This window comes from Antechinus flavipes, chromosome 1 (assembly GCF_016432865.1).
Source record: "Antechinus flavipes isolate AdamAnt ecotype Samford, QLD, Australia chromosome 1, AdamAnt_v2, whole genome shotgun sequence".
Lineage (NCBI taxonomy): Eukaryota > Metazoa > Chordata > Mammalia > Dasyuromorphia > Dasyuridae > Antechinus > Antechinus flavipes.
Genome location: NC_067398.1, coordinates 437,299,105 through 437,360,052, shown reverse-complemented (window position 1 = coordinate 437,360,052; position 60,948 = coordinate 437,299,105). Strand labels below are relative to the sequence as shown.

Here is a 60,948-nt window from a genome sequence, read left to right as displayed (position 1 = left end):
AGAACATGTTTTTAAAGATAGAGAATGCTCTAATTCATAAACTAACTAGAACAAATCACATTTCCTAAGGTGAAAACACTATTTTCCTGATTAAATTACCCAAAACTTTAAAGTTCATACTGTGACTTGAATTGCAAAAAAGCAGGCTCTTTTAGTGGTTTCTAATGGCTTACAAAGAGAGCACTGTGGTATCTCCAGTGTGGAAGAAACAGATTCAGATTACTCTAGGTGATTTTAGCTGAGTGATCCAATGAAATAATCCACTGCTCTTGGCATTAAAGTTCACATACAATTACTACTGGAAACTTGACAGAATAATTCAATCCTCAAAGTATGCAGCTGGCCTCACTAACTACAACAGCTGTATCCATATAATTAGGCTTTACTAAGGGATATAAACTGTATAAAAGACTCCTGTGACAAGCTCCTATTATTTCCCCAGCCTAGTTGTAACCTCACCTTATGTAACTAACTCTGTTGCGGTCCAAGATGCATGTGTCTCTGTTTAACTAAAGGCACTGGAAGTTTGCAGATTCTGAGAAGTTGCAGTGAATACCTCTATGCAAAATGTATCCTTGATTTAATTATGTATCTTTGTTTGAATAGATTATAGCTCTGGAAAGAAAAAGTCCCAAGTCTAATTCGTTATTTTGTATTTTTTAAAAGAGCACAGCACACAGGTTGATGGATGAAAAGATAGTATTATATAACAAAGAGATCTATCCCAAGACTTCATGAATTCAGTGTTTTAGTTGCAGTCCTTGGGGACACTATATTGATATCTCTATCACTGGAGACATTGTTTTCATTTCTAAGCTCAGTGTTCTAGTTAAGAAAGAGTAAAGGATCTATCCCTCTTGGTGGGAACTTAATTCCCATACTAGTCTGAGTGGAGGTCTTTCATGTCTCTTTACCTAGAGCCTTCACCGAGTAATTCAGGTAATTCAAACCAACATGGCTCATTCTCAGAGTTGCCTGTGTGACTTGGGGTGTACTTTTTAACTGCTCTGGGCTTCAGTTTCTTCAGTTATAAAATGGAGCTAACCTACATGACCTTTCAGGTCCTTTTCAACTTGAACATTCCATAAATGAGGTCACTTGAGTCCTGAAAGTAAAGTCTAGTCCTCTGCAGAAGAGGCAGATAAAAAAGAATTAATTTTTTTGGACAAGCTTATCCTTGAGAAAGCTTAGGGAAGCAATTAACTACTTAGAATACTTGGAATCTCTTATTAAAAACAATCTTTTCCTTTCTCCTATTGCCATGTTAAGCTTTGATCCTATATGTACCCTTCCCTTCTGAAGTAAAAGATCTTGCTGGAATTGAAGTTAGACAACCATAGTTCAAATTTTAGCTATATAACATGGACAAGTGACACATAGCCTCTCGGAACTTGAGTTGCTTCATTTATAAAAAGAGTTGTAATATATGATCTATACCATCCTTTCCAGCTTTCAATGTGAAATTCTATCAAAATTCTATTGTAATCTAGACTCTCTGCCTCTGTTTCACTTGATTTCTATTTTTATCATTATTAAGCTACCATTTTCAAAGTCAGTAATGACCTTAATTTCCAAATCTGATGACTTCTCCACTCCTATTCTCCTTAACTTTTCTGCATCAGCATTTGTCACCACTCCTTAGCATGTGACATTGCTCTAGTCCTACCTCTCCAATTTAGCTGTGATAGTTATTCTTCTAGTTTCCCTGTTTCTGATGGTGATGCTGTTTTAAGCGTGAGTGACTGGGAAAGTAATGGTGTCACCATTATTAGCCGGGAAACTAGAAGAATAGCCTGGAAGTACTTACTACAGGGGAAAGGAGCTGTGTGTTAGAAGGGAAGGGAAGGAAGGGAATACACATTTATATAGAAGGAAATGGCAAACTACTTGAGTATCTTTGCCAAGAAAACTTCAATTAGAGTCACATAGAGTCAGACAGAACTGAATAAGAACAACAGCAGCAGCCGCCCAATAACAATAACAAAGTGGCATGAAAAAGTTCACAGACAATAGATTCTTTGATTTCTTCTTAAGCCTACATGAGGCATATAGTACATGTAGAAAAAACATGATAGACACTCCTGCATGTTAAGCATTTCATTTTTATGGGTCAAGGCAATGAACACTTTTTTTTTTCCAATTTGCAAAATAGTTTTAATCTGCCATACTTTGTTGCTATAAAATTATTTCCCCAAAATTGTTGCTTCTTCCCTCACTATGGTGATTAGTTATGTGAATTCCATGGATATTTGGTTTAGACTGAAAAATGCATTCCTGAAGAAGTGCCCATACATGTTTAACTGCTTGATAAATCACTATTAGATTATAATCCTGTGGCATGCTTAAAGAATGATTCTTCTTCACTTGGTTAGAGTTCATTTGACATTTTAAAAATTGATGCAATTTCAAAGGGCAGCATAAATGTATCAATTAGCTTGACTTCTGTTGTCTCTTATTAGATCTATAATTTTCCAATTTCCCTACCATCTTAACTATGCTAAATCAAACCAAGGATGATCATTCTTCTAAACAATAGCTTCCTTATTAGTTGAGATCAATTGAGATTAGAAATTGAAAAATATACTGGCTGCTGAGAACGCTTTATGAAACCACATTTGTGGCTTATACTATTGAATGAAGATTAATGGGACATTCAGTTTGTAAATCACTTGATTTAAAAAAAAATGTTTATTTTCTACACCTTCATTACTGGAATAGCAATGAAACGTATTTGGTTTATTCACTGACTTATAAGTATAGTCTTTTGTCTGTTGGTGCCTCTATGTGAGAAGTCTGGAGTTGAATTTTTTTTCACTCATTTTAATTTCATAGACCTTTTAATCTTCATTTACAATCGCTCTTCAAGCGGTAGACTTTTAATATTTTAACTATTATTTACTCTGATGGTCTTATTTTGTTTCTCATAATGATCTATAAAGAAATACTTCAATTACTAGTATAGTTCTTTTTAAAATCTAACCTTTTTGTGAATCCATTTTTAATGTCCCTAACAAGGCTGCCTCATAACCACTCCTGAAATATTTAAACCAACAAGTATTTATTAAAAGCCTCCTTTATCCCTCATTAGGTAACTGTTTGGTAATCTATTAAGTAATCTAGGCTAAAGAGATATTGAAGTAAATGATAGTGCCTGCCCTTAAGGAGCTTACAATATAATTAAGAAGACAAAATAAAATTTCTAATTTTTAAAGAAAGTAATTCAAGGCAGTATACTTACATTCTAAATTAAACAAATATAAGAAGTGGCCAAGAAAGACTGGATTCAATTCAATATGCTTTTATTTTAATTTCTATTATGTATCAGTGACTACTAGGCTTTGAGGCTACAAAGACTATTTGTATTTGAGATTATCCACATTCACATTTGTGGTATAGAGGGAAAAGTACTGGATTTTAAGTCAGGTGATCTAGATTCAAAGTATAGACCTATTACTGACTGTTAGTAATCTTAAGAAAGCATCAACTTCTCTGGGCTTCGATTTTCTCAACTGTGAAACTAAGGAATTGGATGAGATGGTTGCCATGGTTTTTTGAGATTCTAATCACTTTAATCCAATGTTAAAAATACATAAATCCAACAATATATTTAATTATAAATTATAAAATTTGTGAAGTGCTTAGCCTATGCAAAGCCCTATGCTAGACAAGGAGATTCAATTAGATTATCCTCATCCCATCCCCAATTCTTACCTCAGGCACTTACAATCCAAATGGGATAAAGTCATATAGATAAATAACTGTGGTACAAGGGAGAATAATAGAAGTGCAAAAAGAGTGATTGAAACTTTTAAGAAGGGATATTAGTGAAAGAAGAGAAAGCAGAAAAAGGAATGGAGTAAAGACCAATTTGATTGAAATATAGAATTTATAAAAGGCAATGCTTTCTTGTGCAACTTCATTTTACTTTGAGGGGTTTTTGTTGTTGTTTTTAGCATGTAGTTTATTAATTGAGGCGCGTTCTCCCCTATATAGGGTATCAAGGTTAAAATAAGAAGAGTGGTTTTGACCCCACTTTTACACATATAATAAAGAAGAGTGAAGAGTCAAAAATTGTTCTGAGATTATGAGCCTGGGTTACTGAGAACACAGTTGTTCTCAATAGAAATGGAGATGTTAGCTAGAAAACTAGTAGGAGATAAGCATGAAGGAGGCAATGAGTACAGTTTTAGAAATGTTGCATTTAAAGTTCTGGCAGGACATTTATTCTTGATAGTTGTGATTATTTCATATCAACACAATATACTGGATAAAGTATCAGAAAGAAGATCTGGGTTTGAAGAGGTAGCAGGAGGAAAAGTGCAGTGGACAGAACCCTTATTTTACAGTCAGGATTAGGGATCAAATCCCACATCTGTCAATTACTCTATATGAATTTGGCAAATCACTTAATTTTCAAAGGTCTTAAAAATGAAGAGATTGTAGAGAGAATAGTCTCTCATGCTTTCTCCAGTTGTATTACATCTATGATCCTAACAAAATCACATAACTTTTCAGAACCACTTCTTGTCTGCAAGTTATGTCAATTTGGCTTTCATGTTACCAAATATTGATTGTGACTTTGATGATGGGAATCATAAAGTAAGAGCAAAACAATTTCTCTCTTACTGGAAATTTCTATCCCTTCTTAATATATATGTGTGTGTGTGTGTGTGTGTGTATTTATATACATATAATAGATGGAAAATAGACTGAACTTCAGCTGGGAAGAGCATTGTAGCCTTTTTTTAGAAAGTTTAAGAATCCTTCACAACTTTAACTAAACATTTCTCAAAGTCCTGCTGCTAGGAAAACAAACTACCATTTTATTCTAAATCCATGTTGGTAAGGATTAGAACCCATTCAAGGTAAAAGTTTCACTCTATACATACTAAGTCATTTTTGCGCAGGCACTCGCAGGTACGCGGGCGCGCGCGCGCGCGCACACAAACAAACACACACACACACACATACTTTGAGAATAGAGGTAGAAAAAAAGTTTTCATTTACATACATAGGGGGATCATACATTTGGGGTTAGAAATACCTCAGAAGCCATCTGATCAAACTTCCTTATTTTGTAGTTAGGAGAACTGAGACCCAGAAAAGTTAAGTGTCTTGCCCTTTGTCACCCCACAGTTGTTAGAGATGTTTTTTGAAATCCGGTCCTCAGACTCCTAATTCAGTGATCTTTGCAAAATGCAGTCAAAGAGGGGGTGACAATCATTCAACGAGCATCTGTTCTTTAGTATGTGCTAAGCACTGGGGATATATAGGGCTAGGGGATAAAGCGGGAAACCAGTTCTCTGCTCTTAAGGAGCTTATAAGTCATCCAAAGTGTAAATAAAAGATCATCTCAAAAAGAAGGCACAGCTATATCTACAAGCATGTATACCTGCTCTGCTCTTATGGTGTCTTTTACATCATTCTTTCACAACTCCTGGGATAAGCCTCTAGAGGAGGAGTTTTAGGATGCAGGAGGAGTTTGACTCCTCTTTTGGGGCTCTTTATCACCTGTCTTTCTCCGGGAGCACAAAAGGAAGACCAGCACTGATTTCCAACATTCCTCAAACGCCCTTCCTTCTGCTCAGCCCAGCACTGGGAGTCTGCACAGCAGGACGACGGGGGTGGGGCTCAGGACCCGATGGTCAGGAAGTGCCCGAGAGGTGTGTTTCACTCCTCAATGATACTTTGTTGATTTCTAGGCGCTCGGACTGCACTGCCTAGCCCAGAGAGGGAGGACCTATTTTATTCACCTGTTTTCCAGGTGTGGCCCCGGGGACTGCTGGGAGTTTCTTCTTTCTTTTTCTCCCCGCCTCTTTCAGTGCCTTGGGGTCCCCAAAGACGCCACTATGAGCAAGTTGGGCAGGTTTTTCAAAAGGGGAGATTCCTCCAAAGGCAAGGCCGTTCCTAGCCCCCAGGAGGCCTTGGCCCGACTCCGGGAGACCGAGGAGATTCTGGGCAAGAAACAAGAGTACTTGGAAACCAGGATCCAGAAAGAACTCGCCCTGGCCAAGAAGCACGGGACACAGAATAAGCGAGGTAGGGCTCGAGTCTCAACCCTCTGTGGAAGCTACCTTGACCTAATTCCTGACCAGCACTTTACCTCTGTATTTCAAGCCCTAATGGCCAGGAGCCAGAGCCCTAGACGCAGAGTCTGAGCAAGCTACGTCATTTAAACTATTTCTTTAGGTTCTTCTGACTACCCTAATAGTTAGGGGGGAAAATCTGCTGGGAAGTTGAGTCTATGTTTAATACATGCTTGTTATGTATAAAGATGAAACTGTATTCTTGAGACTTGAATATGCCCTATCCATTCATCTTTCATCTTTGAGCCCTTTAGCAAACTTTTCTGTAAAGATCTTATCAAGAAATAGTGACTTTCAAAAGCCTGTGCCTATTTTGTTTTTTATAATTTGTATGGAATTCTGAATCAATTATGTCCTAGTATGCCTATCATATTCTGAGTTCTTTGTGCTTTGCAAGCCTCCGTTGAACTGGTTTACTTCTTGCCTGGTATCCCAATTCCCTAGCAAGTGCTTAACATATAGTAGGTGCTTAATAAATACTTTGTGATGAAGTAGTTTAAACAACCTCCCTAGAACATCGGTATAGGCTGGGGATAAGTAAGGAGACTCACTGAGAAACGCAAATGATTTTTCTTTTTGCCTTTTTCTCTGCAAGTGGTATGCTCATGATTGTATCTTCACAAAGATATTTTCTGTTCATCCTGAACATTTTTTATATGTAGAATTTTATGTGACTGTTTTGATTCATAATTATGCTAATTTTACAAAAATATATTTTAATGTAATTTTTAACCAATACTAGCAAAGCACATAGACTAAACTGTTTTGTAAGGAGCAGGAACAGTGGCTTTTATGACTCTGTGTGTAAATACTGGTTTTAAAAGTTCTTTAATTTTTGATGCTTCTTAAGATCTAACAAACTATTACAGAAAAAAATAAATTACTTGATCCATATACTAACATAACTTTGCATATTGAGACAGCTAGAACTACTAGATTTCTCTTCTTTGGCACTGACAGGGCTAGAAACAGAGCCAATGTTATATCATTCTGTTCTCACCATCAAACTATTAATGTTTGCATCCCCATACTTAGATCCCTTAGTCATACGCAAGTGTTGTTGTTGGGGATTGGGGGGGGGGGTGGGAGAAGAAGGAGAACAAGTTTTTCCCAATAGATCCAGATGTGAAAAGACTGTATTTTCTCAGTGGAATTTGCTAATCACACCAAAAGGTCCTGTGTAACTATTACCTAGTCTTGTAGAGCAATAAGAACTGGAATATGCACTAAGGTCAAACTTCATTTTTTTTGTATGATGTTGCTATTTTCACTCTCTCATGCTGTCACAATATTGTGGTGCATATTTAGCACTTGTAGTATTGGATTCTATTTTTATTTTTGTGCATGAAAATATTTGCTGAAAGGCATTAAAGTAGTACATTCAAAAGCAAGAGTTCCATCTTAGATTATTGGGGAAACTCCTCTTCCTCTTCCTCTCTTCTTCTCTTTCCCCCTCTCCCCCAGTATATCAGTATTAACTGATGATGACTATCTGAAGGAAAGATTACTCCTTTACTCTGCATTCTCTTGGTTTCATATTGTTTGTATATATTATCTTAATAATTAATAACTGTATTGATATGTTTTTTCAGTTGAGTCCTACCCTTGTGACCCTATTTGAGGTTTTCTTGGTAAAGACACTGGGATAGTTTGCCATGAGTGTAGCTCATTTTATAGATGAGGAAATTAAGGAAAATTTGTGACTTGCTCAGGGTCACACAATTAGTTAGAAATGAGTTAGAGTTGGAGTTAGAAACACCTCAGAAGCCATCTGGTCAAACTTCCTCATTTTGTAGTTAAGAAAACTGAGACCCAGAAAAGTTGTATCTTGCCCTATAATCACCCCACAGCTGTTAGAGGTGTTTTTTGAAATCTGTTCCTCAGACTCCTAATTTAGTGATCTTTGCAAAATGCAGTCAAAGGGAGGTGACAATCATTCAACAAGCATTTGTTCTTTAATATGTGCTAAGCACTGGGGATACACAGAAAGGGCTAGAGTACCAGATTTGAACTCAGGAAAATAAGTTTTCCTGACTACAGTTAGCTGCCCTGTATTAATATACAATAGTTTTATGTGTCCCTAAAATTCTGTATTCTCCCCTATTTCTTACTTATATATATGTTTGTCTATCTATTATATATCTATGATCATCTAAATTATTGAAAAGCTCTTTGTGTTGAAGAGACAAGGGATCTCTTGTGAATTTTAAGATCTTCAAAAGCAAAAACTATGGCTTTTAAAAACTACTTCTGGTACTTATTTTGCATGATAGATGATTTTCTCTTTTTTTCAAATATCCCAAATTCCCTTTTCTTCCACTTAATAGTATTTTATTTTTCCAATTATGTAAAGGTAGTTTTCAACATTCACTTTTGTAAGATTTTGATTTCTATTTTTTTCTTTTTCCCTTCCTTCCCTTTCCCTTCCCAAGATATTTGATATAGATTATACATGTACAATCATTTAAAACATATTTTCTTATTAGTCATGTTGTGAAAGAAACATCAAAACAAAAAGGAAAAACTATGAGAAAGAAAAAACAAACAAAAAAAAAGATGAAAATAGTATACTTTGATCTGCATTCAGTCTCCAAGGTTTTCTCCCTGGATGTTGATGGCATTTTCCATTCCAAGTCTATCGAACTGTCTTAGATCACTACATTGCTGTGAAGAGCTAAGTCTGTCATAGTTGAACATCATACAATCTTTTTTTTTTATTATAGCTTTTTATTTACAAGATATATGCATGGGTAATTTTTCAGCATTGACAGTTGCAAAATCTTTTGTTCCAGTTTTTCCCCTCCTTCCTCCCACCTCCATTCCCAGTTGGCAGGCAGACCAATACATTTAAACATGTTAAAGTTTTATACTTTATATAAAATATCTATATATACTATATATAAAACATCATATAATCTTGCTATTACTGTTTATGGTGTTCTAGTTCTGCTCAGTTCATTCAGCATTAGTTCATATAAGTCTTTCCAGGCTTTTCTAAAATCACTTTGCTCATCATTTCTTATAGAACAATAGTATTCCATTACATTCGAATAACATAACTTATTCAGCCATTCCCCAATTGATTTGTAACCACTCAATTTCCATTCCTTGCTACCACAAAAAGCACTGCTACAAAAATTTTTGCACATGTGGGTCCTTTGCCTTCTTTTATGATGTCTTTGGAATACAGATCCAGCAGTAACACAACCAAATACCCCAAATTTTTTTACTAGTATATAATATAAATTCCAGAGCTGTTACCATCCTGACCATTATTCCTGGACATTTTCTCTCTTAAAAGTATCACTCTCAGAACTAGGAAGAATATTCACATATGATATGACAAATGCAAAGTATATGGATTATATATAATATACACACATATTGATATATCCTCAAATTACTATTCTTTATTTGATATTTACCAGATTTTTCTTTTGCTTCTTCAAGTGGTAAGTTGTAGACTTATTCTTTAAAGACCAAAAATTGGGAAAACTAGTCTTCTCCAAGTGTCACAGGATCTAGAGTTGAATGAGACTTCAGAGGTTATCTAGTTCATCCCTTATTTTATGGATGAGAAAACAAGATCTGGAAGTTTAAGTGATTTGAGTAAGAGAATTAGTGTCAGAGGTAGAACTAAAATCCAGGTCTTCTAAACAGAGACAGCACTCTTCATTGTACCACACTGCCTCCTATGCTCTAAATTTTTGCTAACAAAGCATTTGCTAGCATTTTCACAACAACATTCTCAAATCAGGATAGCTTTAATTGCATATGTTACTATGATTAGCAAGGGAGTGACTTTGCAACTAAATGAGATGATAAGGGAAAATATGGAGCATTGGGTATAGCTAAAATGCATTTTTTATTTCAGAAGCAGAAACCTAAAGATGCACTTGAGTTTAGTGTCTGCTGAAATAAAGAAAAGCCTGGTTTGGAATGAGTTTATTACCAAGCCAAAACATGAAAATGATTGTTCATCATGACTAATTTTTTTTTTTAGTCAGAAATAAATGCTCACATATACAACAACAGTTGTGATCATCAGCATCATTAAAAGGGCAATTATATATAATTTTCATTTAATCAACTAGCTGCCCTATTCTATGTATGCTATCCCCTGTTGCGTTCAAGAGATTACTCTATGAGAAAAAAGCTAAATTGGCATAAGATTTATTAATTTTTTCAAGAATTTAAGGTAGTCAGAGATTCCCTTAGTGTTACTTCCTGAGATGATATTTAATACTTTCTTGCCTTTCATCTAATACCACTATTTTGTGGCAATTGAAATTTCTGGTAATAATATCCTTCATCTGGACATTCTTATTTGAAATGTCAATGATAACAGTATGTGCTGTGTTATCTTTTGTACAATGCCTATGGTTATACTACCTTATGAGAGATAGCTGAGTATTTAGAAATAGACTTGGAGAGGTAGACTCTTCAAAGTCACATAGCAAAGTCTTACTTCCCAAAAATAGCAATCCCCTTGACCACACAATGCCTTCCTAAATACCTCTAAGAACAGGGACATCTTTGTCGGGCAGTTTTTTTGAATAGCTAAAATTTGCCTCTCTGTAGCATCTACCCATTACTAAATCTGGTTTTATTCCCTGGGACTGAGCAGACTAATTTCTCTAGACAGAATAGTTTTTCAAGTACTTAGTATTCCTAGGATCCATAGAGCTACAGCTGGAGGAATCTGAGTTTATCCAACCTCTTCATTTTATAGATGTGGAAACTGAAACCCAGTGATGTTAAATAACTTGCTCAGTACTACAAGTAATAATGCATTGAGTCAAAAGGTTTTTATTAAGAAGTTACTATGTACTAAGCATTGTGGTAAGTATTGGGAAGACAAAACAAAGGCCAAAAGTTTAAGGGAGGATCTGTACCTTATTTTCTTAATTTCAGAATGAGTGCTGTTTTGTGGCAATTAATATTAATAATAACAATGGTGTTTGAAAGCAGGTAACTAGATGATTCAGTATTTAAAACATGGAACCTGAAGTCATGAAGACCTGAGTTCAAATCTCAACTTGGACACTTACTAATTATGTGAACCTGAGTAAGTTACTTTTGTTTGCTTCAGTTTCCTCATCTATAAAATGGGGACAGTGACAGCACCTATCTCTCAGAATTGTTTTGAGAATCAAATGAAATAATAAAAATAAATGAAATAATTAAAACACCAAATAAATGCTATACAAATGTTAGCTATTATTATCATCATTATTATAGTAACTATATAGTACTTTCCTAATACATTTGTGAGATAGGTTCCATGAGTATGATATTTCCCTTTTTTTTTTTTTTTTTTTTTTTTTTGCTGAGGTAATTGTGGTCAAGTGACTTGCCCAGGGTCACATAGCTAGGACGTGTTAAGTGTCTGAGGCCAGATTTGAACTCAGGTCCTCCTGAATTCAGAGCTGGTGCTCTATCTACTGTATCACCTAACTGCTCCATATTCCCCATTAAAAAAATTAGCTTTTTATTTTCAAAATATATGCAAAGATAGTTTTCAACATTCACACTTGCAAAATCTTGTGTTTTGTTTTTCTTTTTGTTTTTTTTTCCCCTTCTTTCTACCCCTTCTCTAGACAAGTAACCCAATATATGGTAAACATGTGCAGTTCTTTTGTACATATTTCCACAAATGACATTTCCCATTTTAAAGACTAATTTGAACTCAGGTATCTTTTGATTTGAACTGGTATTCTTTTTATCACATGATATATAGTTCCTCATGATCTGCCTAAATCTTTTTTCTCCTCAAATACTCCTCCTGAAAAAAAATTTTAAAGCTAGTCTCCATAGGGCTCTATTCTTACCATTTTTGTATTGTCATTCTCCTTTTTACTGTATGAATCCTAGAACTGGACAGAATATTCCACAGGTGGTCTGAAAAGTACAAAGTATAATGGATTATTCCTCTTGATGTGGACACATCTTTATATTTATGTATTCCAAAATTAATTTTATTTTTGGTCATTATGCAATAATAATTCTTCAATAAAAACTCTGCTATAATGCTGCACTAGACATGGAGGTGACCCTAGGTTCTTGAAAGTAATGTCAGCAGAACACATGCTTTCACAATGCGGAATGTTGGAGGGGATGTGGGAAAACAGGGACACTGATACATTGTTGGTGGAATTGCGAACACATCCAGCCATTCTGGAGAGCAATTTGGAACTATGCTCAAAAAGTTATCAAACTGTGCATACCCGTTGATCCAGCAGTGTTTCTACTGGGCTTGTACTCCAAAGAGATACTAAAGAAGGGAAAGGGACCTGTATGTATCAAAATGTTCATGGCAGCCCTGTTTGTAGTGGCTAGAAGCTGGAAAATGAATGGATGCCCATCAATTGGAGAATGGTTGAGTAAATTGTGGTATATGAATGTTATGGAATATTATTGTTCTGTAAGAAATGACCAACAGGATGAATACAGAGAAGACTGGAGAGACTTACATGAACTGATGCTAAGTGAAATGAGCAGAACCAGGAGATCGTTATATACCTCAACAATGATACTGTTTGAGGATATATTCTGATGGAAGTGGATCTCTTCGATAAAGAGAGCTAATTGAGTTTCAATTGATCAAGGATGGACAGAAGCAGCTACACCCAAAGAAAGAATACTGGGAAATGAATATAAACTGCTTGCATTTTTGTTTTTCTTCCCGGGTTATTTATACCTTCTGAATCCAATTCTCCCTGTGCAACGAGAGAACTGTTTGGTTCTGCACACATATATTGTATCTAGGATATACTGTAACCTATTTAACATGTAAAGGACTGCTTGCCATCTGGGGGAGGGGGTGGAGGGAGGGAGGGGAAAAATCGGAACAGAAGTGAGTGCAAGGGATAATGCTGTAAAAACTTACCCTGGCATGGATTCTGTCAATAAAAAGTTATTTAAAAAAAAAAAAAAAGAACACATGCTTTCACAAATTCTTCTAAAGTTATAAGGTTTTGACTACATTCTAGTGATATGAGAATCAGTCTAAAGCATAAAGTGACATTATCAGAAGTACCTTTAAACAAATATAGTATATTGTCATCTTGCTCCTTTAAAAAAAACCCTGATATTTAATATGTCTTTTGTTCTAATAAAGATTCTATATTTACATAGATTTTTTTTTCCTGTAAACATTTGTTCAGATTATTATCAAGCATTCCTAGTTTTTAAAGGCACTAAGGCTTTTGGTATATCCTAATATGGCATATCAGATATTGAGGTAAGAGTATCAAAATGGTGGTTTCCCAATAGTTATCAACAAATATAGATCACTATAAAAATACTGGCAGGTCTGTTTTATTTTGCAAACTGCCATCCATATTTTGGCTTTGTTTATGAAAATTCTTATTGTGATTTGACTTTACTGGATATTGTGTGAAGTCCTCTGTAGGCTTATTTTCTCCAATAATGTTCTGTTTTGTGAGAAAATACTATTTGCATTCTTTAATCATTGACTCAAATGACAAACATAGAGATATATTCAAAGCCTTTAAAGATTGGTAGGAGCTGCCAGAGCTTGTTTTAAACTAACATAGCTTTTAGCTATGTGTAGCAGTTTAGGATCATCTCCAGACTAAAATGAAACATCTGTGTATTTAACTTTATCTGATAATTTATTAAATGCTTTCTTAAAATTAAGCTATAACATGACTATGTTAATCTCCCAACCTACTATGCTCTTATCAGAAAATGAAATGGTTAGTTCGGTTTAACTTCCTATTGAATTCATACTGTTTCTTAATGATCACTCATTTCTTTTTTAAGTGTTCATAAAACTGAGCATATAGTAACATTATGGAATTTTTTTCCCTCTTCATTTTTTTCTCTCTTTTTCTTTCTTTCTTCTCTCTCTCTCTCTCTCTCTCTCTCTCTTTCTTTTTCTTAAGTGTACCTTCACAGATTTGGGTTACATTTTAAAATAATCAGGATTAGTATTATGGAGACAGTTAGGTGATCCATTGGTTGGAGTTCTGGACTTGGAGTCAGGAAGATATCACTAATTGTTTGACCCTTTGTTTACCTCAGTTTTCTCTTTGTAAAATGGGAATCATAATAACACCTACCTCCGAGGGTTATTATGAGAATCAAATGAGATAATATTTGGAAAGTTCTTAGCCCAATGCCTGGGATATAGTAAGTGAGATGTTAGCTACCATCATTATTATTATTATTATTTAATAATGGATTGTATTTCCCCAGACTTTTCTATATATCTTATAGTTGTAAAAAGTTTATATGTTTTTTTTTCTGTTTTGTATCTCTATGTAAGTGTAAATTTCATTTCAAGTGAGCTGGTCAGCTGACATGCTTTGTATTTCAAATAAAAATCCTTTTCTGAAACAGGAGAGCAATGTAGATATGTCCCCAGCAATATTCATATATATATATATATATATACACCTAATTGTATACATATTATTCCTCCTCCCTCATTTGAACATAGACTCTTCCAGTGTTGGAGCTATTCTTGATTTTTCTTTGTATCTCCATTGCTTAGCTCAGGACCTTAGTTCATTTATAGTATTTAGTAAATGTTTACTAAATGTTTGTTAATTGATTGAATGTTGCTAGTGCTTTTCAAAAACACTCAAACTTTGTTTGTTTTTTGTAAAGGACCAACTTGTACTTTCAGAGATCATTTGTAAGATGTATCGTAACAGAAAAAAAAAAAAGAAAAATATTTGACTAGCCATAAAAAGACTGGCAAGGGAACAAAAAGAGTTGTGGTTTTGAGTTGTCACAATTCTCTGGCTGGGGAAGAAACTGAATTCTGAATTATGTTTCATTTCTATCGGTGCTTCAGTATTTCAAAGATACTTGTTTTCATTAATGTGAGTATGTCCTTTACTGATATAAATCACAACCTCTCTATGCCCATAATCTCCATCAGTTTCTGTGACTGAAAAATTAATCACCCTATAGCCAACCTGCTCATGATCAGTATCTGTATCCGTGCCTATGACATGCATGAGCCTGAACTTGATTAACCACAGGAGTGGGAGGATGAAATTATCATGGGTAATTGAAGTAAACAGACAAGTCTAAAAAGACCCTCAATCATAGACTGTTTCAGACATCTGCCTCAGCAAATCCTTTTAGAAAATAGCAGTGATTTAAATTTTATCTGCTTTCCCCAACAATCTTTTGTTGGAGGTGTTAACAAGCAGTGAAATAACTCTAAAGCAGAGTTGTAACTAGGAATTCTAGCACCTAGGGCAAATTCAATGCCATGGTTTACATCAGGGCTGGGGAACATCTGGCCTATGGGCCATACAAGACCCATGAAATCATTTGCTAAAGCAAATGCAGGCAATGATGAACTGAAAGCTAGTTAAACAGCCTTCCATTTCTTGAGTTCTATAAGTTGCTAATTTTGTATGGCTCACAATAGATATAAATATCCAAGTGGCCCTTACAGAAAAAAGATTCCCCAACCCTGGTTTGCATATTTCCTAGGTACTTATGCATGTATAAGTCTCTCCCAATAAGCTCCTTAAAGGAGGAGAGACTGATTTGTTTTTGTCTTTGTATTCCTAGTGTTTATCACAATGCTTGCCTTGGTAGCTGTTTTAAATGCTTATTGATTAATTAATTGATTGAATATAGCCAACCTTAGTCTAGTGTAATCATGCTTAACTAAGGAGGTCATTTTCCATTCAAAGTCCATCCTTTAAAATCCATGGAAAAATGAATAACTGATTACCAATGGACTCCCTTCCCTACCTTTGAGAAGAAGCTGTGAAGACACTTGCGTGAAGGTGATGTGACAATAGCATGAAGAAAGGCAAGCCCTGGGAGAGGTTATGGGATCTTGAGATTGGTAGTCAAAGGCTGATGTGAGGAATGTAGAGGTGACCATCTCAGTATAGAGTGTGAATAGTGGAGGGATGTGAGGTAAAGGATCAATGGGTGGAAGTGGGCATATAATTAGTATTCTGAGGAAAAAGACTACCTGAAGGGAGGGAAAGAAGAAAAGGGGAAAGAAGGAGGAAGCGAGGGAAAAAGAGAAGGAAGGAAACTTGTATGGAAGAAAGGAAGGAAGAAAAGGAGAGCAGTAGCAGCAGCTCTGCAGAAAACTGAAGACCTTTGCTTTTAAATATAATGGGTTAATGTAAATTACAAAATTCAATGTCATCTTCCCATTTCAAATGAAGTGAGATTTATACTTTGTTAGGTATTCAATATAGAATTGGAGCTGTGAAATGATACAATAAAACCTTTGGCAGGCACTTTGGAAAATGTATATTCCAACAAAACTTGAATTATTTTGAAGACACAACTAATTTTTTTTTAATTTTCAAATGCATCTTTAAAATTATTTTATTTGTCTTCAAATGAATATTTTGTCCTGTCCAATTTAAGTGGGTGTTTCATTTTTTAGTATGGCAGAATTCTTCCACAGGACTTTATCCAAGGGCTGGTATATTTGCACAATTGTTTAAACTCTTTCTATAAATATAATATATGGGCAGTTTATGTCAATATATCTGTGAGTCCTGACAAAAGACATTGATTTAACACAAAGCTTGTGTTAGCTACAACAAACAGGTTTTTGCCATAATCATCCATACAATGTTTCTAATTTTTATTATATTATAAACATTTTTTAGCTCGTAGACCATCCAGACATTTTCATTTTGATTTTTTAGTTCACATTCTGAATCCCAAATCATTATAATTGTCCAGGCTTTTCCAATTAAAATTAATTTCTAAGAATTGCAAATCCTTTCAAAATTGGTTGGAGGAAGAGACTTCATGTTGCCATGTCAGCTGACCATAGTGCTGTGCTTGATTGCTCATAGAGTCATTTGTTAGAGTTTTTAGGAGAGCTTAGAATACATTTAGTACAGTGGTACTCAAATAGAACTCAAGGATAAATGACCATTGAAATACTTAGAAAGATCCCTACATATTAGAAAAAAATATATTCATATTATCTATGTTTTATTGTATTTTTATTATTTTATTAAATATTTCCCAATTACATTTTAAACTGGTTCAGGTTGCATAAGAAATGTTGTGGGCTAAGTGATAACTGTGGCATGTTTGACATCTATGATTTAGTACATTTTTCAATTTACAGGTGAAGAACTTGAGGTCTAGAAAGGTTAGGTGATTTGGTCAAGGTCAATCAGCATTCTGGGGGATCAAAATCAACACCAAAACCCAGGATTTCAGTTTCTAATCCAAAGTTTTTCTCACTACAGCACTCAACCTATAATTTTATGATGATAATATGTAGAAAGAAACATATTTTAAATGTGAAGATGTTTGAAAATGAAGATAAGATGAATCATTAATTGTTGATTAATGTATTGTTTGATTAATGTGTTGTTGATTTATTTGCAGGAACACTAGTATGTTTTTGTTTGTTTGTTTTGGCTGCTCATAGAAAAGAAGCAGATTCTTTTGTTGATTTTTTTTGAAGGCATGGTAATCAGTCAATCTATAAGCATTTATTAAGTATCTACTATATACCAGTCAGTATAAGATATAAATACAGGCAGAATAATGGTCCCTGCCTCAGCGCAGATCACATTCTAATGGGAGAGACAAGAAGCAAACACAAATATATTCAAAAATGCTATATACATGATAAATAAGAAATGATTAACGGAGAAGGCAGCAGAATTAAGAGGGATTGGGAAAAGCTTCTCATAGAAGGTCGGATTTTACTTGGGTCTTGAAGGAAACTTTGGCAGTCAAAGCAATAAAGAATAACATTACAGGAATGAGGAACAGCCGGAGAAAATACCTGGAGCTGGAAAATGATGTGTTTTGTTCATGGAACAGCTGGGAAACCATTATCACCGGATAAGTAAGTGTGATTATGAAGAGAGATGTGATACTGGAAGAGGACAAGTTATGAAGGGCTGTGAATATTAAATAGAGGACTTTGTATTTAATTCTAGAGGTGATAAATAGCCTTGCTTGTTGAATAGTGAAAAATTCAACTGATTGCTTATTTTATCTGATGCCAAATAACTATTTTCAATTTTTAAAAAAGTGAAACTGATTAAATTGATCTAGCTATTAATAATTCATACTAGACCCATCAACACCTTGAGGAATTTACTTTGTTGACTGAGTACAATTTAGAAGGAAAATTCATTATGTTTACTTAGTAAAACCAAGTAAATTTAGTAAATTTGGATGATGGAAGAATGAAAGAAGAGAAAAGTGCTTTGAATCATGACTGTAAATTCTTTGACATCAAAGACCTTGAATAATAGCTAATATTTATATAACAGTTTACAAAAATTATCTCCTTTTGCTCTCAAAACAACCTTGGGAGGGAAGTAGTATTATTGTTCTTATAGTACAGTTGAGGAAACTGAGACAGACAAAAGTTTAAGTGGCTTTTTCAGAGAGACAAGTGTCTGAGGATGGATTTCATTTCAGGTCTTCTGGACTCCAGGTCCACTGTGCTACCAGTTGATGCCTGGTACTTTGTACTTTTAGTATATGCTAAGCTCTTTCTACAATAGGAGCTCATTGTATACTTGTTGAATGACTTGAACAAATAAAGAAATTTTTTAAAACTCAGGAATGTCATGGAAACATAGAATTTGCAAAAGGATGTCATTTAAAAATTCTACAACATTCAACATCAGTGAAATAATTATATAATCATGGGCAAATGTTTTTTTTTTTTAATAATTTATAAAATAAAACAATGTTTAGGAAGTTAACTGAGTTGACTATAATTTATTATAGTTAACTAAAATAAACTATTAATATAAACTGATTAATTTTTTTTTTGTTCATACTTGTGAGTTAATCAGTGTGAAGAATTCCCAGTATGGAAATTCTCTCTACTGATGAGATGAAATTGACAAATCCTTTGCAATGATTATTTTAGAAAGTTTGTTGAGGGCACTGAGAGATGAAGTAACTTTCCTATAGTCATACAGCTGGCATATTTATTTGTCATAATTAAGACTTTAATCCAATTTTGACTGATTTGTAGCCCCACCTTTTTATGGCATCCTTTATCAACTATATCATGTTGCCATTTTATTTATGTAAAGGGAACGAGATAGAAGTGTGAATCTGGGTAAGAAAAAATATATCACAAACATAATGCTTGGTAAGAACAAAGGATAGGAAACAGAATGACATGGGTTTCTTTTATTTGAAGGAAGGAAATAGAGATTGGAAAAAAAGAAGTCTTAGGAGGAACATGATGGCCACATTCAGATATTTGAAGGACTGTTACATTGAGAAACAATTAGACATATTCTCCTTGGCCTTGAAAGGATGAGGACCAAGACAATAAGTTGAAGTTATAAGAGGTAAATTTAGACTTGATAAGTGAGAGAAACTTAATAATTAGGGCTATCTTAAAGTTGAATAAAATAACTTGAGAAAAAGTAAGTTTTTCTCATCAAAAGCCTTAATGACATTACTGGACGACCACTTGATCAAGGTATAGTAGGAATTCCTTTTTAGGTATAGGTTGGATTAATGGACATTTCCAATTCCAATTCTTTCCAATTCTGAAACTCTTTAAAAGTTTGCATTAAAGATCTTCCAATGAAACATTATAGCCACAATAAGATCTTTTTGAAAAATGAGAAAATATAGATGATGATCTTAATCATTGTCCTATTAATTGAACTCTACATGGTACCCTCATTTTTGGCATTTCATCTCCTCACAGATTTTATTTTATTTTTTTATTATTTTTAATAGCTTTTTATTTACAAGATATATGCATAGGTGATTTTTCAGCATTGACATTTGCAAATCCTTTTGTTCCAACTTTTTCCCTCTTTCCCCCCACCCCTTCCCCCAGATGGTAGATTGACCAATATATGTTAAATATGTTAAAGTATAAGTTAAATACAATATATGTATACATGTCCAAACAGTTAATTTGCTGTACAAAACGAGTCGGACTTTGAAATAGCATACAATTAGCCTGTGAAGAAAATCAAAAATGCAGGCGGACAAAAATAGAGGGATTGGGAATTCTATGTAGTGGTTCATAGTCATCTCCCAGAGTTCTTTCCCTGGGTGTAGCTGGTTCATTTCATTGTTGAAGATGGCCAGGTCCATCAGAATTGATCATCATATAGTATTGTTGTTGAAATATATAATGATCTCCGGTCCTGCTCATTTCACTCAGCATCAGTTCATGTAAGTTTCTCCAGGTCTTTCTGAAATCATGTTGCTGGTCATTTCTTACTGAATAATAATATTCCATAATATTCATATACCACAATTTATTCAGCCATTCTCCAATTGATGGCATCCACTCAGTTTCCAGTTTCTGGCCACTACAAAGAGGGCTGCCACAAACATTCTTCATCACAGATTTTAGATAATAGTAATAATAATAAGCATTTTTCTAGCACTTTGGAGTCTGCAAAGTGATTTAGAAATGATTCTCATTTGATCCTTAACAATAGCTGATCTTCATTTTACAGAGAGGAAAATTGAGTCTAAGTGATATCAAATGATTTCTCTAAGATCATACAGTCTCTTAAATTATCTTAAAGTGTCTCTTTAAGGATTTGAATTTAGGGCTTTCTGATTCCAATCCCAGTTATCCATTGTGCCACTTAGCTGCCTCGGAGAAAGCATTTTACAGTTGATGACACTAAAGCTCATAGAGGTTTCAAGGTCACATAGCTAGTTTGTGGTAGATCTGCATCTTCCTTTATAGCTGATTCAATTATCATAGTTATAGGTAAATAATGATATGTTGCATTTCACAATTTAAAAACAGTTCTATCTGTATTTATGCCATATGATGGTTCTCGGTATTCTGCCTATAAGAAAACTAATGATTTAATATTTATAACATTCATAATATCACAAATGCAAAACAAACTGACCAGAAGCCTTATTTATTTATTTATTTATTTATTTATTTATTTATTTGTTTGTTTGTTTGTTTGTTTGTTTGTTTGTTTGTTTGTTTATTTATTTATTTATTTATTGCTCCTGGAGAAGCATATCTTGTTAAATGAGCAAAGGAACCTGAATCAAATAAGGCTTCTTAAATAATCTCTTTGTTACAATTCTCAGTTGTGTTTATTATAGCCCTACTTCATGGTAGAGCAACATTGAACTAAAAGCATTTTAAGCCTCACCACACTAACAGCCCTTAGTGCTTATACAACATATTTATTTATATAGCACTCTTTTAATTGTTACTAAAATGTTGTTTTGTAGCTTAAGTTACAGCAATGGTCTGCAATGAATCACAATAAAGAGTCATTTGTTTCTTATGGTACCAGTGCATAAAGAACATTGTTCTTCCTACTATTGTTGGAGGTTAAAAAAAGCACACACACACCTCTGCTGTTACATGGGTAGACAAGGAGTCAAGACTTCCCTGCATTCTTGCAAAGACAGTAGTCCCTTTGTTTAAACAAGTAGCTTCATGTCTCTGACCAGTAACATTCTAGAAAATATCCTGTATGGGAGACTGGAAGATTGCAATACACCAAGCAGACAGCTTGAATTACATTCCCTTTTGAAATTTCCTTCTTTGTCTCATCAAGAGAAGTGCGTAATTAGATGGTTGGTTGTCTATGATGAATACAGCTCCAGGAAGGCTTTTAAAATTTGATTTCTCATCACTGCTGGAAAAACAATTCAAAGTATGTGTCACACTGCTGATGGATCAGTAATATCAGCTTATATATGAAAGACAGCACATCATCCTCATATACTCAATCATTCATTTTTATTCATTCACAAGTAATTATTAACTGAAAAGTGGTTTTTCCCTGAAGATATCACATTCACTTTAACAATTCAATTAAATGAACATTCCTTGAACACTTGAAATGTTGGCTGTGCTTTAACTCATGTCCCCACCTCAACTTACGGGGGTAAGGAAACAGTATTTTTCTTGCTTCTCTTCCAGATTTTTGCTTTGTCACCATGACTTAGCGGCTTTTTACTCTTTTCAAGTTCATATCGTGCAATTATATTATTCTGTCTACATCCTTATCTCTGACATCTACTGATCTTTCCATTTTGTTAATGATTTCAGCATCTGGCTCACATTCTTGCTTTCCTCCTATCCTTGCCTTTGATGCTTTCAGTCCTTTTATCAATAACTCTTTTGATAACCTGAACTCCTAGTTCTTCAATTTCCTCAACTCCACTGACTGTCATCACCACTCTTCCTTAATCATCCATAGACATTTAGACAATCACTGTCTAAAACCTCCAATGCACCGCGTTTTAGAATAACTCTGAAATTTACTTCTCTGTTCAGAATCTTTTGTTCTAGTTGTCTTTCTGCCTCATTCCTCTCAACCTTTTCCATGCCCCTTATTGCAAACATCTATCCCTTTATTTTACACCACACACCATCACTCATTTTCCAACTTCCTTCTCTTCACATTCTTGACTCTATAGATAGCTGCTGCCATAAAATAAAAAATAATAATAAAAAAAAACCCATTAACCAATCAACTAACATTTCATGAATCTTTATTATGTACCAGGTGAGAGACAGCATGACTTGAGGGAGAGAGAGCTGACTTTGGGATTCAAGTCCTGTCTTTATCATATGCTTACTAATTCTGAACAAGTCCCTAATCCATTCATTCATCAGGTTAGTAGTGTCAAAATAGGGACCACAAAATTATACATAAGGATCGCTGTGGGCTGAATATTGTCTTAGAAAACCATATATTTACATTGCTGCTGTTATTGTTCAGTTGCTTTTCAATTGTGTGCAACTCTTTGTGATCCCATCTAGGGTTTTCTTTGTCAAAGATATTGGAGTGGTTTCTCATTTTCTTTTACAGATGAGAAAACCTTGTCTAGGGTCACAAAGCTAAGTCTGATTTGTCTTGAGACCAGATTTGAACTCAGGTCTTACTGATTCTAAATCCAACACTCTATCCACTGGGCCACTTAGGTGTCCCCAGTATCAACATTCTATTTTACTATGTTTTATTTATTTTGTAAATATTTGCCAATTGCATTTTAATCTGACTCTAGCAGTACCTAGGAATGTTGTGGGATATGTCTTTTATATCTCTGCACCAGGCAACTCTCTTAGATGATAAATTACAGAGAAGATGCCAGTATCCATTGGGAGAAAAACTCATCAGAGACTCCCCACACTGATAAAATCATGTGTTCAGAAAGTGAACTGGTTTTCCTCTCTCAGTGGCAAACTGTTTCATTTGTGCCCTTGATACCATCTTCATTCATTTTCTCCAAAAACTTGTTCCACTAAACATTTCCCTTTCTATATATCATCTTTGTTCTCTCAAATGGTTCCTTTCCTGCAGTCACTGTCGTATCTTCCAAATCCTAAAAAACAAAACAAAACAAAACAAAACCAAAATAACAAACTTTCTGATTTTTGCATCTTCCTCAACCTTTTATATCTCTTCTCCTTTTTAGTTAATCAATAAACTTTGTTAAGTCCTATCTACTATGAGTCAGGTACTGTGCTAAATGCTATAACTACAAAAAGAAGCAAAAAAAATAGCCCTTGCCTTAAAAAAGTTTACAATCTAATGAATTTCTATACCTAAACTTCTAAAAAGAGTAATAAATCTCAAAAAATACACTATCTCAGTAATCATTTATTTTATATATAATCATTTATTTATAATAAACAATTAGCAGGAGATTTCAGAAAGGCCTGTAGAGACTTACATGCACTGATGCTAAGTGAAGTGAGTGAAACTAAGAGAACATTTTACAGAGCAACAAGAAGATTATAGGATGATCAATTCTAATGGACGTGGCTCTCTTCAGCAGTGAGGTGATTCAGGCCAGTTCTACTGGACTTATAATGGAGAGAGTCATCTGCACCAGAGAGAGTTTTATGGGGATTGAGTGTGGACCACAGCATAGTATTTTAACTTTTTTATTGTTGTTTCCTTTTGTTTTTATTTCCTCATTTTTTTCTTTTTGATCTGATTTTTTTTTTTTGTACAGCATGATAATTTTGGAAATATATATACAAGATTTACATATATTTAACATATATTGGATTACTTGCCATCTAAGGGAGGGGGTGGAGGACAGAGAGGGAGAAAAAAATTTGGAACACAAGATTTTGCAAGGGTGGATGTTAAAAACTATATTTTGAAAATAAAAAGAAATTTGAATTTTTTCACAATCTGGGCTTCTAGTTGTTTAGAGCTACTTGTTATTCCTCATACCTATTGTGTCATTTTTCTTCATGTCTTTATACAGGTTGTGCCCATATTTGTAATGTTCTCATTTTCTTTAGCTGTTCCTCATGAAAACCCTCGTTTCCTCCAACACTTAGCTGAAACTCTACCTTATTCAAATTTCTAGTCTAACCAGCTGCTAGTGCTTTCCCCTCCAAGATTAATGTCTGCTTTTTAAAATGCGTTTATATTTCCTTATATGTGTACTTATAATGAGTACAAGGACTGCTTTGTTTTTGTTTTTGTAACCCTGGCATTTAGCACAAAGCCTAACATATAGTGGAAACTTAATGATTATTGGTTGGTTGATTGACTGAATTCATTATAACATTTATACTAGAATTGGTTCAGATAAAGAAACATGTCTTCATATTCTGCTTTTAGCTTCTCTGCAACTGTGATTCTATTTTCCCAAGCTTGCCTATATATGACTAAAATGCCATTTATTGTTGTTCCCCCAAGAGTATCTTCCCAATCTTCTATTTTCATCACCCTGGCCTTTGACTCTAGGGGGCACTATATTCCTTACCTCAATTATGGTGTGTATTTTTTTCTCTCCCTTTTAGTGAGTGTTTTTTTTTTTTTTTTTTTTTTTTTGGTGGTTGTTGTTGTTGTTGTTAATTTGGTGATTTATGAAGTGCCCATTATTTACAAAGTACTAGAGTCCCCCTAAGGTTAAATTTCAGAAAAATAGCTCTGCTTATTCTGATATTACATTATTCTCAGACCAAATCTCTAAAGTACCACATCAGGTATATGGCATGATATACCAGTATCTCAGTGTTTGTTAGGTAACAGCCTTAGCTTCTCAGTTATTTTAAATGATGTGTATATAGTTTGTTTTTGCAGGAATTGTGATATAAGTTGCAACAAAAAGCTGACTGAGAAAGCATCGGTAACTACTGACCCATCTTCCTATTTTCCCATCCCTATAACATCTTTATGAGAATGATCTAAACATGTATTGAGAAAATTTTTATAAAGATATAAATAGGAAAAGATTGATTTTCACAAATCTACAAATAACTACATCTTTATAGTCACTCATTCAGTCTAATGAGAGAAAATAGAGGATTCTGCTATTTCTATTTTTTGTTGTTATTCTACTGATTCTATTATTTACTTATCCATCAGTATGTATTTTATATGTATGTATATGCACATATACATGTATATTACATAGATACACACACATATATATTTTGATGACAAACATTAATGATGGACAAGGAACTAGACATGGAGTGAAATATAATTATAAGACTGTAGATGTATTTCAATTGATCAAGGATGAACAGAAGCAGCTATACCCAAAGAAAGAACACTGGAAAATGAATATAAACTGCTTGCATTTTTGTTTTTCTTCCCAGGTTATTTATACCTTCTGAATCCAGTTCTCTCTGTGCAACAAGAAAACTGTTCGGTTCTACACACATATATTGTATCTAGGATATACTGTAACCTATTCAACATGTAAAGGACTGATTGCCATCTGAGGGAGGGGGTAGAGGGAGGGAGGGGAAAAATCGGAACAGAAGTGAGTACAATGGATAATGCTATAAAAAATTACCCTGGCATGGGTTCTGTCAATAAAAAGTTATTTAAAGAAAAAAAAAGAAAAGAAAAAAAAGGAAAGACAGAAGAAAAGATCTGTTTTGGAGAAAACAAGAGTTTTATGTTGAGTCAGGCCATTTAACTTTGGGAGGCCCAAGTTTTCTTATTTGTAAAATGGCAAAAATGGATGACAAGATACATAAAATTCTTTTCAGGTCTAAGATTAAAAAAAAAAAAAGACTGTAGATGTAGAGCTAAAAAGCCCTTACAGGTCACCTTGTCCAGTGTTCTTATTTTGTGCATGTGGAAATAAATCACCTGCTCAAAGTCAGACAGATAATAAATTGCAGAACATGGATTTGAAACTAAGTCCTCTGACTATATGTCTAGTAGTCTTCTCATTATTCCACTGAGTAACTGCATGTTTTTAATGGCCCCCAAGTGCTCCCTAAAACAAATGTCCATATTTTTAATTGAGGGATAGGTTGCATTTCAACGGAGGATGTATGAAAGTATATGAACAAGAATTGCACAAGATGATACTGTTTGATAAAGCCAAAGACTCCAGTTTCTGGGATAAGATCTCACTATTTGACAAAAATTGCTTGGTAACTAGAAAATAGCATGGCAGAAACTACACATAAACCAACATCTCACACTCTATACCAAGATTAAGGTGGAAATGGGTACATGATTTAAACATAAAGGTGATACTATAAGCAGACTAGAAGAGTAAAGAATAGTTTACCTGTCAAACCTTTGGAGAAGGGAGAAATTTATGACCAAACAAGAAATAGAGAACATTATGAAATACAAAATGGATAATTTTGATTACATTAAATGAAAAAATTTTTGCACAAACAAAACCAATATAGCCAATATTAGAAGGGGAGCAGAAAACTGAGGGGAAAAAATTTAAAGTCAGTGTTTCTAAGATATATGGAAAACAGACAAATTTATAAGAATCAAGTCATTCCCTAATTGATCGTCAAATGATATGAACAGACAATTTTCAGATGAAGAAATTAAAACCATCTATCTTATGAAAAAATACTCTAAATCACTATTGATTAGAGAAATGCAGATTAAAACAACTCCAAGATACTGCTCACATTTTTAAGATTGGCTAATGTGATAGAAAATATAATGATAAATGTTGGAGGGAATGTGGCAAAACTGGTTCATTAATGTATTGTTGGTAAAGCAGTGAATTGATCCAGCTATTCTTTTTTTATTTTTTAATTATAGCTTTTTATTTACAAGTTATATGCATGGGTAATTTTATAGCATTGACAATTGCCAAACCTTTTGTTCCAGTTTTTCCCTTCCTTCTCCCATCCCCTCCCCCAGATGGCAGGTTGACCAATACATGTTAAATATGTTAAAATATAAATTAAATACAATATAAATATACATGTCCAAACGGTTATTTTGTTATACAAAAAGAATCGGACTTTGAAATCGTGTACTATCAGCCTGTGAAGGAAATCAGAAATGCAGGCTAACAAAAATATAGGGATTGGGAATTTCATGTAACGGTTCATAATCGTCTCCCAGAGTTCTTTCTAGGTGTAGTTGGTTCAATTCATTACTGCTCTATTGGAGCTGTATTTGGCTCATCTCGTTGCTGAAGATGGCTAGGTCCATCAGAATTGATCATCATATAGTATTGTTGTTGAAGTATATGGTGATCTCCTGGTCCTGCTCATTTCCCTCAGCATCAGTTCATGTAAGTTTCTCCAGGCTTTTCTGAAATTCTGAAATCATCCTGCTGGTCATTTTTTTTTAAAATTATACCTTTTTTATTTAGAAGTTATATGCATAGGCAATTTTTAAGCATTGACAATTGCCAAACCTTTTGTCCCACTTTTTTCCCCTCCTTTCCCCCATTCCCTCCCCCCAATAGCAGGTTGACCAATACATGTTAAATATTTTAAAATATAAATTAAATATACTATAAGTATACATGTCTTAATAGTTATTTTGCTGTACAGCAAGAATCAGACTTTGAAATAGTGTACTATTAGCCTGTGAAAGAAATAAAAAACGCAGGCAGGCAGGCAAAAATATAGGGATTGGGAATTCAATGTAATGGTTCTTAGTCATCTCCCAGAGTTCTTTCACTGGGTGTAGCTGGTTCAGTTCATTACTGCTCCATTGGAACTGATTTGGTTCATCTCATTGCTGAAGATGGCCATGTCCATCAGAATTGGTCATCATATAGTATTGTTGTTGAAGTACATAGTGATCACAGGTTTGAGAGGTAAACTATCCTGTGTTCCTCTAATTTATTTATAATCTCATTCTTTATGCCTAGATCATGGACCCATTTTGACCTTATCTTGGTCCTGCTCATTTCACTTAGCATCAGTTCATGTAAGTCTCTCTAGACCTTTCTGAAATCATCCTGCTGGTCATTTCTTACCAAACAATAATATTCCATAATATTCACATACCACAATTTATTCAGCCATTCTCCAATTGATGGGCATCCACTCAGTTTCCAGTTTCTGGCCACTACAAAGAGACCTGCCACAAATGTTCTTGCACATACAGGTCCCTTTCCCTTCTTTAAGATTTCTTTGGGATGTAAGCCCAGTAGTAACACTGCTGGATCAAAGGGTATACGCAGTTTGATAACTTTTTGAACATAGCTCTCCAGAATGGCTGGATGTGTTCACAATTCCACCAACAATGTATCAGTAGCCCTGTTTTCCCACATCCCCTTCAACATTCCCCATTATCTTTCCCTGTCATTCTAGCCAATCTGACAGGTGTGTAGTGGTATCTCAGAGTTGTCTTAATTTGCATTTCTCTGATTAATAGTGACTTGGAGCAACTTTTCATATAGCTAGAAATAGTTTCAGTTTCTTCATCTGAGAATTGTTTATTCATATCCTTTGACCATTTATCAATTGGAGAATGGCTTGATTTCTTATAAATTAGAGTCAATTCTCTATATATTTTGGAGATGAGGCCTTTATCAGAACCTTTGACTGTAAAAATGTTTTCCCAGTTTATTGCTTTCCTTCTAATCTTGTCTGCATTAGTTTTGGTTGTACAAAAACTTTTCAATTTGATATAATCAAAATTTTCTATTTTGTGATTAATAATGATCTCTAATTCTTCTTTGGTCATAAATTCCTTCCTTTTCCACAGGTTTGAGAGGTAAACTATCCTGTGTTCCTCTAATTTATTTATAATCTCATTCTTTATGCCTAGATCATGGACCCATTTTGACCTTATCTTGGTATATGGTGTTAAGTTTCAATGCCTAGTTTCTGCCATAATAATTTCCAATTTTCCCAGCAATTTTTGTTAGATAATGAGCTCTTATCCCCAAAACTGGGGTCTTTGGGTTTGTCAAACACTAGATTATTAAAGTTATTGTCTGTTTTGTCCTTTGAACCTAACCTAACCTATTCCACTAATCAGCTAGTCTATTTCTTAGCCAATACCAAATGGTTTTGGCAGCTGCTGCTTTATAATATAATTTTAGATCTGGTACAACTAATTCCCTTGAAATTCTTGACCTTTTGTTTTTCCATATTAACTTTGTTGTTATTTTTTCTAGGTCATTAAAATAATTTTGGGGAAGTCTGGTTAGTATAGTGCTAAATAAATAGATTAGTTTAGGTAGTATTGTCATCTTTATTATATGTGCTCACTCTATCCAAGAGCATTTAATATTTTTCCAATTGGTTAGATCAGACTTAATTTATGTAGAAAGTGTTTTGTAGTTTTGCTCATAAAGTTTATGATTTTCCTTGGCAGATAGATTCCTAAGTATTTTATATGATCAGTAGTTACTTTAAATGGAATTTCTCTTTATAACTCTAACTGTTGAATTTTGTTAGTGATATATAAGAATGCTGATGACTTATGTGGGTTTATTTTGTATTCGGCAACTTTGCTAAAGGTGTGGATTATTTAGAAGAATCTCTGGGGTTCTCTAAGGATACCATCATATCATCAGCAAAGAGTGTTAATTTGTTTTCCTCATTACCTATTCTAATTCCTTTAATCTCTTTCTCAACTCTTATTGCCAAAGCTAGCATTTCTAATACAATATTGAATAGTAATGGTGATAATGGGCAACCTTGTTTCACTCCTGATCTTATTGGGAATGGTTGCAGTTTGTCCCCATTACATATGATGCTTACTGATGGTTTTAAATAGATGCTACTGACTATTTTAAGGAAAAGTCCATTTATTCCTATACTCTCAAGTGTTTTTAATAGGAATGGATGTTGGATTTTATCAAATGCTTTTTCTGTATCTATTGAGATGATCGTATGGTTTTTATTAATTTGGTTATTAATATGGCCAATTATATAGTTTTCCTAATATTGAACCAGCCCTGCATTCCTGATATAAATCCTACTTGATCATGGTGTATTATCCTGGGAATGATTTTCTGTAGTCTTTTTGCTAACATCTTATTTAAGCTTTTAGCATCAATATTCATTAGAGAGATTGGTCAATAATTTTCTTTCTCTGTGTTCAACCTACCTGGTTTAGGTATCAGTACCATGTCTTTGTCATAAAAGGAATTTGATAGGACTCCTTCATTCCCTATGTTTTCAAATAGTTTATATAGCATTGGGGCTAATTGTTCTTCAAATGTTTGGTAGAATTCACATGTAAATCCATCTGGTTCTGGGGATTTTTTCTTAGGGAGTTAATAACTTGTTCTATTTCTTTTTCTGAAATGGGACTATTTAAGCAATTTATTTCCTCCTCTGTTAATCTGGGAAGCCTATATTTTTGGAGGTAGTCATCCATTTCACTTAGGTTATCAAATTTATTGGCATAAAATTGGGCAAACTAACTCCTTATTATTTCTTTAATTTCCTCTTCATTGGTGGAAAGTTCTCCCTTTTCATTTTTAAGACTACTTGGCTAGAAACTGGAAATTGAATGGATGCCCATCAATTGGAGAATGGCTGGGTAAATTGTGGTATATGAATGTTATGGAATATTATTGTTCTATAAGAAATGACCAGCAGGATGAATACAGAGAGGCTTGGTGAGACTTACATGAACTGATGCTAAGTGAAATGAGCAGAACCAGGAGATCATTATACACTTCAACAACGATATTGTATGAGGATGTATGCTGATAGAAGTGGACTTCTTTGACAAAGAGACCTAACTGAGTTTCAATTGATAAATGATGGACAGAAGCAGCTACACCCAAAGAAAGAACACTGGGAAACGAATGTGAACTATCTGCATCTTTGTTTTTCTTCCCGAGTTATTTTTACCTTCTGAATCCAATTCTCCCTGTACAACAAGAGAACTGTTTAGTTCTGCAAACATATATTGTAACTAGGATAGACTGCAACATATCTAACATAAATAGGACTGCTTGCCATCTAGGGGAGGGTGTGGAGGGAGTGTGTGTATGTGGAAATTGGAACAGAAACGAGTGCAAGGGATAATGTTGTAAAAAAAATTACCCTGGCATGGATTCTGTCAATATAAAGTTATTATTAAATAAAATAAAATTTAAAAAAAAAGACTACTAATTTGATTTTCCTCTCTCCTTTTTCTAATCAGATTTACCAAAGGTTTATCAAGTTTATTGTTTTTTTCATAAAACCAACTCTTAGTTTTATTTATTAGTTCGATAGTTTTTTTCAATATTATTCATTTCTCCTTTTAATTTTAGAATTTCAAGTTTAGTATTTGATTGGAGGTTTTAAATTTGGTCTTTTTCTAGCTTTTTAAGTTGCAAGCCCAAGTCATTTATCTTCTCTTTCTCTATTTTATTCAAGTAAGCCTCTAAGGATATAAAACTTTCCCTTATTACTTCTTTGGCTGCATCCCACAAATTTTGTTATGATGTCTCATCGTTGTCATTATCTTGAGTGAAATTATTGATTGTGTCTATAATTTGCTATTTCACCCAATCATTCTTTAAGATGAGATTATTTAGTTTCCAATTACTTTTTGGTCTATTTACCCCTAACTTTTTGTTGAATGTAGTTTTTGTTGCATCGTCATCTGAAAAGAAAGCATTTACTATTTCTGCCTTCCTGCATTTAAATTTAAGCCCTAATTTGTTAATTAAATTAATTATTTAAATTAATATTAATAAATAAATTAATAATAAATAAATTTTAAAAATTAAATTTATGTCCTAATATGTAGTCAGTTTTTGTATAGGTTCCATGAACTGCTGAGAGCAATTTAGAATTATACCCAAGCAGAGTCACTCCTGGGACTGTATTCCAAAGAGATCTCAAAAGAGGCAAAAATATTTGTAGCAGCAATGTTTGTGGTGGCAAAAAATTGGAAAATGAGTGGATGTCTTTCAACTGAGGAATGGTTGAATAAGTTATGGTATATAAATGTAATGGGATACTATTGTTCTATAAAAGATGATGAAGAGACTGATTTCAGAAATCCTGGAAAGAGTTACATGAACTGATGCTAAATGAAATGAGCAGAACCAGGAGATCATTGTATACAGCAACAGCAAGATTATGTGATGATTAACTATGCTAGATTTAACTCTTCTCAACAATTCAGTGATCCAAGGCAATTCCAATAACTTTTGAATGGGAAATTTTATCTGCATCCAGAGAACTATGGAGCTTGAATGTGGATTAAAACACACTTTTTTAGTGTTTAGTGTTTAGTTAAGGTTTTTTTTTCTTTCTTGTGATTTTTCTTTTTTGTTCTTATTTTTATTTCCCAACAAAACTCAGGAAATATGTTAAAAATGAATGTACATGTATAACCTATATGAGATTGCTTTCTAGCATAGTGAGGGAGAAGAGAAGGAGAAAAAAAAATCAGAACTCATAATCTTAGAAAAATTAATATTGAAAACCATCTTTACATGTAATTAAAAAATAATAAAATATTAAAATAAAAAATCAAATGAGAAAAAAAAGAATTGTACAATATGAGAAGGCATGGAGATGATGATCTGGACCAATGGAGGGAGTGCCCATAGTATCCTTAGATCCTTTGATACATTAAAGTGAATTTCTGTTATGTTATGGCATAAAAATGCTTGGTACTTCTGTCATGTTGGACATTAAAATATACCTATGCATTTATCTCTGATAAATTATGCCAGAATTTTTTTTTTGGGGGGGAGAAGTGCTCACCGAAATAAAGAAACCAAGTATCATCCAGTTAAATGATTTCTTTAACAGTGCATGCAGTTTTCAAAACAAACTTTTGGGTTCAAACCTCTTGGACAAGAATCCAGAACTTTTGTCTTTTCCTAGTTAACATAGTTTTCAGGGAATGAAAAAACAAGATGAACGAATTAAAGTACTGATTTCTTGTTGGAGGAGGCAATTGGGGAATAATTAGGTGCAGATGAGAGATGACTGGAGGGGATTGGTAGACAATTAGGAGACACTGAGGAGTGAGAGAAATTAATATTATATTGTCATACTAAGAATTGAACCATTGGTAGGATTTCCAATAATGCTGTCACTGCAAACATACTTGGTCGCTGTGGCCTCTGTTATGACTGAAAATTTCAGCTCTCCCCTTCTGCCCTGGAACCAAAACTAGAGATTCTGTTCTTCCCCAGCAGGGTCCCCTTTACTCTTCTACATGTGCTTGCTCCTTCTCACCCACAGTCCAGGACTGTACCCTGTCAGTACAAATGGGCCTAGCATCCCACAATAGCAGAGGGTCCTTCAATCTGCCCTTATTCAGCTATCCAATCCCCATAGTCTATGAGGTAAAAGTTCTGAAGCTGAGGCTGCCTCCTGACCCAGCTGCTCCCCTTCCCCCAACCAGACTTCCTGTTTGTTGATTTAGCAGTCTCCTGAAAGTATTTGGACTTCATTTGGGCCAAACTTCCTAAGGTTCTCCCAAATTATCTTAGGAGGATAACTATTTTATCCCAACTTTTTTTCTTTAATAGTATTTTATGTTTTTCCCCCATTTTCAAGAAAATTTTTAGTATTCATTTTTACAAGATTTTGAGTTCTAAATTTTTTTCCCCTCTCTCCTTCCCTTTCCCTCTTCTGAAAATGGTAGGCATTTTGATTTAGTTTATGCATGTGCTATCATGTAAACATATTTCCATATTACTCATAATTGTGAAAAAAAAAGAAACAGATAAAGGGAGAGAGGAAAGTCACAATAAAGAATAAAGTAAGTGGGAAAATATGCTTTATTCTATATTCAGAGTCCATCAGTTTTTTTTTTTTTAATCAGGTTATAGATAGCATTTCCTTTCATGAATCCTTTGCACTTGTCTTGAATCTTTGTGCTTCTGAGAAGAGTTGGGTCAATCATAGCTGATCATTACTATTTTGTAATCATTGCTGATTTTACACACAATATCTCCCTGGTTCTGCTCATTTCACTTAGCATCAGTTCATACAAGTCTTTTTAGGTTTTTCTGAAGTCAGCCTGTTCATCATTTCTTATTGTACAGTAGTATTCCATTACATTCATATACCATAGCTTGTTTAGCCATTCCCCAATTAATGGGCATCCCCTCAATTTCCAAAATTTGCCACTGTGAAAAGCACTGTTATCAATATTTTTCACACGTAGGTCCTTTATTCCTTTTTAAATGTTTTCTTGGGATACAGACATAATAGTAGTATTGCTGGGTCAAAAAGTATGCAGTTTACCCAAAGTTTTAATTATTTCTACTGTGTAAAATTTAATTTGAGATGATATTTGATCTTATTTGTTGGAGAAATTTGGAGAACCCAGTGTTTCCTGTCTTATTTCACTATTTTTCCAAAATCCTCTCCATTTTTTTCTGTTTTATGATTTTATACTGGTTGTGCCCTATCTTTCTAAGGCTCTCTTCCTCCTCATTTGGGCCTCTTAGAATTCCTAGTTTCCTTCAGTTGCCTTGGAGATGTTTGACTTCCTTGTCATGAAGAACTGGGGCACCAAGAACCTATTGCTGTAACTTTAGGTTTAGGACTGTGGGTCAGCAGTCACAAACTCAGAGAGCACCACCTGGTGTTTGACACAGATATTGCATTTCTTTTCTAGATAATTGCTGCAGTGAAGTGCTGCTTTTCTGTTAAGCTTAAAGGAAGGAAGCTTATAGATAGTGACTACTGTATTTATACTGCAATGCCATTATTGCTGAACATGACATGCCACAAAATATCAAAGGTGCAAATATGGAAATTTAATTAATAACCAAAAAGTTCTATGACATGTTTATAAAGAATGGAAAATTAAAATATTTTAAGCTCATTCAGGCACCAGAAATTTCACTATAGTCTATCTTTGTAGTAAATCAAAATATTTGTCATTCAAATGCATTCTTTCTCTCTCTGCTAGGGGTAATAAATATAAACTGACATGCTCTTAATATAGTTCTGTTTTCTAGATTCAAGCATAAGTATTAGTATTCTGTTTATAGAAGAGTAGATTTGTAGATTATTATAATTTGTGAAGTTATAATTTAGTTTATATTACTGACTTTCCATTTTAAGTTGTCAGGTTTTTTGTTTGTTTGTTTTTTTGTGCCACACAGGGAAGTCCCAAAGTTTCCAAATTGCATTTTGTTATAGATAGATCAGACACAGATGAGGGAAGTGAGACTGAAGAGTAAATAATGTGGCTAAAATTGGCAAAAACAAGGTCTAAAGAGAATGGTATACAATACCATTAAATTTTTATAGGGCAAAGGGGGTCCAAAAGGACATGGGGCATTCATTATTGGGAAGAGTAGATCTCAAGAGAGTGGAATGATGGAAGTTCCAGAGGAGCAAGGGCTCAGCTTTAGGGTTTCAAGGAAGTGGAAGGAAGAAAGGGTTAAAAGAAAAAAGGAGCACCTTTGAAGATAGACTTTTTCAACCTCATAGGTTTTCTCACAGGCTTCTCATTCTAGCTTTATTATGTGGATTCTTGTTAGTTTCAATCAAAAGATATTCATCTGAAGATCATCTGTTAGATACTACAGAGGAAATTCTTGAAGGGGTGGAAAGTTAAGCTAGATAAGTAAATGACTTCTAAGATCCTTTATAATACTAAGATCTTGTGAGTCTATGTATCCATTTTCTGATTTTTTATTTATATAAATATGCTCAATATTTATATAAGTATATTTATTTATATTTATCCTTTTAAATATCTATTCTAGAATCTTGGATCAATGTATTATTTTTTATAAATATAAAAAAAATCTAGGTCTGGATTTTGTCTGAATGGAATCTAGAATATCTCCTAGAAAGAATTTTTTTTTGGGGGGGGGAGGGAGAAAAGAGTGCATCTTTTCCTTTTGTTTTTAATACAATATCTATATTTCTTACTTAAATAAATGTGGTAATCTTTTTTTTAAGCTCAACTTTTTGTTATTTTATTTTAATTTTTTCATTATATGTAAAAACAATTTTTTATTATACATGTACTTTCATTTTTTACATGTTTCCATTTGTTTTATGTTGGGAGAGAAAATCAAAACACAAAGGGAAAAATACAAGACAAAAAGGTTAAAATAGTATGTGTTGATCTATATTCAGTTTCCATAGTTCTCTTTTTAGATGTGGATGGTGTTTTCCATCCAAAGTTTATTGGAATTGCCTTGAATCACTGAACCTCTGAGAAGAACCAAGTCTAATCATAGTTGATCTCAGTGTGATAATCTTAAAAACCTCTGATTTTGGTGACCTAAATTTTCTTGCAACAAGCTATCTTTGCTTTGGAAATGTCCCTTTCTCCTGATTTCTCAATTTTCTGGAAACTTCTTTGCCTGGAACCTTCCATGTTAGCAACTTTTTATTTTCTAATCCATTTCACTTAATTGGAGCCTTGTGTCTGACATCAGAGATAAAAGAACAATTGCTCTAGGGTAAAATCCCACAAATCTCTACAAAGCATTTGAATTTTCTGAGCACTCCCTAATTGTTGTTGTTGTTGTTGTTGTTGTTTTGGAATAATAATTTGGGAGAGAACAAGAACATGGTGTTATAATACACAAACATCACCTCTTGCAGGATCATTCACCATCCCTAGTTGTAGCTCTCCCCTGTTCCAATTTGTGTCAGCTGCTGCCATAGTTGTAATGTTCTTCTTTTAAATCTAATGTTCTCTGGGAGCAGGTTTTTGGGGGGGCTTCTGGGAGCAGCCTTCATTTCAGTTCAGTGTAATCACCCCAAATGCAGCTAGGGATTAAAGTCCAAATCCTTTATTGTTTCCTTCAAAAATATCCTGGTTAGCTTTCTTAGAGGCCTATCTCTCTCCTTGGTTCCGATAGCTCTTACTGCTAGTCCTTTATCTCTTCCAGCTTCAGCTTTTAGCTCCCTCCGAATCCAAAGCCTCCAATCAGCACAAAGTGGAAAATGGAATGAATCTAATTGCCTATAAGAGCGGGCTTGTGGGCTTCTGTGTTAGACTTGTGAATCTCCTCGACTGAATCCTGACTTGTAAATCTCCCGAAGTGCATCCTGGTTGAGGCTCCTAGCTTATATATGCTCTCTTAAAGGTGTGAATCTTAAAGGTGTAAAAGATGTGAACTCTAATAAGTACTAAGTACATAAGCATTGTCTCTATCAATTCCAGTGACTTAACACCTTGTAAGATTTCTAACAGTAGTTGATGGATCGGGTGCTGCTCTAGGTGTCCTTTTTGTGACAGCACCAAAGTGGCACAGTGGAGAGAAGCCAGAAAGTCCTGAATTTTTAGATCCTTATTAACGCTATGATCTTGGGCAAGTCACTTAATTTCTGCCTGCTTCAGTTTTGTCATAACAAATAGCACCCAACTCCCAGGGTTGTTGTGAAGATGAAATAAGATATTATTTGGAAAGAACTTTGTAAACCTTAAATAAGTACTATTTAAATGCTATTGTTATTTTTATGTTTTTTTTTTTTTCTCTGAGGCAATTAGGATTAAGTAACTTGCCCAGGATCATATAGGCCAGATTTGAACTCAGGTTCTCCTGACTTCAGGGCTAGTGCTCTATCCTCTACACCATCTAGCTGCCCCGATTGTTATTATATTCTATGATTATATTGATATATATGTTATATCCTATCATTATTATAGTCTAACTAGGAGGTAGGATCTTGCACTTGAAATTTAAAATACCTAGACTCAAATTCTGCCCAAGAGATTGTGACCCTTGGACTAAGGGTACTTAGTCTTACTGTGCTTCAATCTCCCTCATGTGTAAAAGAAAAGGGTTGAATTTGACCCTAAAGATCCTTATGAATTTAAACCTATGATCCTTTGATCCTTCTCTGTATTTGTAGTCTTGGATATATCCAGTTAAAGCATAAAGGCTTCAAAAAAAATCAAGACTTATTTTCTTGGGTTAGGGAAGTCCTAATGAAGAAAATCATCCCAATAATAACAACAAAAAACAACAAAAAGCTTTTATTTGGCTCATCTAAGAAAAGTCTATTCTTTGGAATCTACAGATTCCAAGTTTACAAGCTTGTCTCTTGTCTAAATACTAATCTACCTAATTTCAGAGAAGCTAAATATTGGCTATCAGGTGATAAAAATTTTTTGGTTTTAGCAACTCAAGAAAGATGGTCTACTAACGCAAAGGAGGTGTGTGATATGCATTTGTGGAAGGAATATGCATATTAATGGAACCAAGATAAAGTCTATGAGCTATGAAGTGTCTTTTCCATTGGATCTTTTATGGAAAAAAAGACTTGCTCCCTCATGCTTTTTATTTGCTAATTCTTTGCAAGAATAACATGAATGAAGGCAGGGACTAAGAGGAAGCATGGTGTGGTGCAAAGAGTGCTGGGTTTGAACCTCAGCAACAACATTTACTACTTGTGTTATCTGAGATGAGTCATTAACTTCTTTGAGCCTCAATTTCCTCATCTGCAAAATTACTGAATTACATTAGATGACCTCTAAGGCACTTTCCAACTCTAAATCTATCGTTCTGTGAAATGGAGGAATATTGTGAGAGGTGTAGTAGAAAGAGATCCAATCTCAAAACCAGAGACATGACTCCAGTCTGCTTTTGACACAGTGACTATATGATCCTGGATGGGTCATATCACCTTCAGTTTCCTAGGTAACTCTATTGGAGAGTCCTGACTTGCACTGATAGATTGAATTTCCATATCTGAGAATCCCATATCCCAATATGTCAACAATTCTAGTTCCTTTCCCTTTGAAATAGAAGTTATGGTGAAAAAAGTTCAGTTTTTTTCCCCAAATGTCTTCATACTCTGATTACTGAATCCACTCAGTGCTTAGGCACTGGGTAAGCACTCAATCCATAGTTCTTGAATGGATAAATCCACCTCTGGCTTTCTAAACTTGACTTTTTATTTATGTAGCGGCATTACAGGCACTAAAGAGAAAGAAGAGGCTTGAGAAACACTTAACTCAGATTGATGGCACACTTTCCACCATTGAGTTCCAGAGAGAAGCCCTGGAAAATTCCCATACCAACACAGAAGTGTTGAGGAACATGGGCTTTGCTGCAAAAGCTATGAAAGCAGTTCATGAAAATATGTGAGTGGTTTTGAATTTCTTTCCCAGCCAGCATTCCCTCCTCTGGAAATTATTCTTAGGGAGGACAAGTGGCTAATTTTAAGCAGAATGGAGTACATCTGTGCTGAGGTGATCTGACATATTTTCCAATAAACCCAATGCAGTACATCCTGAATTAAATACTCTATTAGGAGGGGGAAAATAGCAGATTTCAGAGCTCCCATTATGCCTCAATGGGTTAGAAAGTTGCCTAGTGTATGGTTTTATTTCAGAGGCCAGGAATAATCTACACTTTTTTGCTGAAAGAAATTACTTTGAGCAATGGGAAGTGGGGACAGAAACATTTTGTGATTACAGATAAGCTTTGACATCTAAATATTGAAAAAAGAAACACACACATTTAACTTCATACTAGGATATATATGAGTGATATCCTTTTTTTCAGAGCATATTTTGGTGGAGAGGAGAGCTAGAGAGAGAGAGTCCAGAGTAAAAAAAAAACTTAGATTACCTTAGAGAAGATATTTCTGGTACCACAAAATAGGAGAAGAGGAGAGAAAAGGGAAAGCTGGGATCTGCCCATGATTAGACATGATAACTTCTTTAACAATCAGTTTGACTTGCCATTTTGACAATCATGGAGAAAACATTCTACTTATTTATCAAAGTCAGAATATTCTAATGACATTAGTGCATGCTTTATTCTAAAATAGATACTATAATTAGAAGATAAATATTGCAATTATAGACAACAGCTAACTTCCATTCCTTCCCTGACGATGTCCAAATTTAGTATTGCTCTAGGTTGCCCTCTATATTTTAATTCATTTCCTAAGTCAAATATTATCCCCTTCCTGCCTCCTTCTCCCATGCTTCCATGGTTATTCCCAAACATTTTATAATTTTGAGATGAAAAGAATAATAATTTCCTTTTAACATACAGTTAATTGAATTAAAAAATCTTTAGACCTATTCAGGTTTGCCAAGTACATGATTTACATCTAGGGTTATGTAGAATTAATTTGGTAGCCATAGCATGTAGATAATTGTCAGGCTTCAGGTTGTCAAGTCCCTTGTAGGGGAGCTAGAGACTTGAAAGCTCTTAACATATAATGTGTCCTGATCCACCTATAGATCCATATAGTATTATGAATGCTGAGATCATTCAGAGATCATCAGATCTCCAGGTCATAGATCCAAAGATGGCCTCTTTAGCATCTGTAGTAAACTTACTAGTGGCATAGTGACTACTAAGAGGCCTATACAATTAATTAAGGTAACTGAGTGATAGGTATCTTGTCTAGGACATTTCTTGCACTCTTGCATCTGTTTCTATTAGTAGATGCTTCCTGGTAATGACTACAAGAACTACCATTCATGATGTCACTTAAGTGGAATGGTACTTGGTAACCTATAGCAACAGTCCTCAACCCTATCCCCTCCCCACAAAAACTGAATTCCCCAAATGATGTTATGTCATAAAAGATTCATATTTAATTTCTCTGCTTTTTCTCTTCAACCAAACTAAAGAAAGGATTTCTTGCCTTGTGTTAACTACAAAATAAATTGATCTTTATCATAAAAAATTTCCTTTTTTTCCTTTCTTAAATCCTTATATGACCTCATTACCTAAATGCAGAGGCCATTTGGGAGGATTTATTGTTCATAAAGAGTTTTTCTTTTATAATTCAAATAGTTTAAAAAGTTGGTTTTATAAAAATGAACATTATTTATATGCTCTTACCACAGGAGAGATATCAAAATATCAAAGACTTTAGAGTAAATGGGTTCATTTTTTTCATGTAGAGTTATGTTTAAATTCATAATTTTAAATTGAAAAGTCAAAATATTTCAATAAAAAATTATTTCCCTAGGGACATTAACAAAATAGATGATCTGATGCAAGAGATTACAGAACAGCAGGATATCGCCCAGGAAATCTCAGAAGCATTTTCTCAGCGAGTTGGATTTGGTGATGATTTTGATGAGGTTAGTAACACAACAAAATGAAAATTACAGCTGAATCCATTGTAAATGTCAATGGCTTCAAAAGTTCTATCATCTGAAACCTTTTCAACATTCAGAGTATGCAAATTATTTCTGATTTAAATTATTTATCAATTCAACATACTTTTAATTTTCTTTTTTGGACTATACTTGGAATTTCATTGGTAAAAAGAACTCTGAATACAAAAACTCCTTCTACTAATGCAGATGGGTACCTGCTTTGTAACTTACAGTCTTAGAGAATTTCCTAAAGCACTGTGAAATTAAGTGACTTGCCTGTCCATGTTCAGTGACATGACTTGCCCATGCAAGTCACACAGCCCATACAGCCAGTACATGTCAGAGGCAGATGATGAACCCAGATTAATTGACTTTGAAATGAAATCTTTGTTTTTTATGCCTTATTATGTTAAATCAACATATTTCTATAGAGTTATTTTTGCAAGGAAGAGAGAAAAAAAAACAATCCCAGGGAGTATTTTATTAGGAAAAAAAATATTTTGGCAAACAGCCAGATTAAGCGTTTGACTCTTAAAATCAGGGCAAATCAGGATGTGTTTATGTAAATAAATTAAGGACTTTTAGTGAATGAAACCTAAGTAACTCCATTAAGGGGAAAGGAGTACTTTAACATTTGGACAAAACATAATGCAGATTAGGCCACTCTACCAAGAGGAGACTCAAGAGTTAAACAGCATCATGAATTGGAGAGTTAAGCTATTTTTTCTTAGACTATGAAACAAAATAAATGTGGCATGGTATTATTAATGAACATGTTCCATTAAAACTAATTAGTATAAAAACACAGATGATAATTAGAAATGGTGGTATCCCTACAGTATAAAATTTCACTTATTCTGTTCCAAATACACATATGTATTGTGTACACACACATATACTTCAATGCCATATGTATGTGTCTATATGTGCATATATTTGTGTGTGTGTGTGTGTGTGTATTATAGTGTCTCCAGAAGTCCAGGATAAATTGAAGGTATCTTAGAAGGAAGGATCTAGGACTAAGGAGAAGGACTGGGAAAGGCTTCTTGCTGAAGCTAGACTTTAGCTAAGACTTGAAGGAAGCCTGAGAAGCCAAAAAATGGAGAAGAGAAAGGAGAGGAAATCAAACAAATAAATACTGTAGAATCTGTATTGGGTACATTGTCAAAGTCACAGATCATTAAAGCATTGAAGTAATTTTTGATGGAAAAAAATAGTAACTCTTCTGCTTTTTCTTATAAGTATTGTCTGTTGTTCATCCATATGCCATTTGCAGTAATACTATCAAAACATGTAGGCTCCAATATTTCACCAGTGTCTATACCATTTTTTTATTTTATGCCTTTTTAAACAAAAGGCTTTTTTTTTTTTTTCAAATAACCATTCAAATAGATATGTGTTTGAAGTTTTGGCTGAAATCAGTGTGTTTTGGATTAGATTAGGGACATTTCAGAAGGATTTACTTCATTAAGTTAAATGGATTAGATCTAGGACATTATGCATCCCTAAGGATACTGAAATTCTTTGGTAATATATTTAGATCAAACTTATAATCTCATTGTAGGAATACATGACCTTGCTTTTGAAACCAACAAATATATTTCTTTTCTTTATTCTAATAGTACATGTTTTTTCCAATCATATGTAAAGATAGTTTTCAACATTTGTTTTTATAAGATATTTGAGTTCCAATTTTTCCCCCCTTCCCTTACTTCCCTTCTCCCCATGACAACAAATAATCTTATATAGATTATATTTGTACAATTATTTTTAACATATTTCTATATGAGTCATGTTGGGAAAGAAAAATTAGAACAAAAGGGAAAAGTCACATAAAGCAGAAACAAAACCAAACTAAAAAGAAGGTGAAAATAGTATGCTTTGATCTGCATTCAGTCTCCATTGTTCTTTCTCTCAATGCAGATGACATTTTCCTACCCAAAGTCTATTGGAATTGTCACTGTATTGCTGAGAAGAGCTAAGACTATCATAGCTGATCATCACAAAATCTTACTGTTACTGTGCAAAATTTAATAACTTTATTTTGATGTAATTGATTTCTTTTGCAATTCCATGCATTTTATTCTATACATTTGAAAACATGACTTTGAAAAGGGTCCATAGATTTCCCCAGACAGCAAGTCTGAAGTCCATTTAAGTCTGACAGTCCCTAGGCCATCTAAAACCTTTATTAAAGGAACATACACACCTAAGAGTTAACCCTGTTTCTCAGAGTGCATTAGGATTACTTTATGTCATATTGGCCAGTATTAGAAGAAAAAAAAACTCTAGATTGAACTGTACCGAGCTGAAGTTCATGGTTAGAACTATATTAACATTGGAGATATAGCTAGTTGAACAACCTTTTTTTTCTTAGACATATAATACTTTATACCACCATCCTTTGCTCTACCTGCTGTAATTTCAAACAAACTCACCCAGAATACAAATATTGTGTTACATACGTTATGATGAGGATAAATGTATCATTAGTTTCAGAAGATAATAGGGAACATTCATAGAGCTTATATATAATCCTTATAACAACCTTATGAAATAATCAGGGAAGGCATTATTAACTCTATTTTTCAAGTAAAGAAAGAGGAGAGATAATTTAGTCATGTTACTATGTCAGAGACAAGATTTGAACCCGTCTTTGTGATTTTAAGCTGTGAGTTCCTTGAGAACAGACTTTTTTTTTCTTTGTATCTCTAGTACTTAACAACACAGCTGCTTGCACATAGCTAATGCTTGTGGATTTGACTTGACTTTTCCATTCTACAAATAGCAGGCCTGCTATAATTGTTTCTTCTAAATAGAAGGTTAGAAGTAGTCCACTGAACAAATTATCAGGCAGGTGCAAACTCTTTCCATAACCTAGTGAGTTTATCTGTTCCTCTAGCATGAATGATTTGAATGGCTGTTTACTGGAGTATCATAAGATTAACTACATCAAATTTGCAAAACCACAAAATATTCATTTTAATTATTGTTCAATGTTGTAAGAAGAGTTTCGTTTTAAAATAAAAATTCCATCTCATTGAATTTTCACATATCAATTTAGAAAGCAGATGTTCCTGTTATTGTATATGAGCCAACTCACTTCTTGAGACATTAAATCTGCTATTCTTTGTTTCACTTGGGCTTAGGATGAACTGATGGCAGAACTTGAAGAATTGGAGCAGGAGGAATTAAATAAGAAGATGACAAATATCAGACTTCCAAATGTGCCCTCAACCTCATTGCCATCACACCCTGGTAGGCTGCCAAATGTACCATCTACTTCACATCGATCTCGAGCAGGTAATCTTCTAGCAAAGCTCTTGGGAATTAATTGGTTTCCTAAGAAATACCACCTTTCCCATATCCTACCTATATTAAACATATTCCATTGTAAAGGACTGGAGATTACTTAAAGATTGACAAGTATCTAAATAACTAATAAGCTTTTTTTGAACATATGTACTTAAAATTTTTTTTGTGTGGCTTTTTTTTGGATCCTTGCAGCAGCTTATCAATCACTGATTTACATCTTTTTTTTTTTTTTTAAACTATAGCATCTTCCAGGAGGAAAGAAGATGAAGATGACATAAAACAGCTGGCAGCTTGGGCTTCTTAAGGCCGAACTATAAAAAATGTTTTGAATGGAGTTTGGTTAATACACACCTACACCTTCTCTCCCCCCTCATATACATACTGAGGTCTATAATACAAAGATTATTTTTCATTGTTTTAGGCCTTATTTGCTAAAAATTCTGTTCATGAACCTCTGACATGCAGGAATCCACATACTTCACTTGAGGAGTGGAAATGTTAGAAGCCATTTAACAGTTTGCAAGTGGCTTAAGAGTATGTATGTATATGTACATGGGCATATGTGTGTGACACTTGTCAGTACACTCACATGTAGGTATTTGAATATCTACTAAAAGAAGTCTGGGATATGATAATCTTTAGAAGAGTGTGTACATCCTTGATCAAATTCCAATATAGTCTGTAGATATACTAATTACGCTTGAGTAATTTAAAAACTTAAAGATTCTTTAAATTGACTTTTAATGTCATTTATGTTTTAAATTAGGCAAAATATAGAGTAGATTATATAGATTATTAACAGTGATTGCTGTTGGGCCAGGTTTTCATGGGTATGATTTAGAATTGGGAGGCTGTATTAATATTTGCAGTCTGTTTGGACACATTATTGTTTCAGTGTACTCATTTTAGTAATTCTCATTCTTTTTCAGTTCTTATTTGATTCATGCTTGTAAATTTGTTTCAAAATTATAACGTAGTCCTTGTAAATATATGTAAGGGTAAATCTATATAAATAAAAATTACTTGTGAAAACAATATGTTAGACTTTATGGTTTTTATTTTTAAAGTTATCAATGTGTTATAACCAACATAGTAAGTGAAAAATGCTATTCTAAATGTGATTGTATCATTAACAGAATTTGTCTAGCAGTATTCCTTCATATTTGTGTAATATCAATGAGTTAATTTGTACTTATGAAGATTTAAACATTGAAAAACTGAAAGCTATATCTCTTCTCCTTTTTATCCCTATTAGCACACAAGCAGATGTTCTGCAGTCTAAATTATATCCTCATTCACAAAAGTTTCATATTACACAAAGATCTTTTTGACAAACTACTTGGAAATCTTCAACTATGCTTCACTTAAAAAAAAGTATTGAGTAAACACTCTATACATAACACTATGTTAGGTGTGGGGATGTACAAAATCTAAATAAAATGTGGCCCCTGGAATTTATAGAGTGGTAAATAGAGATGAGGGGATTAAGTGGTATAGTGAATAGAGTGTCAGTCTGAAGTCAGGAAGACAAAAAAAATCTGGATTCAGACACTTATTACCTGTATGACCCTGATCAAGTCACTTAATCTTGTTTACCTCAGTTTCCTTATCTGCAAAATAAGCTGGAGAAGGAAATGGCAAACCATTCCAGTATCCTTGCCAAGAAAACTCTTAAGTAAGGTCATGCAGAGTTGAACATGATTGAAATGATTGAATACAAAGTGGAAATGACACAGTAGTAATTGTGAGATAGAATACTACATGATTTAATGCATTAAGTACATATAGGGGTATGAAAGCCAAGTTCTAAGTCCTGAAGGAAAATAAAGTTGCTGACTGATTGGAGATATCAAAGATGTTTCCATGGAGAAAGTAGACTTAAGTATGTGGCTGTTGTTGGTGCATTGCTTGTGGAGCAGGCAAATGTACCCCAGGAGAGAGAAGCCCTGGCAAGGAAGTCCCTTGCCTTTTCACTTCAGGTATCTCACCTTCAATTTGCATTTCTGGGAAACATAGCTAAGATGTAGAATAGTAAGTCTCTCTGAGGCTCTCCAGTCTAGCTCTTCTGGCTTTGTAGTATTTGGAATGGGGGCATTAGAGAATTATTTTGAAAATAAAAGGAAATATTTGTAAATGTTTTTATTTTAAAGTAAAAGGAAAATGTAATATTGTGAAATGCAAACATGAGGATATAAGCTATAACTGATTAAAATATATTTGCATGTGTACATCTATCTATCTATCTATCTATCTATCTATCTATCTATCTATCTATCTATCATTGCTTGAATCAAGCAACCTCAATAAACTAGAATACAGCCACTTAGAAATAAAAACTAATTGGTAGTTGAAATAATTCTCATGGGTCCATAAACTTTAATTGTAGGAGAGTCCAATAGGCATTCACTCAACATTTGTTTACTTCTATTTGATACACAATTCTAACAAGTCTGGTAAAAATTAGAAATTATAAAGGAACAGCCATTAATCAAAACAAGCATAATGACAGTGACAAAAAGTGTATCTAATAATAAGGAAGGTGACAGAAGAAAAATTACAACAAAATCTTTCCTCAAAGAATGAAAGTTTGCTATCAGTGAGGAAATTCAGAAATTGTCACAGGTTGTGTTGGAAATTCTAATAGCCTAGCATCATCCTTGTATACTTTTGGAGTAATGGTGTATTCTGTTTTTGAGGTGATGAGAACTAAATATGGTGGTAGATACTTTTAGTTTCTCTTCTTTGAAGTAGATGGACAAAGACATTTTTAGTTATTTGAGCAATAATATGAGTGTAATCCCACACATTGAAAGCATTCCTTTTTAGTGAAGAGTGAGTCTGTGTTTGTAGGACTAAATTGGACAGGAAAACCCTAAATTAAAGAGATATTTTGAGATAGAAGATGAAGCCATTTGAGGCCATAAGAAAAATCACACTTCACCATGGGTGTAGAGGATCATAGATGTCGTGAAGCTCAAAAAGCAGTATGTGGATATCATAGACAAGAAAGTTGTACAATCTAGTTGTACTAGTACTATATAGTCTGGACCTGAGTACCTCTAATTATCTTATTATATATTATTTCTGAATTTGTACATTCCCATTTCCATCATTCATACTCTCTAGAAACTGAATTAAAGTTTTCTATTTTCAATGGTATTTTTATTTTTTCAAATATATGTAGAGATAATCATTTTTGTAAAACTTTGTATTCTAAATTTTTCTTTCTCCCTTCCTTCTTTTCCCTTCCCTAAGACAGGAAACAATCTGATATAGGTTAATATATGCAATCCTTTTAGACATATTTCCATATTTATCATGTTGTACAAGAAAAATCAGACCACAGGGGGAAAAAACGCTCATCTAATGAGAAATTCCCCAGTCTCCAGGGAGGCAAGCTGGAAATCAAAACATATTGAGGTGTTGAAAGCATGTTGGTTTTTTCCCAAAATCATTCTTTCTCTCCAGGGGACTCTTTCTGAAGAGGGTCTCTCTTCAAGTTAGACTTTTCTTTTCCTAAGCTCTCACCAACTCTGCCTGCACTGATGCAACATGGAGTAACTATTCTCTCTACCAATGAGAGTTTTAGGCAAATGTAGCTGGCTTAACCCTGGTTACAGAACAAATGTTTTCTTGTATTATTAATTGCCTATACTATATATAATCTATATTCTGTCCAAATTGTGAATAGTTCTTTTAAAGCCGATAGTTCTTACCTGTGAATTTGTTTTTATATATCTTTTGGACCTTGTTCGTGTAGCCAGTCAAAATCCAGTCAGCATTTCCATTAATTTTGTTCCTTTTCTGCAAAAAAAAGTACACTAAGAAAATCAAGTTGATTGAATACTCAGAGAAAACATCTCTGTGCAATTCCTTTGCACAGCAAGTAAAAAAAATCTTTTGACTAGCACCTGCATCTTGTAATTTTTCTTTCAGGAATTAAAACAAAACATTCTTATATAGACACATAGGAAAAATTAGAGAGAAGAAAAAGATCTACTCAATTAGTTCAGTGGCCAATAAGGGGTTTGTTTCATCATTCTTAGAGTCTTTCAGTGTTGACTGAGAACAGTCTGTAAATTCCCCATAGCTTTTCTTACTCCCTCAATTAAATCATGTGGAGTACGTTTAACTCATTTGGCCTTTCCAATGCTAGAAAATTCTCTGGAGTTAGGGCGGAGATTTAATTATCCCTTTTGTGTATTGTCTTCCCTCCATTAGATTGTGGGTTCCCTGGGGGCAGGGGTTGCCTTTCTTTTTCAGGTACCCTCAATGTTTAACACTTTGGCACATAGTAGGCACCTAATAAATGTTTATTAATTGACTGACTAAAAAAAGAACTTCTTGTGTTCTGGAATGGGGAAGGGAATAGAAAAAGGAAAAAGAGAGCAGATATTAGGATTGATCATCTAGTTTGGAGTATAATAATAATGACAAGCAAAGGGTGAAAAGTAAATAAGAATTAAGTTGGGATAGATCTCTGAGTACAGATGCTAAGAGAACTTGAAGATCCTTAATATTCAGAGGCTTAGTGGCTTGAGTAAATTTTAATGATTAAAGAGAATTTCAAAATTAATGAAAAATGAAAGTGCAGGGGCTGAAGGCAAAATTCTTAATGTAGTCCCAAAGAGAAATTGGTCCACTGGGAAGCTGATCCCAAACAATCAAAATACTCTGGGCAAGTCATTTAACCTCTAGGCCTCCAATTCTTCATTTGCAAAATTGGGAATTCAGACTTGATCTTTCAGGTTCCTACTAATGCTAAATTTATGATCCCGTTTTCCTAAGATTCAGCATCAGTGCTTTCACAAAGAATTCCAAAAATGCTTTGAGCAAAGGGTAGTATCATTGGAATAAATATAATTACTTTGAAGGAGAAAAAAGCTCATTTTTAGTTATAGATACTGATACATTTAAAAATATTTATTTAAAAAATTATTTTATTTAAAAATATTTAATTTTTAAATTAAAAAAATTATTTAATTTAAATTTTAAAAATTTAAAAAATATCAACATAATCTTAAATTTATATTTCATAAATTGAAAAACTCCTTCTTAAATGACCCTAGATAAAAGGAGTCAGTAGTTTGTTGGTCAGTTTATTTTAAAATAGAAACTTTATAATGTTACATGCTGACTCGTGACAGTCAGGGTGACATTCAGACACAAGTTCTCTAATCCCGATAAGAGCTGGAGCTGAGACAGTTTGGTTCTTAATTATGGGAAATTAAAGTGGCAAATGTTTTAGACTGGACAAGGGTATGTGCTCCATTAAAACAAATTGGATGAATGTGTTAGAGTTAGCTGTCCTTGCAAGAAGGCTGCCATTTAAAAAAATAGCCCATAGAAAACTGTGCTTAATCAGGCTCTCATCATTTCAGTACATCATAGCCCTGGGGAAGAAATTGATTCAGTGTCTGATGAAGTGTTAGTATTTCCTCTCTTGACATCACCCTCCTTCCCTTTATTTAGCACACAGAGCAACTGTGTTTTACAGAGCAATGCTTTAAAAATGGTGTCAGTCCTTTTCCAACTTTGCATTCACTTGTTTATCATTTGATTCTGACTTGGAAACAATTTTCTAATGTTGTACAGATTCTATTTTTTTGGAGAAAAGGATTGAATTTACACCAATCAGAAGATCAATTAACAAACATACATTAAGCTCTATTATGGGCCAGGTGCTAGATATACAAAGATAAAGGAGAGTATCTTCCCTCAAGAAATTTCCATTCTGTGGAAAGTCCATTGGTAGAATATTAGAGCTATTATTTGGAAAAGGGCTTTATAACTGTTTTATAGGGAACTCCCCCAAACTCTAGCCAACCAAAGGACTCTCTATGTACCCTGTAGAAGAATATTAATCCCTTATAAAAGGCAGGGGGATTTTCTCCAACTCTGTGTCAGTATACCAGATAAAACTTTTAAGGCATGAAACATGAAATCCATCTGTTCTACCATGTATTATTTGTGCATGTATAGTACTGAATTATATATATTTCACATATACATATATATGTACACATATCTATACATATATTCTTATGTACATATACATATGTGTATGTATATATATACACACATATGTATTTTTAACTGACTATAGATTTTGAGAATTATTATCTCACCCACTGCACTATAGATTCTTCTAAATCTCTTTTTCTCTTCTCAAACAATTAATCTTTTTGTAATTTGTGTATACATATATATAACTGCATACATACACACATATATGTGTATTTATGAAGCAGCTAGGTAGGCAGAGCTTTAGGCTTGGAGTCAGGAAGACTTGAGTTCAAATTTGGGTTTAGACAATTGATAGCTGTGTGATCTTGGCCAAGCCACTTAACCCCTATCTTTCTCAATTCCTGTAGCTATAAAATAGGGACAATAATTGTTTCTACCTCACCAAATTGTTGTGGAAATCAAGTGAAATAATGTTTATAAAAGTATCTGGCCTATAGTAAGTATTATTTAAATGTTAGCTATTATTATTGTTTTTATTGCTACCTATTATCCACCAGATGCAAGAAGAAAAATTTCTCTTTTTTGTAACTGAAGAGATAAATTCCTATGACAGATACAAAATTTAACCATATGGCAATTCAACATTTGGTAAATAATATGCCTCCTAAAAAATAAGCATTTATGTAGCTATGTTATTAATACCAACTAAAAATCTAACAGTTGTTGATTATTGTTTCATGCCCAGATTTAATGAGATGAAGACAGCTCCCAGTTTGGAAGTTTGTTATGGTTCAATTCTTGCTATATTTTGAAAGAAAATATCTCTTTGTGAAAGTCAATTTACACTAATTGGAAACCAATAATATTGAGGAAATAGTAACTGACAATTGATATTGGAGCAATAGATTGGATGGGGGGAAGGGGTTGAGAAATTGTACTAAAAAAAACCCCTTACTTCTTCTATGTTGCCCCTAGAACTCTGAGGAAGAAGCATAGCCTTCTCTGGAGACCTTACCTACTATTCTGAGTGTGGATTGGAAAAGTGAGTCCAATATTTATGACTACAGAAATTTATTTGTAAAATCTTATGAAGAAAAAACATTTGATGGAAGAATATGAGCAATATTATCTAATAAATAGACAGTAGAGGGTAAAGCCAATTTAAAGAAAGTGTGATCAGAGACTCAATTAATCCAAAACATTTTGAAGGTGTTTAAGGTGAAAAATAAAGGGAAAAAAATTGAAGACAGAAGATTTTTACAACTCTTTATCTATTTTTTGAGGGGAAGCAATTAGGATTAAATGACTTGCCCAGAGTCATGTAGATAAGACATATCAAGTGTTTGATGCTGGTTTTGAACTCAGATACTCCTGACTTCAGGGCTGGTGCTCTATTCACTGCACCATCCAGCTTCCCCATCTTTTTCATTGTTAAGGGCAGTAGAATCACCACATGGTTCCATGTGTATTTATAGACACAGAGAAAGTGGCACTAAAGAAAATAGAGATGGGAAAAAAGACTAAATTAAGCAAAGTATACATAGAAGAGGTCTGTGATGGAAGAATGAAGGACCAATTCAAAAGATATCAGAAAGATGAGAACTTACTAGAAGCACTGAAAAAAATCTTACTAATACTGAAAAAATTTACTTCTTCTAAAGAACATCAGCAATTATGGAATTTGACTACTTTTCCATTTATATGATATTTTAATAAGAGTAATCTACCCATTTATCTTGTAGAGGATGTTAATATAAAATCAGTAGGTTTTTTTGCAACTGGCATAACAGTGAACTATTTATTTACCACTTGACTATTAACTAAAGACAAAGAACAGGAATGTCAAACATTACCATCAACACAACTCCTTATGTCTCAGGAACTAAATTAAGAACAACTTTTTTTGTCGGATTTTTGTTTTAGAATAGAGGAAATCTGAATGTAATTAGGAAATATTTAACCTAATAAATAAAAATACAACTTTTATGTATTTGTTTCTATTTGAATTTGATACCTGGTGATGTAGAGACCATTCTAGTCATTGTTGATTATTTTAAAAAGCATTTTATTTGATAGAAAACATACTACATTGCAACATGGTACTTGCCATCCATACATCAAAAAAAATTTAAGATTTCTTGAAAGATTTAACTGAAGAGAGGAATTTGTTTGTCAACCTTATGATCTTAAATATGAAATGGGGTATAAAACGGGCTAACGGTCTTCACTACTTGTGATGGAGAAGAATCAATGCAGAATCCAAAAGGGTTTTCTAGGTGTTCCTGTTTGTAGGTGATATTGTCTAGGTTGAATAAAACCTTGGAACGTTGTACAGCCTCTGAAAGTTTGCCCACCAGTTTTTATAGGGTGCCCCCAAAGTCTTCATGCATTGTCTTAGTTAGGATTTTTGAGACACTCAGTATATCTTAGACAGATGGCCAATGAGTTGGACTCAGAATTAAACAGGAGAAGAATTGCCTTTAGGAAATTGCAAAGCTCCTCTTTTGGCCCCAAATTTCTTCCAGAAAAAAAAGATCTTTTAAAATATCAATATCTGCTCATATTGTTATAGGGTTACAAATTAAGGAACATTACAATATCTGAAGAATTTCAAATGAGTAGTACATAGAACACTTTGTGGATTGGAATAGACTCAACATCTAACAAACAAGCAACTTTAAAAAGCTAGAATAAAGAATCTCATCAATGAAATGTTTGATCAGAAAAGAAGATGGGATGTTCACATAGTGGGAACAAGAAGTGAAAAGTGGAGAATTTAAGAGATCCATTGTTACTTTGCCAGTGTAAGGAGAAAGCCAGAAAAACATCCAGAATTTTATATGGCAAATTTATGGGAAATTGAGTCAATAATTGCATAGGATGGCCAGCCATAGAAGGGTTAAAATCTGCATCCTTGGAGGGAACCCAAATAATTGAGGTCACAAATAATGACGCAGATACATCACACACAACTTGAGCAAATAGGGTTTTCACAAAGCTAATTAAGAAGCAATCCTTTTTCCTCACCCCAGAAAACTTCCTCAGATGGAACATGTTTTGAAGCAGTGAGGGCAGGTTCCAGAGGAATCCTTCCTCACTCCACCATCTTTTGGGGAGTTGGAAGTGATGTGTGTATATATGTACACATGTATGTGTAAGTGACCATACCACTAAAGTGGACCAGAACTTAATTTAGAATGTGGATAGACTGAAGTTATGAGAGTAAAGGAAGAAGAGCTCAAAATAAGATTGGGTAAACAAGAAAGCAAAAGATTGCGAGGCTGTTAGCAGCTTCAACAATCTTTTTATTTTTTCATTTTTCTTTTGGGCATTTGTATTATTTTTTAGGACTTAAGGGAATATTCTTTTTTTATTTCTTCTACTCAGAAACTCAAACAAACTTAGGAGGATAGAGAGCACAGAAGCCTCGGAAAGTGCTGCTCCCTTGTGCTACCCAGTGAAAATCAAACACTATTTTTATAGCAATGAAGAGGAGAAAATAGGGAGGGTCTCTTGAAGTAGTTCTTAGTAACTGAGAAGCCAGAAAGCCTTATTACCCCTGATTGTTTTTCAGTTGTGTCCAAATCTTCATGAACCTTTTTGGGGTCATTTTTTGGCAAACTGCAGTGGTTTGCCATTGCCTTCTCTAGTTCATTTTATAGATAAGACAACTGAGGCAAACAGGGTTAAATGACTTGACTAGGTTCATATAGCTGGTTAAGTGTCTGAGGTTGTATTTGAACTCAGGAAAATGAATCTTATTAACTTCAGGTCCGGTACTCCATCTACTTGGCCACCTATCAGCCCCACCCCACTAAAATTATCATATGAAATGGAAAACCATATTATCTTTTACAACTTTAAACACTCTTCCTTTTTCTGACAGTCAAGTAACCCATTAAACTTCTTATTCTAGTAACCTAGAGTCTGTGAACTTATTTTAAATTTATTTGGGTCTTAAAATTATTAGCATCTGTGAACTTATTTTGGAAATGCTTTTATAACTGGTTAATTATAATTCCTTTAAAATGGATTTTAAAACATCATTTTAAGAAGAGGTTCCTAAGCTTTATCAGATTGCCAAATGGGTCTATGACATAAAAATTATTAGGAAACCGTGCTTTAGATCTATTTCTTTCAAGAAAATTGTCTTGCTACGGAATCATGGAGCAGGAAAGCACATTAAATTTCATCTATTTCAAATGTGTTTACTTTAATTTATAAAGGGGATTGGCCAATGCAAATATTTACAAGGAGTCTCCCCACCTTGAGGTTAACCACACAGCCTATACTCATAAGGGCTAGGCTCCCATCCTTAATTTACACAAAAGATGAGTAAAATGTAGGTACAGAAGTAAAGATAAAAGCAGTTAAAATCATAATTATATAGCAACAGACTGAAAAAAGCTTACCAAATTTTAAGTATAGACTAATAGTCATTATTTCTAGACGAGACCGTATTTTCTTCAATTTATAGAGCAGAAAACTGAGACTCAGAGACATTAAATGACTTTCTTAAGATTAAAAAAAAAATGCTACTAACTAGCAACATTACTGAGATTTGCACTCTATAACCTGTACCTTTCTCCTATGTCAGGAAAATAATCTGTGTGGACTTGGACAAATTGCTTGATCTCTTTGGACCTCAGTTCTCTCATTTATAATATGAATGAGTTGGATGAAATAATCGCCAGGGTTTCTTCTAACTCTACAATCCCATGATTCTTTTGACTCTTGAGTGATTCAAGTTACTGTGCTTGCTCAACATAGCAAGAACTATTTCCTGTTACTTCCCTAAAGATGCAAAGGGAATAAATTCTCAAAGATAACCTGTGAGTAACTGGGGGGAACCATTTAAGAAATATTCATTTGGGAGATAAATAGCATAGAAGAACACATGGATCCATCTCACTTCAGGGAGCAAATATTCTGCAGTAAAACAGCTCTTTAAGATAAGCCTCCTTGGAATAAAGTCAACCTAGGTCAGCCAAACCTATAAAATATAAATGATAACAGTTCAGGTTTGGGGACCTTGAGTTTGTTACATCTGACATATCTGGTATTTTTCTCAACAGTTTTTTAGAAAGAAGTCTGCTATGGAGCAAGTGTAAAGGGATGTATTGTCCTCTAGGTGGGGCTCTGAACTCACTGTATAGTGAATGTATTACAACAAGAGAGCAAGCTGACCGAAATCTGTGTTGTAAACTGCACTTTTTAAAGAGAAATTGATAGCAGTTGGAGTCTCATTAATTGAAAATCTTAGTAGTGAAAATGGTATTTTATCAAGGAACACAAACTGGGGGAACAAGACAGACTGCCAGGCTTAACTGAGCCTGAAACAGTCCAGGATTTGGAAAGCTGGCTTTTACCTCAAAAGCCTTACTCATGTGCCATGGCACTAGCAAGTCAGGTGGCAAGGATGCAGAAATGTATTTAAAGGAGAAACTGGGGACATACTCACCTTCGATGGATTTGCTAGTGTATGAGACTTCAGTAAGCTGGAGTACACTGAGTATTTTTCATCATTATTGTCTACTCCAAACATTTAGCTCAGCTTAGGACTCATTTGGGTGAATGCAGTGTTTCAAGTTTTCCTTGAAGAAGCATGACTAGCTAATCAGTTATTCAGCCATGGACAAGACAAATGGTGAGCATTTGCACGCCTGCCTGGTTGTTATATACTATTTCTCTAACTAGCTTCAACAGAATAAGGCATCCCTGGCATATGTTATGTCAATTCTTACTAAGCTGGGGATGAATGAGTGGAACTGATTGGCAAGGATGGCCAGAACTGGCGTGGCAGGGCAAGCGCTTTGCTCTAGGTGCCAATTCTGGGTAAGGGGAGCACCCTTTCTGCTATGGGAGAGGGTGAGGTGGGTATATGTGGGATAGTACTTTCCTAATCCTATTTCAGTAAACTCACTCCTAGCTCTGGTCCTATTCTGTGGTTAACAAACTACTCTGATCCTATATCTCTCCTCACATTCTTTCCATTTTCTGGTGCCCATTGCTCCTGAAGACACTATTCCCTCTCCAAAGTTATCTGCTCCTTCACTTATATTCTGTGAAACCTAGGACCCCAGCTTGGAGAGGGAGATGATATTTCCTTATTACCCATTGCCACGTCCTACAATTTCAACACTCTTTCTTTAATGTACACTTCATTTTACCCAATTTCTTGTTAGTATTAACTATGAACCTTCAGGCCAGTTGTCCTCAATTAATAAAATCAGTACTGGTTCACAGTTTTCTCCATTCCAATCCTTAGGCTTTTTGATTTTCTTTTTTTATTGCACTGTTTATTTATTTTTAATTCACATTGCTAGGTTTTTTGACTTTCAAACTTCGTAACTCCTATGACCTTTTTCTCCTGACTATCTGGATTATGCATGGGAGTGGTCACATATGTAACCTCTTCTTTCTACCCTTTCCTGCTCAAAAAATTTGCCTCAGGTGCTATGACTTATATACAGTCATATTTACCTAGCACTTTAAAGTTTGAAAGTGTATTGTTATATAGCATGTTTTGTACATTATCTCATTTGATCTTTCCATCAATCCTGTAAGATAAGAGATATCTGAATTTTATAGAAGAAGAAACTGAGGCAGTTTTTGCTTGGGGTTGCATAGCCAGTAAATTGAGGTGGGATTTGAACCTATATTTTCCTGACTCCCCATCCTACATACGATCTCTTAGGCAAGGAAAGTTGTTACTACCATCTTTTGGATATGGGGAGATCACACATATACCGTGTTTCCCCGATAATAAGACACTGTCTTATTAAATTTTTTTAGATAGAAAAACACCAGAGGGCTTATTTTCAGGGGAGGGCTTATTTTAATGAACATTGACAGCAATTTTAATAAACAGGTAAATGTGAACAAAAAAAGTATCTTTATTCAATAATGATCATGTCATCTTCTTCAACAACATCGTCATAAGTGTCCACACCCTGAATTCTGTCCTGGATGTCTTGCGCCTCTATTTCCTTCAGAAGAAGTGGACCCAATCTGTCATGTCCAGCAATATAGCTCTCTTTAAATGAACATGTCTTGTCCAGGTAACCTGCTCGTAGTGCCTTGGCGACACAGCTGTCAGTCATTTTATCCCATGACTTCTTCACCCAAGTCACGACTTCTTGCAGACAGGGCTTCACAAAGTTTCCACGCTGATTTCTTTCCATTCTATTTTCAATGTAGTCATTGACTTCCAAACGCAAATGGTCCTTCAATGGCTTGTTTATTGCAATATCAAGGGTCTGGAGATAGGCAGCCATTCCTGCAGGAATCATTACTTGATCTATTCTTCTCTCTGCGAGGAAGTTCTTCATTTCTTTAGCGCGGTGAGTGCTGGCTGAGTTCTTCTTTTATCCTCCATCATGCCCCTTTTAACCTCCATCATGCCCCCTCACTCCTGCTTACATACCGGGTTTTTATGTTGTCCTGCCTCAGCTCTCCTCTGTGGCACTGCTCTCAATGGCGCCAGCAAGCAAATCACTGGGGAAGAACAGGATGATGTGCTCACTGCTGCAGCGCTGATTGGATGCAGCTCGGAGCCCGGCATGCGTTTCACCCGGGGTGAGGGCGGAGGGTGGGGGGGAGGGGATGGTGCATACAGAGGGTACCATAATATAGCATGTAGCACAGGGGATCACCTTCACTACAGTAGCAATCTCAATAGGGCTTATTTTCGGGGGAGGGCTTATTTTAGAGGAATCTTACACAGTAAGGGGAGGGCTTATTTTCGGGATAGGTCTTATTATCCGGGAAACACGGTATACTGAAGGTTACATTGCCTATAAAGTACTTAGAGTGATACCTGCTAGATTGCAAACTCTAAGAATGTAGATGGTAACTTTTATTCATCTTTGTATTCCCAGAACCTAGCACACAGATAAACATTATTTTTTTAATTGAATAGAATTAGACAACATTTGAGGTTCACATCAATAGGGGAATGGTAAAGAAGGGTAGTCTTTTTGAACATCTGACAACCTGGAGAACTTCTAGACATCTAATTAAGTTTCTTTAAGCTGAAAATAGTTTCTGCTGATTTTAAACACGGCATTCTGTATGAGTCCATATTTAGCCTCTTTCATCTCCTTGAGATTGAAAAATGAAACAATTCTCAAAAATTAATTCTCCCCATATAAATACCCCATTCATGCTGAAATATCCCTTTATTTACCCTCAATGTCAGAGGTCCAACCATGATAGAAGTTGTAGGAGAGTTCTGCATACTAATAAAGGAGTGAGGGAATTCATCTCCCTTGTTCCATAAAGTTATATAGTAATATTAAGAATTGGTTAATTAAAACAGTTACTTTTCTTTATCATTTGAATGTTTATATACCTTCCTTAACTTTTTCACAGTGTCTGAGACCTAGAGCTTCAACAGGACAGAGAATAGGTTGGCTACCCCTATCATAGACACAGGAAGAGAAAATGCTAGGAAAATGGTTATCTTAGCTCCTCTGCTGCTTTGTGTATTTTTTTCTCTTGAGAGTTAGGACCATGCATTTCTTATGAGTCTCTGTAAACCTTGAATATAATTCTAAGAGAGGAAGTATGAAAGGAATGGAAAGTCATTGCTGGAAGAACACAAGGTCCTTTGGGAAGTGAACTTCAAGCTTTCCTTTATCATTTAGCTATCTTTCTAATCTGATCTACACCCACATGATCCTTTTTCTGGTCTACCCCACCCTCTTACTCCCTTTCCTTGCCTACAGACTGGAAGATGCAGGGCTTGTTCTAATGGGGTCATGAGCAATACCTCTACAATCTCCTCAGCCGGATTCCAAAAACAACCCAACACCCTCCTCCCCCCCTCCCCCCCCCCCCCCCCCCCACTAAGAAATGTTGAGTCATCTATGCCAGATCTTTAGTGTGGTTCCAAGTTTCCTGAAGATGCTTCTTAAAGAAATCAACCAGATAACCAACAAGTATTTATTATTAATTTTATTTGTAATTCTTTTAAATTTTTAAGCACTTAGTTTTTTTTTTATTCCTCACATCTCTCCCAACAATGAAGAAGATAAAAAACAAAAAACCAAAATCCTTTTGCCAATTGTCAAAGTCAAGCAAAAAAACCCCAAAACATTCCCATGTCTGTGTCCAAAACTGTGTGTCCCATCCTATACATGTCAGGAAGGAGGGTGAGGGAAATATTATTCTTCCTCATGGATTCTCTGAATCATAGCTGTTTATTTTTCAGCAAAAATTTATTAAAATCGATAGGTCAGCTAACAAGCATTTATTAAGTATCTACTATGTTAGTCAGCCAAGTATTCATTATACATTAAGCACTTATTATGTCACTTACCAATCCTATATTAAGCACATATGATGCCAATCAGTCAACAAGTATTTATTCAATGCTCATTTTGTGCCAAGCCTTAGGTAATGGGTATTTACATATATATGATAAATCAATCTTTGCTCTCTAGGTGTTTACATTCTAGGGAGCAAGGTAGATCAGTTGCAAACTGTGTACAATTCCTGTCTATCAAAGATTGTAAGACTTTAGTATTTTAGATCAAATCTGAATTTCCAACCCACTCAATGGAGGCCCATCTCTATGCATATTCCATGAGTTGGTTAAACATTTATCAGCACACTGCTGCTTCAGGCCCTAATTAGCTTTCACCCTGGATTATTGCAATAGCCTTTTTAAGTGGTCTCTCCATCTCAAGACTCTCACTACTCCAGTATGTCCTCACATTGCTGCCAAAGTAATTTTCCTCACACATAGATCTGATCATATGACTCCCCTATTTAATCAACTGCAGTGGCTTCCTGTTGTCTCAAATATAAATTCTTCTATTCAGTTTTTTAAAGCCCTCTACAGCCTGTCCTCAATCTATTTTTCCACTCTGGGGGACATTACTCCCCTTTCCTCACTCTGAGATTAGTAAAATCTGGCCTCCTTTCTCTTCCTCATACATGGCAATCTATTTCCTCATTTGGCCAGTGAGTCTGTCACCTACCATCATCTCTTATTTCTACATAATGGAGGAGTTTTCTTCTTTTAAGATGTATCTCAAGAATCAATAATCTTCTAAATGAAGCTTTTCTTGCTTGCTCCAACAACTATTGCTTCTATATTAACTGCATGTAATTTACTTTGTATATATTTGTATATTTCCTTTATTTTATGCAATACATGTGCATATATATATATTTGTTTTCTTTTATTACAACATAAGCTTCTTATGAGTAGGTCCTATTTCATTCCTTATACTTCTATTGCACCTCTTAGTTTACAAACTGGACTACGGAAAAGTTATTACTTGGTTGTTGATTGACTCAGGATCTCTGATCTCTGGATCTCAAAAGATTATCTCCAAGGTTGGGCAAAATTGGTATGACTCTTCAGTTATCCATGATCAGGCAAAGAAAAGAAAATC

The 60,948-nt window shown here is 34.4% G+C and overlaps 1 protein-coding gene across 1 annotated transcript; it reads left to right on the top strand.

Moving 5' to 3' along the window:
- The first annotated feature begins 5,581 nt into the window (after positions 1-5,581).
- Positions 5,582-45,610, top strand: CHMP4C (charged multivesicular body protein 4C). The gene is made up of 5 exons (XM_051969980.1): positions 5,582-6,039; positions 39,097-39,274; positions 41,128-41,242; positions 44,410-44,563; positions 44,818-45,610. The coding sequence occupies exons 1-5, from the start codon at positions 5,850-5,852 to the stop codon at positions 44,877-44,879; spliced, it is 699 nt and encodes a 232-aa protein (XP_051825940.1). The 5' UTR covers positions 5,582-5,849; the 3' UTR covers positions 44,880-45,610.
- The last annotated feature ends 15,338 nt before the right edge of the window (positions 45,611-60,948 follow it).

Coding starts and splice junctions, on each gene's coding strand:
- CHMP4C (XM_051969980.1), top strand. CDS start 5,850: ATGAGCAAGTTGGGCAGGTTTTTCAAAAGGGGAGATTCCTCCAAAGGC. Junction 6,040..39,096: donor CGGGACACAGAATAAGCGAG/GTAGGGCTCGAG, acceptor TTATTTATGTAG/CGGCATTACAGGCACTAAAG. Junction 39,275..41,127: donor AAAGCAGTTCATGAAAATAT/GTGAGTGGTTTT, acceptor TTATTTCCCTAG/GGACATTAACAAAATAGATG.